This window comes from Brassica napus, chromosome C8 (genome assembly GCF_020379485.1).
Source record: "Brassica napus cultivar Da-Ae chromosome C8, Da-Ae, whole genome shotgun sequence".
NCBI lineage: Eukaryota > Viridiplantae > Streptophyta > Magnoliopsida > Brassicales > Brassicaceae > Brassica > Brassica napus.
Window position 1 is genome coordinate 34,311,976 of NC_063451.1, and position 72,089 is coordinate 34,384,064.

Consider the following 72,089-nt stretch of genomic DNA (forward strand, 5'->3'; position numbering starts at 1 on the left):
GGCTTTCTCGAATGGTGAATGATTTGCAGGTTTCTTCTCCAACGGTACCGGTTCTTTATTGTGACAGTACCGCTGCCCTTCATATTGTCAAGAACCCTGTTTTCATGAGAGAACCAAACATATAGAGAGGGATTGCCACTCCATTCGAGAGAAGATTGTAGCTGGTCAGATCAAAACACTTCATGTGAGATCAGAGAATCAGCTTGCGATCCGTTCACTAAGCCAGTCTATCCTACTCTGTTCCATAAGTTCATGTCTAAGATGGATTTTCATAATCTTCTAACGCCATCTTGAGGGGAACTATTAGGTGTTATAATCCCCTATATATTAAAGAAGAAACATTACAACATTTGAGGTAGTCATATGTCATCACCACAGTGAATCTTAAAATCCTTAGAGAAATAGGTTGGGTCATCTAAATATATAATAAGCTTTTTATATAATAAGCTTTTTATTAAGCTAACCATAAATTCATTATTAACTAGGGGGGTGTCCGCGCTTCGCGCGGAATATTGTTTTATTATTTCTAAGAGCATGATTTTTTTTTTGGATAATGTAATTATGTTATCGTTTTTATTTGTTAAGATCATTATTTGATGTTTTTAGTTTGTTATGTAGTAGGTGATAAGTTAATATATTTTGCATTTGTTTTTTTTTGAATACTGTGTTGTTGTGTGTATAGTACTTGTTATTAGTCAAATGAGTCTCTAACGTAAACTAATATTGAATTTCATTAACTTTGCATCTACGCATTTGTTGATTCTAAGATTAACGGTTTCATCGTCAAAATTGTATTATATTTTTTCATATTTTTGAAAATTATAATTTTTAAGATGTTTTTTGCCCACTCCCCATATTTTAAACTTGAGCCCTCACCGTCTATATATTTCGTTACAAATCTGGTGTACGGTGCTTCTCACCATCACCGGAAAAAGACTCACATTTTTCTCTTGTTCTTCTTGCCTTCTTCACCTATGAGATTATATGGTATTTGTTGCAGATCGGGTTTATGAGTTTTCAGTTGTTCGGTTGCTTCTCACAGCATTGTAGGCTGTTCCAGTCAATATTGATTGCTCCTCTTCTTCCTTAGATTTCAGCTGATATTAGGAACTGCATCTCCTTGGTTGGGTCAGAGTTTATTCGTCTTTGATTTTGTATTCCTCGTCGTTGGCTTACCGTCAATAGTCTCTGCTCGTTTTGGTTTTCAAGATCCAGTTTTTGGTGTTCTGACTTCTATGCTCCCTTTCATATATAGCTCGAGGACGGCTCCATAGTTTTCTGATTTCGCTCCGTCTCCCTTTCCCTCTCTATTCTTGCATCTCTTTGCAGCTTTTATCGCATCTCTGGTAGCTCTCCCTTTCACCATGTTTGCCAGTCGAGATTTGGATAATGTTTTCGTTCGTGTATGCTATGTGGGCTTGGAAGGTTATTTCTGGTCTCAAGTTTAGTCTCTGATTTTTTGGTGGTTGTCTTTCATTCTCCCTCTCTCAAGTTGTTTCTTTTCTTTCCATGTTTTCCTTGGTATAGGTGTGCGGAGTTAGTCTCTTGGAGCTTTGGTCCCTTCTATCCAGAGATTTGTAGTTTTTCAGTTGCATGCCGTATTGTATGTTCTTTTTTAGTCTGTGAGGTGTTTCTTTCTTTTTAGTTACTGGTTGTGATTCCGGTGTTTTAGGCATATATTTTCCTGCTTTTTGGTGGCTTTGGCCTTTAGATTATTATTCTCCCTTTGGCCCGCTTTTTTAGTTTATGTGTTGGTTGTCTAGTTTCTTATTCTTAATTTGATTATCTTATGATATTAATATTGAAATAAATATAATTTGTAAATGAAATAATAAAAATTAGTAAAAATAATAAAATGATGAAAAGTCTTGCTATTTTTAGGTGTGAATAAATTAAATATTTAAAATATATTTATATTATTTTATTTATTTCTTGAATCTTAGAGACCAATAAGTGTGAGAAGGATTAGATAATACACAATTAGAAATTGATGGAGAAAATTACAATAATTTAAAAGAAAAAGAATTTAAATACAAAAAAAAACATGAGGACACATGTCAACAAACCCCCCTTCCACATGTCATAAGAAGGGAAAAAGCCAACTTTATATATAAAGATGTTCTTCATTCTTACCATAAATAAAAATTACGAAATTGCCTAATGTGACAAAATTATATATGAAAATTAATGATTTTGAATAAAAAAATATTTGATAAAAATTAGTGTAACCTCTATCGTATTTGTTTAATTTAAAATTAATAAAATTAATGAAACAACCAAATTAACCATAAAATAAAATTTCAAATTTTTCTGCATATGTTATATTTTGATTTTTTTAAACGACTATAAATTACTAAAACAGTTAAAAGTCTCACATTCAAATTTTTGTGATTCATGATTTAAAATTTTTGTTATGATAAGATAAAAATGATTACAAAATCATATAAGTAGGAAATATCATTTAATAAATATTAATATTAAATTATGTATATATTAATATTGTTTAAATTAAACTATAAACCATATAAAATACATAATTATTTTAATTTTGAAATCAGCGTTGAACCAAAAACAATTAAGGTAAAAGATTTGAACAAATATTGACAACTTAATATTTGATTTTAAACTTTGCATTGAATTTTTAAAAAATTATAAATTACTAAAACTATTAATCCCACAATGAAATTTTTGTTATTAGTGATTTAAAGTTTTTGTTATAAAAATATAGAAATGATCAAAAAAACATATGATTAGAAATCATCACTTAATATATATCAATATTAAAAATACACTAAATATATACGTTAATATCATTTAAATTTAATTATATACCATATAAAATAGAAAAGATGATTGTTTGGATGAATGAAATTTATTTCTGTGTTCGTACCAATTTAATTATATACGTAATAGTTGTTGATTTCTTAATTATTTAATGAGAAAACGGTCATTAAAATACCCAACTTACTCATCTTTGCCAAAAAAACACACAGACTTTTCATTAATCTGATTAAATACCAAACTTATGTTGACTGAGCCATTATGAATATACTTTTAGTCAACAAATATAGTCCGTTTATCATCTGTTTAGCGTTAACGGCGAACTAAACTTCGTCGTCTTGAAATTAGAGTCTCAAGTCCCCAAATCAAAACAAAAGAACTCTAATCCCATATCGTTTGCTTTACGTATGTTGTATTGATGTTAGTTAAGACAATGAAGAGGACGCACTGAATAGGACGGCAATTGACGGAGGGATTGGAAGAGGATAATTGGGCTTCGGTGGTGGATAATGAAGCTGGGGAGAGACGAGGAAGAAGAAGAGAGGAGGGGGAAGAGGAAGGAGGCTGTGTTGAGATCTATGCCTCTACACAGACATCAAGTTACCATTTGTTCAAGCACTTATGCACTTAGATAGCTTGGAATGCAAAACTCAGTACCGTGAAGTTGATGATGATAAGAGATATGATGCAAGACAGGGATGTAAAAGGTACCTACATCTCAGGGGGTAGGCAAGCTACCAATCCACTAGATCAAGAGGTGTTTATACACTCTAAAGTTCCTGGTGCTTTCGCACCCTTTGGTGCTCTCTCACGCACAACACTAGCGCAAGCACACTGGTGCTCTTCTCCAGCGGCACACTCAGCTCTGACCTGTTCTCTTTGCTTTTATACTGCCGGAGCTTTAACCTAAAGCAACAACTAACCATAGGTAGAGTTCACCCTGTTGGAATGAAAAGTTTTATAAAGATGGAGAAAGTGTTTAAAGTGTTTGAAGAGAAAGAAGTTTTGTGAAGAAGAAAGATTTTATAACTTAGAAGAGGATTTTATTACTTGTTACAAACTTGAATTATTTCTTGGTGATGCAAAATGAGAAGAGAGTGGAGGTATTTATAGCCTCCAAAGTACAAAATATCTTACATATTTTAATCCAAAATCTAGAAAATTCTACTAAAATATCTAGATAATCTTATCATAATTATCTAGATAATTCTACCAAAATATCTAGATTATTTTATCTTATGGAGGTGGAGATTTTTCTAGACACTTTCTAGAATTTGGGTTAGGCTAAACATGATTAGTGAGTTGTTAGCCCAATAATATGACACAAATCAAGTTTACTTTTCAACACCCCCTCTTAAACTTGATTTGGTTACTCCGAGTAAGCTCCTCATCTTGATAAAGTCTTCTCGCTTGAGTGGCTTGGTGAAGATATCAGCTACTTGATCATTTGTCTTCACATACTCTAACTGCACGTCCATCTTGGTAACACATTCTCTAATGTAGTGATAACGAGTATCGATGTGCTTACTCCGATCATGGAAGACTGGATTCTTCGCCAATGCTATTACCGACCTGTTATCCACAAAGATCTTTGTTGGCTCCTCTTGTGGTAGGTTCAACTCCTTTAGCAAGTTTCGTAACCAAATAGCATGGCAAACACATGAAGTAGCTGCCACATACTCCGCTTCACAAGTAGAAAGGGTGACAATCGGTTGCTTCTTTGACATCCATGTGAAAGCGGTTTCTCCAATGAAAAACACGAAGCCACTTGTGCTTTTCCCGTCATCTACATCTCCACCCCAATCGCTATCGCTATATCCAACAAGCTTGTAATCGTCAGAAATAGAGTAATACAAGCCAAAGTTGATTGTACCTTTGATATAGCGTAGGATCCTCTTGGCTGCCTTGAAATGAGTTATTGTTGGATGCTCCATGTATCGACTCACAACTCCAACTGCGTGTAGGATGTCGGGCCTTGTGCTCGTTAGATATCGTAAGCTTCCAACCAAACTCTTAAAGAGTGTTGGATCCACACTCTCTCCTTCTTCTTCCTTTGATAACTTGACTCCACATTCCATTGGCGTGCAAACTGGATTTGAGTCATCCATCTTGAACTTCTTAAGCACCTCTTTAGCATAGCCTTCTTGAGTAATGAAGATTCTATTCTCTTCTTGCTTTACTTCAATGCCAAGGTAGTATGACATCAATCCAATGTCGGTCATCTCGAACTCCTTTGTCATCTCCATCTTGAAATCTTCAAACATAATCGGATTGTTGCCCGTGAATATCAAGTCATCAACATATAAGCATGCAATCAATATATCATTGTTTTGAGTTTTGATATAAAGTGCATGCTCATATGGACACTTGATGAAGCCTTTCTCCTTGAAGTACTTATCAATCCGAGTGTTCCATGCTCTTGGTGCTTGCTTTAATCCATAAAGCGCCTTCTTCAGCCTCAAGACTTTGTCTTCTTCTCCTTCAACCATGTAGCCTTGTGGTTGCTCAATGTAGACTTCTTCCTCAAGGTCTCCATTTAAGAAGGCTGATTTGACATCCATTTGATGTATCCTCCAACTCTTTTGGGCTGCCAATGAAATGATTAGTCTAACCGTTTCTAAGCGAGCAACTGGAGCAAATACCTCATCATAGTCGATCCCGGCTCTTTGACTATAGCCTTTTGCCACCAATCTTGCCTTGTACCTTTCAACTTCTCCTTTAGAGTTCTTCTTTGCCTTGTACACCCACTTCACACCAATTGCCTTGTGTCCATTTGGAAGTGAAGCTAACTCCCATGTATCATTCTTTTGAATCGACTTGATTTCCTCATCCATTGCACTTCTCCATGACTTCTTTTCTTGGGCTTCTTCAAAGTTCATAGGCTCGCAATCCGCAAATAGACAAAATAGAGTAAGATTTTCTTGATTTTCGGTTACCTCGTAGATGTCTTGTAGACTTCTAAAACGTGGAGTCCTTTCACTTGAGCTTTCATCTCCTTGAGAACTTGTTGTTGGTGAAGTTGGTGGTGTAGCTGGCTCTTCTCTCGGTTGATCCACATTCTCTTCTTCAAAGGATGGAAAGAAGTTGTAGTCTTCATTATTTGATCTCCAATCCCATTCTCCTTTTTCATCAAAGATGACATTCCGACTAATGATTGTCTTCTTTGTTTCAGGATTGTAGAGCTTGTAGCCTTTGGAGTTAGCGTCATACCCAATGAAGATGTACTTCTCACTTTTATCATCTAGTTTGCTCCGCTTCTCGTCTGGAACATGAGCGTGAGCAATGCTTCCAAAGACTCTTAGGTGTGAGACTCCAGGCTTCCTTCCGCTCCAAGCTTCTTGTGGTGTCTTTTCTAAAACACTCTTTGTTGGAGAACGGTTTGATATATAAACCGCACAAGCAACTGCTTCTGCCCACAACTCCTTTGGTAGCTTCTTACTCTTGAGCATGCTTCTTGCCATCTCAAGTATTGTCCTATTCTTTCTTTCCGCTACTCCATTTTGTTGAGGGGTTCTTGGCACCGTCAACTGTCTTCGAATGCCATTATCTTCACAATACTTCAGAAACTCCTTGGACATGAATTCTCCTCCTCGATCTGATCTTATGGACTTGATCTTAAGACCACTTTCCTTCTCAACATGGGCTTTGAACTTTTTGAAATTTTCAAACACTTCTGATTTTTGTTTCAAAAAGTAAACCCATGTTTTTCTTGAAAAGTCATCAATAAAGAGAAGAAAGTAGTTACTCTTACCAAGTGAACTTGGTTTGATTGGCCCACATACATCTGTATGTATGAGTTCTAGTGGCTTTCTTGCTCTTGTCTCCGACTCCTTTGGAAAACTCATCTTGAATTGCTTTCCAAGTAAGCAACCTTCACACACTTGATTTGGATGATTGATACAAGGTAATTCTTTCACCATTTCTTTCTTGGAAAGTAGCTCTAAGCCTCCGAAGTTGAGATGACCAAATCGAAGATGCCAAAGCCAAGATTCCTCCTTGTAGCACATCTTGAGACATCGTGCAATGTCATTTTGAATGTTTAGGACAAACATTCTATTGCTTGACATTGGCACCTTTGTGATGAGATTATTTGCATTATCTCTTAAAGAAAGGCTATTATCTTTTAGTCGAATGTCATAACCTTTCTCTAAGAGTTGTCCTAGGCTCAAGATGTTGGTCTTCATGCTTGGAATGTAGTAAACATTGGAAATGAATTGATGATCTCCATTCTTCAAGCGGATGAGAATATTTCCTTTACCTTTCACTTCCATCCTCGATTCATCTCCTAAAGCCACATCAGTTTTCACCGATTCATCAAGCTCCACGAACATGCTTTTATTTCCACACATGTGGTTGCTTGCACCACTATCAAGGTACCACTTGTGAACCTCATTTGGTTCATCCTTCTTGTAAGCCATCAATAGCATATCTTCTTCTTTACTCCTTTCTTCAACATAGTTGGACTTCTCTTCAACTCTATTCTTGTTTGGAGTTTTGCACTCAGAAGCATAATGTCCAAATTTTCCACAACTATAGCATTTGATGCTTGATTTATCGTACCTTGATTTTGGGTTTCCTCTTCCACGATCTCTTGATGAATTCTCTCCTCTTTGGTTGAAGTTGTCTTCATATGGTCTCCAACCTCGTCCATTTACACCACAACCGCGTCCTCGGAAATGACCGCCACCACGTCTTAGATTGCTTCGGCCACTTTCTTCCTTGTGATCAATTCTCATCTTGAGAACTTGCTCCACAATATCTTCTTTCTTCTTCTTCTTTTCTTCATAAGCTTGTAGTGATCCAAGAAGTTGCTCCATTGTCATAGTCTCCAAGTCTTTTGTCTCTTCAATAATGGTGACGATATGCTCGAATTTTGAATCCAATGATCTAAGAACTTTCTCCATGATTCTCACCTCATCTAACTTCTCACCATTTCTTTTTAGGTTATTAGTAACCGTCAATACTCTTGAGAAGTAATCTGAGATGAGTTCTCCTTCCTTCATTTGTAATGCTTCAAATTCTCCTCTTAGAGTTTGAAGACGTACCTTCTTAACTTGTTCCGCTCCCTTGTAAGATGTCCGAAGCTTCTCCCATGCTTCTTTGGATGTCTTTGCTCCAGCAACCTTCTCAAATGTATCTTCATCTAATCCTTGATGGATTAGACAGAGAGCCTTCTTGTCTCTCTTCCTTGAATCTCTCAAACCATCCTTTTGTGTTTGAGATAAACCACCATCATTCTCCGGTTCAACGAAGCCTTTCTCGACTATCTCCCACACATCATGTGCTCCTAAGATAGCCATCATCCTAAGACTCCAATTGTCATAGTTGCTCTTAGTGAGCAATGGAACTTGGAAGGGAACACCATTGTTTGCCATCTTCAAAAGGAACTTCTCGCTCTGATACCACTTTGTTGGAATGAAAAGTTTTATAAAGATGGAGAAAGTGTTTAAAGTGTTTGAAGAGAAAGAAGTTTTGTGAAGAAGAAAGATTTTATAACTTAGAAGAGGATTTTATTACTTGTTACAAACTTGAATTATTTCTTGGTGATGCAAAATGAGAAGAGAGTGGAGGTATTTATAGCCTCCAAAGTACAAAATATCTTACATATTTTAATCCAAAATCTAGAAAATTCTACTAAAATATCTAGATAATCTTATCCTAATTATCTAGATAATTCTACCAAAATATCTAGATTATTTTATCTTATGGAGGTGGAGATTTTTCTAGACACTTTCTAGAATTTGGGTTAGGCTAAACATGATTAGTGAGTTGTTAGCCCAATAATATGACACAAATCAAGTTTACTTTTCAACACACCCTTGCTACCATAACTTGAGTTAAGCTTTGGTTCCTTTTGTCTCCTGCTCCTTTAACCCTTCAGGCAAAGCAGTAACTAGCCAGCATGCTTTCTTTGTCTCATCTGAGACAAGCCTGCAAACGTACGAACTCATACCTAACGGAGAGAGAGATCACGTGAGTTAAGGGTTTAAGCTTATCCTTGAAACCCTCTTTGTCCATCCAAGGCTCTTGCTTCTCTTTTCAAATGAAACACTATTCAACTCATACTGAAGCTCCATCTGATTAATAACATGTCTTGGATTCAAACTAACTCCACAGGCTGCAAGGAAGAAAGTTAAATACTTTAGTGATGTGCGTGAATGATGGTGAAGATTAGTTTATAGATTTATTTCTTAGTATGTGAATATTGAAGTAGCTCAAATCAGAGATAGAGATAATTAATGATAACTCAGGAACAGAAACAATCCATGTCTTATGAGTCTGAATCGCTGAAAATGAAATTCTTTTTGTTTTTTTCATTTGAAGATAGATCATTGTTCATCAATTCAGACGAGTTTGACTTTGTGAGATCAAATTGCAGAAGTAATACACTACAAGAAAAACACCCAACTCCCGACGGCAACAATTGTCGTAGTCTCGTCGGAATCGACGATGTCCGGTGAATTTCTGAGAAACTACAAATAGTCGGAGTTTGGGTCTCGGAAAATCAAGGTTGTCACTAAATTCTCGGAAAGTTACTGACATATAAATGTTCTCGGTATGTTGTCGGTAAGGTTTGTCGAAAACTTATTGCTAATTTCCGGGATCAAAGTTCCTATGAAACTAAGGATCGCAAAGTCATCGGCTATTTCCTTCAAATTTCTGAGCATTTCTCGTTAAATAGACGGAATGGATATCTGAAAATAATTGGAGATCTCTGAATAATTTCCGACAAAGCTATCAAAACTTTTTAAAAAAATTCTTCATATCATTTGCCATTTTAGATTCGGGTTCTGCTGAGTTCTTATGTCTTTACCCTGATTTGGGTTCTGTTGTTTTCTCTGTGACAATTCTTAAATCTTTCATGCTCTGTTTTTAAGACAGATCTTAATCGGTCATGCTCTGTTTTTGAGACAGATCTTGAATCGTTCATGCTTTGTTTTGAGACAGTTCTTGAATAGTTTGTGCTCTGCTTTTGTAGCAATCATCAATGTACAAAGAAATTAAAAGAAACAGAGTCAAGAGTATTGTGGTATCGTAAGAGACAGAGTAAGGAGAGCTTGATAATACCTGAAAGCTGATAGAGTAATAGCGACAGAGGAACCCATGTCACCAAAGCTTAAGCAAACAAAAAAAAAAAAGACAGAGGAAGGAACCCAGGAGATGCAATTTTTGATGGGAGAAATATCACGAGATATATATATATAGAAGGAGGTTCGGACGGCGGAGCTATCACGGTTTGTGCTCAGAAACTAAAATATTGAATTTTAAGCGGGAAATTCAATGGATTTCAAATTACAAGGAGGCAAAGTAAATTAGAATCAGAGAAATCTGCGATGACACAGTCCTCGGAAACTTTCGACAGCGGTTCTTCTCGGTAGTTTTCAACGGTGGTTCTCCTCGGAAACTCCTCGACACAATAACTAATGGCGACATGTGCTATCTATTTATTACCGATAATATTCCGTGAAAATTTCCGATCAAATACTGAGACGTCTCATCTGTTGGTATGTACCAAGAACCTCCCGACAACATTTTCTAGAGGTTTCCGAGAAAGTCTGTTTCTCGGAATATTCCGACGCCACTTTCTTAGAAGTTTACGAGAACATTTGTTTGTCGGTAACTGCCTAAAAGATTCCGACAAAACAAGAGTGTTATCGCTATGGCCTTGCTTACTCGTCGGAAATTTTGCGAGAACAATGATTGTCAAAAAAATTAGTCGGGATACATGATGTTTTCTTGTAGTGATATATATATATATAATAATATATATTTATTATTTCATGATATGTAAAAACCCTATAATACATAAAAATTATATTATAATAAACACTTGTATATATAGTGAACATTGTACACGCATTATCTTTAATGAAGATATTTTCACTTTAGTCTCTATGCTAATAAATTCCCTTTTCTTTCGTCAAATCCAAATATGTGGCAATAGGGATTAAACAAAGTGAACTAGTGTGGTTTTGAATAAATTTTCTAAAACTATAAGCTTTTTGTATGTTTGTTTGTGGAAGTCAAGAACATATTCTACATACAAAGTCAATCATTAATATTGATTCTCTTCCCTTCTGCAGAATTAAGTGATCACAACTTACATATAGAGATCCAATTAACTCCTTTCACATAGTAACGAAATAATCTCGACCAATACCAAGTCAAAGTCAATGTTGTCTCTTATCCTTATATACATCTTCCAACACAACTCATTTTATCAATAAAAGCATAGTCTTCCATTGTTCTATGTACATACGTTCACCTCAGGAGTTAGTTCTTCTCTCCTTAATATTCTCAAGAAAATGCCGATTGGTGAGGTTATTGTAGGGGCTGCTCTTGGAATTACTCTGCAAGTGCTTCATGAAGCTATCATAAAAGCACAAGATAGATCTTCAACCACAAAATGTATCTTGGTCCGCCTCGATGCTACAATCTCCAGGATCACTCCGTTGGTGGCTCATGTCGATAAGATCAGCAAAAGAGTAGAAGGTTCTCAGAGGAAAGTCATTGAAGAACTCAAGCGTCTTCTTGAAAAGGCTGTTCCTCTTGTTGAGGCTTATGCAGAACTCAGACGCAGAAACCTACACAAGAAGCATAGGTTTGTATAGTTTATATAATACATGAAATACTTGAAAAGTCTTTGTGATTTCGTAAAATGTTTTTGTTTGGTTTACATAATATTTATGTGGTGTTGATATCTAGGTACAAGAGTAGTATCAAAGAGTTAGAAGCTTCATTAAGATGGATGGTAGATGTGGATGTTCAAGTCAATCAATGGCTAGATATCAAAGAACTTGTGGCCAAGATGTCTGAAATGAACACAAAACTCGACAAGATCACGTGCCAACCAACTGATGGTAGTTGTTTCAAGAGCAATGATAGCACATCACCAGTGCTATCACAAAGTAGTAATCTCAAAGCAACAGACGGATCTTCAGAGGAAGATGAAGAAGAAAGCCCAAGTAGTGGATCCGAACCAAGGATCGATATCCACCTGCGATGGAGTTCAAGAAAAGGAAGAAAAGCTCGTGAGATCCGATTCATGGCCAAGTGATGGCTTAAGCAACAAGTAAAATGAATGCTCATTTGTGAAATATGATTATCTTTTTTTTTTTTTTTTTGTGGTTGTGTGGAATGGAAATGGAATCATGTACACAAATAAAAATGTAGTTTACCAAAAAAATGTGTAGAAAAGTAGAATTCTTTTTTTTTCTCAAATCTAAATGTCAAGTGTGTTACAAAATACCAATATAAAGAATTTTATAAATGAAGGATGTGAGAGGAATCTTATATAAACACATATATATGTAGTGAATCAAAAAATACAAGATGTGGTGTCTGAACAATACGGACAAAACAGAGTTTGTCCTCCTTAGCTCTCAAAGAGCATCATAATCTATTTCTCCGCTACTATCAACATCAATCTCAGATTCAGCAAGAAACCATCAAAGCTACGAACATCTGGAATTGTGGCCTCTGAGATGATTTGCATTATATTGTCAAGGCTCTGCATCGGCTGTGCTCTGATTCTTCAAGAACCATTCATGGAATTTGATATCCGGAATACTGATTATCTGCCACAATTGGATCTCTCATCATTTGTCCATACAGAACCCACAATAGCTTTATAGAACCGTAAGACTTACAGTTGCAGGATCAGCCACGAGAATCCTCGATATTAGATGGCGACATTCTGGTGAAAGGTTTAAGTCCTAAGGGATTGAGTATGTGACACTAAGGATTCTCTGCGTTTAAGCAGTTTCGAGAATAATTAATAAGAAAAAGATGTTTTGAGATATCAAGAAAACTGTTTCTTAAGAAAACGTTATATGTATGATCTTTCGATAATCTGTTGGCTGGTCTGGATTCTCAAATGGATATGCATCAACCAACATTACATAAAGGGTTACGCCACATGAGGGCCCTAGCGACTTTAAAATATGAGAATATTTTAAGCTTTATAGATTACTTGGTCTCATTCTCCACATGAGAGCCCTAGTGGAGAGGAAGGAATTGGTCTCACTGCCACATACTTTGCCATCATATTCCTGTCGAAGAAGAATCCCTGGTGCAATGTATGCAGGAGTACCAACAGTTGACTTAGGTTGCGAAGGAAGAATAGAAGACTGAAGAAAAAGAAATGCATATTTGAGATTTACGCAGAAACAATTCATTTCAATGTTAATAAACAGGAAATGTAGCGATAAGAAGCCGCAGAAGGAACTGAAACACATATAATAAACAAGGAACTGAGAGAACAAACCTAGAGAGAAATAGTAGTACCTTAGAATTTCCAAAATCACATATTTTAAAACGAGGGGCATGACTTCCATCCAACAATGTATTTGCAGAAATATGCGGAAGTAATAAGAAAATAGAAAAAGTATGTATATTCTTAGAATGATTTGTACAAAAGATACAAGATATGTAGAGCAATAAACTAGCTTGTTAATTTTTATTTTATTTTGCATAAAGGAGAAAGAAGAAGTATTCATATTTTTGTCCATAGAGTCAAACATACACTACAAGAAGTAGTTTAATTTCTGACATACATTTATGTTGGAAAATTGTCAGAAATACGCTGTTTTGACCACATTTTGAACAAATAAAATCGTCAGAAAAATTCAGAAATATCGTCAATTTTTTTGACCATATTGAAAAGTCAGAAATGTCGTCAAAAAACAAACGTCGGAGAATTATCAAAAACAATTATCTACTTTTGATGAATCTGTGACCACTATTTTTGTGTTAATTTCTGAATATTATTTAATAATATATCAGATTATTAATTTAAATAAATAGTAATGATAATAATAACATAAAATTGTAATATATAATGAAATCTGAATAAATATGAATTAAATGTTATTTGAAACAAAACAATTGAAGTTTAACAACACAAGAATACATTCATTAAAAAAAAAACTAAAAGCGGACTAGAGCTCATTCATCATGTCCGCCTTGCCATTACTTAATTCATTTGTTTAGTCTTGTCTTTCTTCATGCTCTCAACGGATATGTTCTAGTTGTGTGTTTAACAACAAATGATAAGATAAATGAAAATCAGATTAGAAAGTCACACTTAAAAATATCATGCTCGAACCACTCCAAGTAAAAATCTAAATCAATAAAAGTAAGGTTAGAATATTGATCAAGTTCGGATCTGTTTGACCCAAAAACGGTGTGTTTGTTGGATTCATACAATAAATAATCTAAGAATTAGATTCATGAAGTTTAGGAGAAATCATCAATGAAATCAAATGAGAGAAAGAACATCCAAGATATTTTATTGATCAAAAATTGCATTACACAAATGATTTGAATAGCAAAGTGAATCCAAGAATCTATAAAATCCTTATAGGATGTGTTCTAGGTTTAAGAATGGAAAGAAGATCCTTTGATAATGAGAAGTGTCTCCTTATTTATAAAAAGAAGAGTCTAGGGTTTCCTAGTAGAATGGACCTAATTCATTGTTCAATGATACTAGTTGAAGGGCAAATCTCACCCCCAACAGTAAGCCCCCCAAGTTCGTAGAGGAAGATGAGATTGATGTCTGCGAATTTTACGAATAGGGTTTATGAGACAATGAACTAGGCACATTCATGCTTATGACGATTTAGGTGAGTTTACTTTGAACTTGTGCTTAGTAAAAGGCTAGTTTACTTTAAACTGATGCTTAGTGAAAGACGAGTTTACTGGACTCATGCCGAGACAAAGGCGAGTTTACTGAACTCAAGGAGAGTTTCTGTAAACTCGTGCCTAGCCAAGGATGAGTTTTTGTATACTCATGTCTAACAATAAGCGAGTCGATCGCAAACTCGTACCTAATAAAAAGCAAGTTCAATTTAAACTCGTGTCTAAAATACAAGTTTACCGAACTATTGCCGGACCCGAAGTCTCGTGCCGAGATCGTGTGTGCCGAGAAAGTTGTTGGCTTGTATGCTCGTCAGGCTGTAATGATGTTGAGAAACGTTCTGGCTTATGCCGCTTGTACCGCTTCCGATAAGCTCGTAGCTGAGAGCCGCCTTTCGAAGCATGAGGACATGATGGTGGCAACCGCTTGTCTTTGGCTCAACGATCGCTGGCTCAAAAAAAGTATCATCATGATTAGATCAATATAAACCAAAAGACATAACCAACTTTGGCATAATCAATAAGCAGGCTGTAGAACTCGTTATTACTTAATGCTCGTGAGTTGTGCATGATGATATGATAATTGTTAATAACTAATATCATAGGCTACCAGCAATAAAGTAATAAGATGAGACATCTCATAAAGATTATATGAGAATGAGCAGCTTAGAAATGTTTAATAATTTAAATCACAGCACGATGTATGTTGTGACACATATATGTAATTTAAAAGTGATTAAAGCATGTAATGATTTAATAAGATATATTATCTTTAGTGTGGAGAAGAAACGGGAAGCTGAAGTGCTCATCTTCATGTTTCGTTTATGACGAGATGGCCTGCGACGATGGCGAAGAGATTGCCTCACCGAAATCTTCCACAAAAAGCTAAATCCGGAACACATCTTCCATCATCAAGCCTCTTCCATTACTGGGCAGGAGCTTCCTCTAGAGCATCTACTCCATCAGTCATCGACTTCACTTAACTCTGTGTTGATCAACCGTTTTTATAGCTCATCTCAACTCTCTCTCGCTCTCTCTCTTCTTGGGAAGATACTAAAACTTGTTTTTGAGCCAGATAAGGTCACGCTTGGGTCTCTTGTCAACAGGTTCTATCTGAAGAACAGAGTCTCTGAAGCTGTTTCCCTTTATGCTGACATGTTGGTTATGGTGAACCCATTGTCGGGAAGAGAGGCTTGTGACAAATACGGTAAGCTTGTCTCGAGAGTTTGAGTGAAGAAACCAGGCCTCGCTACCACTGAGCTCGTCTTGAAACTCGTTCACAACTCGCAGAGTGTCAAGTCGACAACTAGCCACCATTGAAGAAACTTGATCCAAGCGAAAGGATGAGATGACCTTTGTTGCAGAGATCAATTCTAGCTTTGTCGGGAGTAAGTCTTAAGCTTTGTTGCAATCCTTACAAGCAAAAGGATGAAGCGACAAGCTCGTGACGAGATAACCTTTGTTGCCAAGATCAGTTACGTTTGCTCGTCATTGTTTTGGTATCAAAGCTGATGACTTTATCCAATTGAAAGCTCAAGCTCGACTATAGATCGAGAGATGAATACAAGCTTCTGGATGGATGGCGAGTTCTCCGAATCGGAAAGCTCTCAAGCTCGATGCTTTCCGCCGATGAGCTCTTCTTGGACATAAAGCTCGTACCTTTGATATTTTCTGGTATGGAGATGAGGAGCTCTTGATCGGCACCTCTGCGTAGAAGTGGGCGAGATGCCGCCAACTTGACGAAGAGAGCCGTTCACGTCGGAGCTCAGGTCCATAAGAATAAATCAAGATCAGACGCGTTGTTGCCACAATTGGAGATTTTAAGTAGATTTTGAACGAGAAGAATCTATGTCAAATGCTTCTCTGTTGCTGAAGGAAACAGGTACCGCTTCTTTGCGTCACTCTCTGTCCTTATCTTCTTCGCGATTTTCTCAAGCTGAGAGTTTGGGATCGTTGGTGGGCCTTTGGTGACATCAACAACTTCATGAAAAAAGACCATAGTTTGCCCAGATATTGTGGTTGTTGGACTGAGCTTGAGGTGAAGTTAGATCTAGAATTCTGATGCGGTCATCAGATCAGCAACTGAACCAGAGGTCAACCCAAAGCCCTACTCAATCAGCCAAGGCGCCAACCAGGACATACGTGCACTAAAAATGCCATATATAGCAAGCCACGAGGGTTTAAATCACAAGGATAATTTTTATGGATTCTACACTCAAGAAGGAGTCCAGGAAAATTGGAATCAGGCAAAACTATTCATGGAGTAAAAAGTTATAAATTTTACAAGTCAGAGGTTTCTCAACCCGTCCATCTGCGAGTACCCGACTTCAGAAGGAGATTCAAGCTCAAGTAAGAAGCGGCCTGAAGAAAATCCCATCATATAATTCAAGAGGGATCTCTCAGATTTCTATAAATCCCAAGTTCAGGAGAAATGGACACGGAAATCAGAAGTTATGATTAATTTGCTAGAACCGGCCAAACCAGTTCTACACTCGCCTCAATTGGAAGCTAACCGGTTCAATCAGCTTCAAACCAGACGTTGGCGACCAGGAGATCATTTTAACCAATCACGAGCCAGAGGAGTTCTATGAGTTCATTCCATGCACCAGCCCACATAGGATCAGGAGGATCCTCATTAACACAAAACTGCCTTATTTGGAGATTCTTGCATTCAAATTCCAACAGCTCTTTTTCTTTGAGTTTATGCACGACATCAGCATTCCAAGCCATCCAAAAGATCCCAAGGAAGCTATCTTATCCCCTTAAACTTTCCGGATTCAATATTACTCAAGCTCCCCTTGACAAGCCAAAATCTCATCAATCTCTCCAACGGCTAGTTTGCGATTTTGTTGTTTTGTTTCATTTATTTCTTATTCTATCTTTTTAGAACGTTTAGAGTCTTGTATCTGAGAATTATATAATCTAAATGTAGTCCATTGTAGAAAGCACCCTCAATTACCAAGTTAATAAAAAGTTTATTCAGTTTTTATCAAAGATTTTTCTTTGTATAAAATATCGGTTTTTAGGATTCAAAGAGAGATTCTTCGTTGTTCTATTGATTTCGTGAGTCTAGTTTGATTGTGAAAATCAAACGAGCTCAGTATACAGATTTAGAGAGTCAATCACTTCGTTCCATCATCCCATCAGATTGAGAGATTCAATCAAACCTTCATCCGCAAATCCACTTCAAATCCATTCCTTGATCAAGTTGAGAGTGATACACATCCAGCAGCTTGATTCCATCTTATCTATCCTTTCCCTCAGTCTATTATTCTTTTTTTATTCATATCATAGTCCTCATCTCATTCATTCTTCATTTGGTTTCAAGCTTGGAAGCATAGCTCAGAGACCCCAAAACCCCATCAGCCTTAGCTCCAAGCTTGGAAGCATAGAAATTAGCAAGCTCAGAGACCCCAAAGCCCCATCCATCCAAAGCACACACATTACCCTTCTGAGGATGAAATGTAACCTCTTCATCATCCTCCAATAACTCAAGACTCTCATCAGTAATCTCACCAGAAGGATATAGAGTCAACATCAGACTTATACACACTCACAATCGAACGAGTATACGCTTCCATGGGATGGGACTCAACCTCAACTCACAAATCAGCCTATCAATCTTGTTAAGCACCAACCAGACAAGGGAGTCAGCTTCTCGATCCAAGCCTGTCGCAGCACAGCATGCGTGTACACCTTCGACAGCTGTTGGACTTCACTACAGAAGTCCATGTGTCCAGGGGAATCAATCAAGTTCAGAGAGTGGTCTTTGTACTGAAGAGCTTTTCATGGTGATAGCACACCTTTGTTCTTCTTCGAGATAGTCCATGTACCTAAGCTTACCAGCTAGCCTCCGGTGAAGCACATTGCTTGCTCCGGAGGTGATCAGCGAGAGTTGTTTTACCAACATGTGCTAAGATGCAAATGTACCTACCATCAGACTCATCCATCTCTTCCCTTGAATACAAACAGTGTTACCTGCAGAGATTCAATATTCATAAATACTTAGTTTCAAAGCAGTGAAATATTATATTCCATCTTATTACAAACTCTATGACCTTAACTTGGCAGAGACGATTCCGATTCAAACTAGTAACACAAGAAAAGAACAAGAGAATCCATCATCATTCTCAAATCAAGTTCCATCTTAAAAACCTTGCGAAACTCACGAATTCAACAAAGATGAACGTATCAAAAATTTCCTAAATGCTTTGGCGATTTCCCTGTGAAGATTCTCAGGCACTTTCACCGGAAGCAGAAACATTTATCTCCAATGAGTATTCTTTGCTTGTAAAGCGACGATAAGCAGGCCGTGCTTCCGCGGCTGAGTTCCAAGTAAACGAGCAGCACATGGTTTGACGATTTCCTCTACAAGTTTCGTCTCTATACAACACCAACACGTGAACCTATATTAGGAATGTCGAACAAAGTTTTTACAAAACCCGAATTCCCTAGGTAAGGTAAGGAAGAGAGTTCGGTTTAAATTAACCTCTCTATAATATTATTCGAGAAGTCTTTTGTTATATGTCGCGCTCACGTTAACTTTGATTACTATGATATTCTTAATGGCGATATCTCCATCAGCTCTACTCGGTCCATCTCTTCTAGTTCACAATTCCTTCGTCGGTAAGCTCCACCTGACCAATCTTTACGTTATAATACATAATATCCAATGCTCTTGTAAGTTACGCTCTCGCTGATTTGAAAAAAAAAATCTATTTTTGGAATGTGTGAGAGTGTGATTGCTTTCGGCTGATTATGATTGGTTATTGTTTGTGATGGGATTTTTGATAGAGCAGAACAACAAAAGAATAGTGAAGAGCAAGGTGACATGGGCTTTGAACACACTTACACTGCTCTCCTTCAAAGAAAGAGATGAGATTCGTAGAGATTTCACTCCTCTTGCTTGACGCCCTTCTCTTAATTGTGAGTTTTATTTTTATATAGATTAGTGTGGGGATTGTGCTTTTCTTCTATGTTCTTGAACCAACCATATACTGGTGTGACATAGCTCTCCCGAAAGACCTGGCAAGAGGAACTAGAGTCAGGTCTTTAGGTGTGAATTCTTCAGTTACAGGATTCGGCACTGAGTACGATGCTCACCTGGGTGAGTGAGCCAATTTGATCATATCAAGTTTCCTCTTTTTTTTTGAAACCTAAGTCCGGTTTCATATTGGCTCTTCAGCTGGGTGAGTGAGCCAATTTGATGGATCTTCGTATTTTCAGCTCGCCTAAACAGTCATTCATCAAGATCAAGTGAGTCTTGAGTCCTTCTATCATAAGCTTGTTTCTCAATCTTTAACTTAACTTGACTCATTCATTACTCTTCTGCAAATAGTGAAAAGCAAGAGTTATTCAAGCTGTTTTAGGAATTCTCAATTCTTCTATCAAAGCTTGGAACTGTGCTGCTGCTGAACTACTGGGGCGTTTGATAATCAATCCAGATAATGAACCGTCCTTTAATTCCACAGGTTGTGATCCACTTCTTTTATAATGTAATCATGTGATGGTTTGTGGTTTACTTAATTGAACCAACCTCTTGCAGATACACACGAGACTAGTCGATCTCTTGAGCGTACCAGCCGTTGATGCATAAGCTGCAGCTGTACAATCTTGTGGAAGTTAACATGGATTGTAGATTAAAGCTTGCAAGTGAGAGATGGTAATACAAAAACAATGCATCTTTCTCATCTAATTAAATACAATGAACAAGTTTTTTTATATTACACTATAATGACACATTGTTATGTTTCCATGATAATCGTTTTCAGGGCGATTGATAGGTTGTTGAAAGTGATAAAGACTCCACATCCAGTTCCTGAAGTCTGCAGGAAAGCTGCAATGATACTAGAGAACCTTGTCTCCGAGCCTCAGAACAGAGGATTGTTACTGCGTATGAGAATGCTTTTGCTGAGCTTCTCTTTCATGATGGCAAGTATTCTGATTCGTTTGCGAGGATTTTGTATGAACGAACTGCTAGATCAAATAGCAGAGTGGCTTCGGCTAGGGGAATCTGGGGAATGTAATGTGTGGGGTTGGTCACTCAAAGTCTTCTAGGGGGTTGATTAACGATGCTGCAATGTATTATTAGTAGTAGACTTTATCATTTGATCTGTATTGTTAAGGCAAAGTATTGTTTAAAAAAGCAGATGGTGGTTTCTTCTCATTATTGCACTTGCATACATCCAAAACAAAATCAATCTGCAAAGATCTTGAGCGTGCAGATCCAAAACATGAGAAACACATGTCTATGAATGATCATACTTCACTTCAGATTTGTCCCCCTAGTAGAACATAAATGTTTAGTGTTGTTCACATGCATGCCTACCTGCATATCTGTGGTAAGTGAATTTAGGCCAAAAAACATATTTGGACTAATGGGCTTTTTGGTAACCAGAAAATGGTGTTCCAACTGTATAATCAGAACTAGGACTAGATAGTTTCTTTGCACATGGTTCATTGTACTCAACATGGTACTCTGATTCATTGTACTATGAACAAAAATGTGAGATGGAGAAGGGAGTCTTATACTCTGATTTTTCCAAAATGTACTCACATTAAATTTTTCACCTACTTGCACCATTTGAGTCTTTGGCCTGAGATTTCTACTCTTTAATTGCATCATTTGATCAAGTAAAGATCTTTACTAATCCGAGACGATTTTTCATCAAATCTTTAGAACTTCTCAGCATATCTCAATCCATGCTTGGTATTGATTAGAACACCGTAAATAGTTTGCTAATGGAAAGAATCGTGATATATTAAAAAAATTCAGTTTTCCTTTTTCTTTCAACGGTTAAAAGAATAAAAGAACAACTTTGAATGATTGGTCCAACCCCACAAAAACTATAATCAAATTGAAATATTTTGTCAGCTTAGTTATATGATCTATCTATCTATATATTTAAAATAGACTTTTCTCTTGTAACATATGGAAGAGGGGTTTGTTGACATGTGTCATCTTTTTGTCTTTTATATTTAGATCCTTCTTCTTTATATTATTACAATTTGGTTCACTATTGTCTAATTATGCACTATCTAATCATTCTCACACTATTGTCGTTGTAGTATAGTGGTAAGTATTCCCGCCTGTCACGCGGGTGACCTGGGTTCGATCCCCGGCAACGGCGCCAATTTGATGTTAGGAGTTTTCAAGGCTCCTAATCAAATGTTATAATATAAAAGATTGTCGAACCAATCCTAGGTGATTCTAAAGCAAAGGGAATGCAAGTTCATGCTTAAGCTAAATGCAATCCGGTTTTAAAGATGGTATGAACTAAGAACTAATAAGCTAATGCAATAAAGTAATGATCTTTCTTTTCTCAATATGAAGCAAGAGGACTCATGGGACTAGGCATTTGATCTTGGGTGATGTAGATCCAATCTAAGGGTGGCAAGCTAGCAATCAAACACTTTCCTTATGCCTAGACACTAAACTAAACAAGCTCTATCCCTAGATGAATGTTCTTTTGCTAAAGCAACTCAAGCATCTAATCCCTTAGGTTGAATGTTACTAAAGCAAACATGGAGAACAAGTCTAATAGCAATCTTAACTCCTTTAGCAACTAATCCCTTAGGTAAAGCAAGCTAAAAGCATTGAAGAGTTGGTTTAGGCATTTCATCATACACCTTGTGGGTAGGAAATGCCTAGAGATCTATTTTAGTATGATCAAGACTAAAATAGCATTGAGAACCCTCAACAAGCAAGGAAACAAGTGGATCTAACACTAAACACCCTAGATCTTCTCTAATCACCCTTAATCACCCTAGCCAATGAATCCAAGATTAGTCTACTCACTAATAGACATGAATAACCCCAAAACCATGGATGATTCAAGGTTAAACATGATTGGAGAGCAAGATAATCAAGCAAATATAAGAAATTATGATCAAGATTAAATCTTTCACCCAAAAGTGGCTTTTGATTAGATAGAAAACAAGATAACCTCTAAAATTAAGTCTAAAAAGTATTTATAGTTGTCTAAAAACGAGCTGGGTCGACCCAACAAGCTTGGGTTGACCCAAGATAATTTGGGTAAAAAGTTGGTAAAAACAGAAGTGCAGATTTTTCTAAGTGTCGCAGCTGGCTTTCGACATGTCATTTGGCCGCTGCAACAAGTACATATGGGGCAGGGGCGTGTGCATTTTCCCAGCGGTTTGGCTTGGCCACTGCAGTTGGCCGCTGGGACAGTTGGGACCTCGTCTTGTGAACCAAAATCACCATTCTTGTCTCTAAACCATCTCCAAAGGTTCCAAACTCACCAAATAACATCTCCATCACCTAATAGAGACAAATGTATATGTAATGCATCTAAATCTACTCTAAATGCATCTAAATGGACAAATTGAGAACTAAAATGATTGCTAATACTATGCAAATACATAAGATATCACTAGCCATCATCATTTGAAGTTTGATCATTTATTTTATTGTTCACAAAATTGGAAAATGAATAAACAAATAAGTAAAATAATATAAATGTATTTTATTGTTCACAACTAAAAATAACATAAACTTCGTTATTTTATTATTTTTACTATTTTCTATTATTTTATTTACAATTATATATTTATTTTAATATCAACAAAACTAAAGCATAGCACATAATCTAAACATAAAACCTCCATAATCACAGAGAAAAAAATCAAAGTAACACTAACTCAATAAAGGTCCAGAGCTAAAAGGCGATCAATAACAAAAACTAACTTACCTAACTTTATCATAGAGTGTCTTGGCCAGAACAATCAAAAGTCAGAAAAATCCAGAAAGATAATCTTTGAGACAAAGCATGCTTGTTATTGGTTGGCTTCGGACACTCAACTTCCACCATCAAGTCCAGAGAAGGATCTGAGGAATCCGTAGATCCGAGGGGTTCAGGCGCAGCCTTGTTTTTGTTTCGAACCCTAGTACCCATCAAAGATGAGCCTAGTGGATGACTCGGTTTACCTTTCATCCTAGAAGCCGAGAGGGAGATCTAAGGAAAATATTTATGAAGAAGAAAGAGAGAAATAAGGAGCTACCTGCGTAAAATGGAGAAATCCGAGATTGAGGGTAGGAATCGCCAGAATTGCCAAAGAATCTTTGAGAGAAGGAGGAAGAAGGAAAGTGAAAGATTTGGTGGGCGGCAAAAGGGAAAGAAAGGGTGAAAACCCTAGGAAACTCCCACGTGCCACGAGGAAAAACACTATGCGAGGGAGCGAATCTCGAAGAATCCTTAATGGCACCTCTCCTCTTATCGGATATAGGAACCCAAAGAGATTAAAAGGATCCCGAGAGCTCACCCTTTCCTCAGGGCCCTGCACCTAGTCCGGGAACTTCAAATGAAAAAATGTTCAAATGCCCATTGAAGCATCCAGAATTCCTTGACAAATCCTGCATCCTCTTTGAAGCACAAGTTCAGAACACGGTTCCGGCCTCGTTCTCCGAAGAAATCACCAAGGCTCCAAGCTTCATCATCTTCAACAGAATCAAGAACTTGGGAAGACCCTACTTGTAACGCCCCCGAACCGTTCTAGGCATAGGTCAAACCACCGGCCAACAATCAAACAAGAACATGACCGACGGCCGACCGTCTACCAAGGATCGGGAGTGCTACATGACGGGTTAACGGCCGATCTGGCTAAGGTCACGAAAAGTGCAATTCGTAACTAGGCCAGGCCGCCCACTAACACGTCCTGTCAGACCAAAGCCTAAGGCTTCTCAACCCGTACTCCAATCTGACGTTGTGTTAGCTCGGACAAGCTAATATCAGAACAACAAGGCAGTTTCACAAAACATTCGCTTTATTTATCTTATATAATATCTGGTTTATAATACACAAAATATTATACAAGTGGTGGCATGCCAAGAAAGCGAAAGTACATACTTATAGTCTGAAAGCGTCTTAAGCAAAAAGATGCAAATCTACACCAGCCAGCCTAGCCTCCCGCGCTTTCTACAAGCTCACTACTGGTCACCTGAAAACAACAACGAGTGAGGAGTGAGTAATCTAGCATTACTCAGCGAGTTACAATCCCCCACTAACAAATACAACCCCTCGCTATCCCACCCCAAACAATCTAAAGCGAGAGGTTCACCTAACAACAAAATTTAATAACAATAAGCAATATCAGAAATACGCAGCGGTAAAAGATAGCAAGATAACTAGCATTATGCTAATTACTAGCTCATCACCAAACTCAAACTCGATTTAAACCAGGGTTTAACAACCCAAAACACGATATAATATATATATCAAACTCGGGCCCTGGTGACGTTATGTTCCTCCTTCACTATCGGCAATATCCTATCTTCCTACCACGAAGGCCAAAAGAAGGAACTTTCAACCGACCGCGGCCCACAGTCCTTCGGGTCACCGCGCGACAGCCCACAGTCCTTCGGGTCACTGCCACATTACACCGTCGTGTAATCACTCAGCCATAGGCCATGACCCCGTCTATCTGAGTCTTCCCGATCCAGCGAATAAGGGGTTTCCTTGAACCCGCCGGGTACGAGGTCTGAAGGAACACTAACTCACCCCAATATGCCTAGCATTGTGGGTTACACAAATGCTGTCGGCCAATATACGATTAATACTAAACCCGGTAAAAATAACACAAGGTTTCAAGTAATAATCACAACACAATCAACCACATTCCAGAATCTAGCATAAAGACTAATTCCAGAATACCTAACTATCCACAACTTAGCGATATCATCTAAGCATTCTGCATTCGCTAACTAACCAATCAACCTAACCATTAGCATGCTACTACGGTTCTTAAACAATAACAAGCATGCCATCAACTCAATCAACATAACCTCAATTATTCAAACCGTTACTCAGTTAGACCCGGCCTCCTGCCATGATCCAACTTCCAAGTAACGGGACCCTGCATGAAAACAACTCAGCAATCAATCGATTATAACTCACAGTTTTTGGTTGACCGTGGCCTTGACCCCAAACCCGACTTCTGCGATCCGAACCCTTTCTCGACCTTCAGAAGTAGACCCTCTTCTTGACTGAACTCCACTCGAACTGGTCTCCACTATAACTGATCTCTCTTCACTTGAAAAGAACCTTCTCCAAGTGCTGACTCAAAATCGGCAGAGTAACTGTTCTCGAAAACTGCCTAAATCGCTCGAAAACTATCGAAACTCGATCTTTCTTTCTTTGCTTTCTCTTTATGTTTTGAAGTAGGTTTGATGTGTTCTGGATGGTTTGAAATGAGAGGGGTCGTGGCCTATTTATAGGAATCAGCAACCAATCAGGAACAAGCCGTGTGGCAGCCCGTGTGTCGCTTCGCATGGCTCCGGACGCATGCGCGGCGGCACCTCGTGCTCCACATGTCCTTCAGCATGGCCTGCTCACATGCAAGCTGACACCACGCCCTCTACCTGTCTGAATGCATGGCCTGCTCCCATGCAAGCTGACACCACGTCCTCCACATGTCTGGCCGCATGGCCCGGTCGCATGCATCGCGACACCTCGTGCTTGGCCGTTCCACCTCGTGCTCCACATGGCTGGCTGCATGCCTCAGTCTCATGCAGGATGACACACCCCACGTCCAGATGGCCTGCTGCATGACTGAAGTGCATGCAGGTCGACACCCCATCTCACACATGGCTGGCCGCATGCTTCGGTCGCATGCATCGCGACACCTCGTGCTTGGCCGTTCCACCTCGTGCTCCACATGGCTACTTGCATGTACAGGTTGCATGTACTGCTACACCTCCTGCTTCCCTTGACACACACACTGACAGGAGCTTGCCACCACGTCCTGAACACACACACATCTAGCCACCTCGAGCTTCTCGGTCAATTGTCCGATATCGGCCTTCTAGTGAATTTTTTTTGTCCCGCGATCAGTCCCAATATTTTTCGACGCCCGTTCTGATGATCTGATTATTTTTAATAAGCTCCAAATGAATCCTGACTTGATGGAAAATATTTCCCGAGTTTCCGGCTTCTTCGAAAAATTCCATAATACCGAAATTAGGGTTTTTCGCCCAATTTCCGGTCTTTCTGTTGTGCTTCCAAAAGTGTCATGCTTCAAACGTCCTTTGAGTAAATATACCACATTGTCTAACCATTGTCTAGTGGGATACTTGACTCATGGTTCAGACAAAAACAATCTGATCGTCCACGACTCGATCACCCAAAGGTTACTCGACCATTTTTTTTTTTTTTTTTTTTTTTAATGGGTTTCTACATTCTCCCCCCCCCCTAACAGAATTCTCCCTCGAATTCTAAGGTTCTGAGGGGCCTCCTTCTTCCATCACAGCATCCTTTCGGAAGAACTCAGGGTGATCGGTTTTAAATCGCTCTTCATCTTCCCAAGTAACATGAATCCTGTTTTGTCTTCCCCAGAAAACTTGTACTTGAGCAATCTCACGATTCTTCAGCTTCCGAATACGCCGTTCTCCTAATCTGATTGGTCCTTCCGGATACGTAAGGTTTGTCCTCAACTCCTCTAGTCTCTCGGGTTCAACAGTACTTGGATCCCGTATATGTTTCCGAAGCATGGAAACATGAAATACAGGATGTAGACGCATATCCTCTGGCAGATCCAAACGGTAAGCTACCTCACCAACTTTCTCGATGATCTTGTACGGACCAATGAACCTGACCGCAAGTTTCCCGACCTTGCCAAATCTGTCCTTCCCTTTCTGTGCAGTAACTTTCAAATAGACCCAATCTCCTATCTCAAAAGTTACCTCTCTTCTTGACTGGTCTGCGTACTTCTTCTGACGGTCCTGAGCCTTCTTCATGTTGGCCTGAATCGTCTCTAGTTTAATCATGGTCTCCTGAACGATAGGTGACCCAAACATTCTTCTTTCGCCCACTTCCGTCCAGCACATAGGCGTTTTGCATGGCCTTCCGTATAACGCTTCAAAAGGTGACATCCCTATGCTTGAATGATGACTGTTGTTATATGAGAACTCGACCAATGGTAAATGCTTCTCCCAAGTTCCTGCCCAATCGAGAATACACATCCGAAGCATGTCCTCGATGGTCCGAATGGTTCTCTCCGTTTGGCCATCTGTTTCTGGATGGAACGCCGTACTTCTGAATAGTTTAGTTCCCAAGGCTTCTTGCAGTGCTTCCCAAAATGATGCCGTGAACCTTGGATCGCGATCTGAGACGATGTCTGAGGGTACTCCATGTAACTTCACGATTTGGTCGATGTACAGCTCGGCCAACACTTCCACTTTATCAGTGTCCCGCATAGGCAACAAGTGTGTAACCTTGGTTAACCTATCCACAATCACCCATATCGAGTTGTTCGATCTACCTGGAGAAGTGGGTAATCCGGTAATGAAATCCATGGAAATCGAGTCCCATTTCCATTGAGGTATCGGAAGACTTTGTAACAATCCTCCTGGTACTTGATGCTCGACCTTGACTTGTTGACAAGTTGCACACTGAGCAACCCATTGCGCTACTGACCTCTTCATGCCCGGCCAATGATAGTATCTTCTTATGTCTCGGTACATCTTTGAACTTCCAGGATGGATACTAAGTAAAGAATGGTGTGCAATCCTTAGTATCTCATCTCTCAGCCCTTGTCCTTTAGGAACCGTGATCCTCCCATTAATTAGCAAGGTTCCATCCTCCGCCAAGTAGTATCCAGCATTATTTGGCCCGGCTTGTCCTTTGAGTTCTTCAGCAATCTTCAGTAGCTTCCCATCCTTAATTTGTTCTTCTCGAATTCTCTGAATCAAGCTGGCCTGATTCACCGCTTGAAGTCCCAATGGCTCGCTCGCTTGCCCTTCCAAAACGACCAACTTCACTTGTTTCAACTCTTGGTTCAATAGCTCCACTTCTTTCTCCAAATCTGCGTCCAACTTTCTTCGACTTAAGGCGTCCGCAACAACATTCGCTTTACCAGGATGGTAGCGAATCCTTATATCGTAGTCTGCCACAAACTCCATCCACCTACGCTGGCGCAGGTTGAGATCTGGCTGAGTGAAGAGGTATTTAAGACTTTGATGGTCCGTGTATACCTCTACTTCTTCTCCATACAAGTAAGATCTCCAAATTCGCAAAGCGAACACTACAGCCGCTAACTCCAAGTCATGTGTACTGTAGTTATCCTCATGCTTCCGTAGTTGTCGTGAGGCATACGCGATGACTCGCCCATCTTGCATAAGAACACAACCTAACCCAACTCGTGAAGCATCCGTGTAAACCGTGTAAGGTTTACCTTGCTCGGGCAAAGCTAACACAGGTGCGGTCGTGAGAGCTTCCTTCAACTTCTTGAAAGCCTTCTCGGTTTCTTCCACCCATAAGAAAGGAACTCCTTTACCGGTAAGTTTAGTTAAAGGCTTTGCAATGGAGGAAAAGTCCTTAACAAACTTCCGATAATAGCCCGCAAGTCCGAGAAAACTCCTTACTTCCGTCACAGTGGTAGGTCGAGGCCATTCCCGTATGGCTTGGACCTTTTCTGGATCAGCAGCAACGCCCTCTCCTGATACTATGTGACCCAGAAATCCTATCTCTCTCTTCCAAAACGAGCACTTGCTGAACTTGGCAAATAGCTTCTGATTCCGTAACCTTTCCATAACCAGTCTCAGATGCTCTTTGTGCTCCTCCTTACTTCTCGAGTACACCAGGATGTCATCAATGAAAATGATCACGAACTTGTCGAGATAGTCGTGAAACACTTCATTCATCAAACGCATGAAAGCCGCAGGTGCGTTCGTGAGACCAAAGGGCATAACTACAAACTCGTACTGCCCATACCTCGTCCGAAACGCCGTCTTCATAATGTCTGACTTGGCAATAGGAATTTGGTGATACCCTGATGCCAAATCAATCTTCGAAAACCAACTAGCTCCCTTTAGTTGGTCTAACAACTCGTCTATCCTCGGAAGAGGATACTTATCTTTTATCGTGATGTTGTTGATACCACGATAATCGATACACAACCTCATGCTTCCGTCCTTTTTCTTCACAAATAGCACAGGAGCTCCCCAAGGTGAAGAGCTCGACCGAATGAATCCCTTTTCCAATAGATCTTCCAATTGCTTCTTTAGTTCAGCCAACTCCGCAGGTGCCATCCGATATGGTGCCTTAGCTATAGGTTTTGCTTCAGGCTCCAAATTGATCGTAAAGGGATTACTCCGAGGTGGAGGTAATTCCTTTAGTGGTGCAAAGATATCCTCGAACTCTTGGACCACTTCTATGTCTTCGACCTTAACTTCATCATTAGTGGCTCCTCCACTAACCGATAAGGTCACCAAATATACTTCCCCATCTTGAAACAAATCTTGTACTCTCATTGCTGCTACCAAAGACACGGTCATACTAGGACTGATTCCATAGTACACCATCTCTGGTCGTTTGCCTCTGCCAAACAACAACCTTCCCTTTCCACAGTCGATCTGAACTCTGTAGCCCGATAACCAATCCATTCCAAGGATTACTTCGTACCCTTTCAAAGGCACGACTAACAAATCTGCCACAAACTCTTTGCCTTGAATGACCAATGGAACATTCTTGATACACTGATCTGCTTGAAGGGTTCGGTCTGCGGGGGTCAAGACGGCCACGTTTATCCTGTCAACCACAAAACAATCCCAAAACCGGGCAGCTACTTCAGGGGTCACAAAACTATGTGTTGCCCCCGAGTCGAACAATACATGTGTGGGTTTACCAGCAACATGTATGGTTCCTGCCACAGTAACCCAATCAACAATATCTCAATCACAAAAACTAATCAAAATTCGCACAACCATCAATCATCAATCCAAAATTTCTAAACGCGCAACCTAGCGATCAAGCAATCTATACTTAACCAGCATACTAACTAGGTTTCAACAACTAAATTCCATTCAATAAACAGAGGAGGTTAAGCACCCAATACCTGTGATGGGACCGCTTGACGGTCCTGCATTGTCTGGGTTTTCTACCCCTAAGGCATAAACTCTACCTCCTAGGTTTTGTTTCTTTTGGCTCAATAGCTGGACGGCTAGGAGGAGCTCGGATCGCGAGAGGGGTCGCAGGGATTGGCTTGTTTGGACATGACGATGCATAATGGCCCTTCCTTCCACAGAAGAAACAAGTAACATCTTCCATCCTCAGCGATGAATAACCCTGCTGGTTACTCCATGGGTTATTCCGCTGATTTTTGGGACAAAACCTCGAAATATGTCCTGGCTGATCACATGTGTAACATACCCCAGTGTTACCACGATTGTTGGCTTGGCCTCCAAGTCCTCGCCCTTTTCCTTTGTAAGATCTTGGACCCTTGTTGAAATTTGGCCTTTCTCCTTGGCTAAACTTGGTGTGTCCACCAGAATGTGGTAAGGTCTTCCTTTCAGCCTCCAATACAGTCTCAACATTAACAGCCTTTTCTACCAGATCCGATAAGCTGCTAAAGTTGCTTCCAGCTAAACGACTTCCAAGCTCCGGCTTCAATCCGTACATAAAGTTACGGATCATAGTTGCTTCATCTTCACGCCCATCAAAAACATGTCGCCTCAACCTTGTGAACTCAGATTCGTAACTCCTCACTGGCCTATCTCCTTGAACAAGGTTCATGAATTGGCGCTCCAACCGATGCTTTGCTTCTGGAGGAAAATATTTCCTCTCAAACTCTCCCTTGAACGATTCCCATGATGTGATGGTGTGTCCACGCTGCCTGTCTATACTGTCCCACCATCCTGTTGCGTCGCCTTCCAAATAGTACACCGCGATCTTCTTCTGATACTCCTCCGGACACTCCATAGCCTCAAAGTTCTTCTCCATCATAGTAATCCACTTGCCGGCTTCAATAGGATCGGATCCTCCTTTGAACTTGTAGGATCCAATGTTCTTCATGGTAGATAATAGCTTGGAAACTTCAGGGGGTTGAGTACGCCTGCCTTGGTTACCAAGTGCCTCGGTCATCACGTCATGTAAAAGCTTCAAGGTGTTTTCCGCTCCTTGATCTTGTGGTCCTTCAGTGGCACGGTTCTGATCTGGCCTTGGGTGTGATTGAACGGATTGATCATGTTGATGTCTCCGGTCCCAATTACGACTTGGGCCAATACTCGCCAAACTGTCTTCCCTCACTCTAGTCCTGTTACCGTACACAGGAAAAGATCTTGTTCTCTGCAGAGGGGTCCTATCGTGTCCAAACATCTCACTGATGCCATTTCCATCCTCCTGATCTGATCTGTAACCCAATCCTCCGCATGTCCAATCCATACCCTCTCCCCATATCCGACCTCGTCCATCATCACCTGTCCCGCGATTAGCCATCTGCACACAATCAAAAGGGTAAGTCATATTCCTACTACGGGAAGCGGCTGGTTTCCTAATCATCTTTTTGCGACTCATTGACTCGATAAAATCATTAAAAAGCACTTGTGTCACGCATGGACGAAACCATGCTCTGATACCACCTCTGTAACGCCCCCGAACCGTTCTAGGCATAGGTCAAACCACCGGCCAACAATCAAACAAGAACATGACCGACGGCCGACCGTCTACCAAGGATCGGGAGTGCTACATGACGGGTTAACGGCCGATCCGGCCAAGGTCACGAAAAGTGCAATTCGTAACTAGGCCAGGCCGCCCACTAACACGTCCCGTCAGACCAAAGCCTAAGGCTTCTCAACCCGTACTCCAATCTGACGTTGTGTTAGCTCGGACAAGCTAATATCAGAACAACAAGGCAGTTTCACAAAACATTCGCTTTATTTATCTTATATAATATCTGGTTTATAATACACAAAATATTATACAAGTGGTGGCATGCCAAGAAAGCGAAAGTACATACTTATAGTCTGAAAGCGTCTTAAGCAAAAAGATGCAAATCTACACCAGCCAGCCTAGCCTCCCGCGCTTTCTACAAGCTCACTACTGGTCACCTGAAAACAACAACGAGTGAGGAGTGAGTAATCTAGCATTACTCAGCGAGTTACAATCCCCCACTAACAAATACAACCCCTCGCTATCCCACCCCAAACAATCTAAAGCGAGAGGTTCACCTAACAACAAATTTAATAACAATAAGCAATATCAGAAATACGCAGCGGTAAAAGATAGCAAGATAACTAGCATTATGCTAATTACTAGCTCATCACCAAACTCAAACTCGATTTAAACCAGGGTTTAACAACCCAAAACACGATATAATATATATATCAAACTCGGGCCCTGGTGACGTTATGTTCCTCCTTCACTATCGGCAATATCCTATCTTCCTACCACGAAGGCCAAAAGAAGGAACTTTCAACCGACCGCGGCCCACAGTCCTTCGGGTCACCGCGCGACAGCCCACAGTCCTTCGGGTCACTGCCACATTACACCGTCGTGTAATCACTCAGCCATAGGCCATGACCCCGTCTATCTGAGTCTTCCCGATCCAGCGAATAAGGGGTTTCCTTGAACCCGCCGGGTACGAGGTCTGAAGGAACACTAACTCACCCCAATATGCCTAGCATTGTGGGTTACACAAATGCTGTCGGCCAATATACGATTAATACTAAACCCGGTAAAAATAACACAAGGTTTCAAGTAATAATCACAACACAATCAACCACATTCCAGAATCTAGCATAAAGACTAATTCCAGAATACCTAACTATCCACAACTTAGCGATATCATCTAAGCATTCTGCATTCGCTAACTAACCAATCAACCTAACCATTAGCATGCTACTACGGTTCTTAAACAATAACAAGCATGCCATCAACTCAATCAACATAACCTCAATTATTCAAACCGTTACTCAGTTAGACCCGGCCTCCTGCCATGATCCAACTTCCAAGTAACGGGACCCTGCATGAAAACAACTCAGCAATCAATCGATTATAACTCACAGTTTTTGGTTGACCGTGGCCTTGACCCCAAACCCGACTTCTGCGATCCGAACCCTTTCCCGACCTTCAGAAGTAGACCCTCTTCTTGACTGAACTCCACTTGAACTGGTCTCCACTATAACTGATCTCTCTTCACTTGAAAAGAACCTTCTCCAAGTGCTGACTCAAAATCGGCAGAGTAACTGTTCTCGAAAACTGCCTAAATCGCTCGAAAACTATCGAAACTCGATCTTTCTTTCTTTGCTTTCTCTTTATGTTTTGAAGTAGGTTTGATGTGTTCTGGATAGTTTGAAATGAGAGGGGGTCGTGGCCTATTTATAGGAATCAGCAACCAATCAGGAACAAGCCGTGTGGCAGCCCGTGTGTCGCTTCGCATGGCTCCGGACGCATGCGCGGCGGCACCTCGTGCTCCACATGTCCTTCAGCATGGCCTGCTCACATGCAAGCTGACACCACGCCCTCTACCTTTCTGAATGCATGGCCTGCTCCCATGCAAGCTGACACCACGTCCTCCACATGTCTGGCCGCATGGCCCGGTCGCATGCATCGCGACACCTCGCGCTTGGCCGTTCCACCTCGTGCTCCACATGGCTGGCTGCATGCCTCAGTCTCATGCAGGATGACACACCCCACGTCCAGATGGCCTGCTGCATGACTGAAGTGCATGCAGGTCGACACCCCATCTCACACATGGCTGGCCGCATGCTTCGGTCGCATGCATCGCGACACCTCGTGCTTGGCCGTTCCACCTCGTGCTCCACATGGCTACTTGCATGTACAGGTTGCATGTACTGCTACACCTCCTGCTTCCCTTGACACACACACTGACAGGAGCTTGCCACCACGTCCTGAACACACACACATCTAGCCACCTCGAGCTTCTCGGTCAATTGTCCGATATCGGCCTTCTAGTGAATTTTTTTTTGTCCCGCGATCACTCCCAATATTTTTCGACGCCCGTTCTGATGATCTGATTATTTTTAATAAGCTCCAAATGAATCCTGACTTGATGGAAAATATTTCCCGAGTTTCCGGCTTCTTCGAAAAATTCCATAATACCGAAATTAGGGTTTTTCGCCCAATTTCCGGTCTTCCTGTTGTGCTTCCAAAAGTTTCATGCTTCAAACGTCCTTTGAGTAAATATACCACATTGTCTAACCATTGTCTAGTGGGATACTTGACTCATGGTTCAGACAAAAACAATCTGATCGTCCACGACTCGATCACCCAAAGGTTACTCGACCATTTTTTTTTTTTTTTTTTTAATGGGTTTCTACACTACTAGGCCTTGGTCTACCTCAGGGAGATTGGTCCTCCTCCAGGTTCAGAACACGGTTCCGGCCTAAGAAGAACCGGGGAAAGCGGATTACTGGAGCGATGTCCTGCCCAAGGGAAGCCTGCTGAGAATGAGCAACTCCGGGTTGCTCGAGTGTACATGTCGAGTGCATATGTTATTTCCCAAATTTGATGACGAAATCGAGAAATAAGAGACAAACTGTTTGGGAAAAATACTCCGGTATCATATTTTTCTAGACCCCGAGTAGGACACCGGCCTTCAGGTTCGGTGAGACAAAAGGCGACATTGATAAATTCAAAAAAAAACATTGATAAATGAGTTCGAAATCGTATATCGTCTCTGGGGAAGAAGGACGCAGAAGGCATGGAAGTGCTATGGTGATGTGGATTGGCTTGAGAAGAAACTAAAGAGAGGTTCTATGTTCTGTTTTTTCATCTTTGCTCTCTTTTATTTTATTCATTCATTCAAAACTCTGATAGATTTAAATCTCTTTTAAACACAAAGAGGCAGTCATTGTAAAAACTTAACTTGAGATTAATAATTTTTTTACATTCATTAGAAAATCATTAGAAAAAGGTGAGAGAGTAGTAGTAGTAGTGACTGGTGGAGGTGTAAGTTGATCTCTCTACGAAAGAGCTCGTCCAAATGCAGGAATTGAAAAGATTCTCAATACATCGGTCCATGTGTTCCGTTTATTCGACGGAGACAAATGGATAATCCAAGTTTGGGGAGATGTGATCCATCTGATGCAAACCGGTTTCTAGCAATCCGGTTTTAGTGGTGACTTAGATTCAAACACTCTTTCCACTGAGATCTTATGTAATTTAAGCTTCACTACGTTCCTTACCTACTTTCGCAATTAGGCCCCCATAACTTTGAGGATTAAAAAAAGTTAATTGCTATCAGTTTTCGTGCAGTCAAAGGTTATTGGCCCACTAATTAGTAATTAGTTACATTGAATCCAACGCCTCTGCTAAACTACAAAATAATAAAAGTAAATTTATAGTAAAGAAACCAATTTTAGGCTCTGAATCGTGTAATCTGCGGGATAAATGCGGTGCGGTTCAAATAGTAACAAAAACATACAGATATATAGGTAAATGTAAAGATTTTTGTTATTATTGACGGCAAAGCGGTTGGTTACCATTCGGAGCCTTAGTTTTCAAGAATGCTCCTGCTGATCAAATTTGGACTTCTGATCACCAATTAAAAGTGCTTATACCAGAATAATAGTCGATTAGCTCAGTGGTTGGCCGTAAACCGATCAATAAGACCCGACAGATTAAGCATATTGCAATAAAATAAAACGGTTGACTGAATAGTCGGCTATAAAAAAAAATTTGCAACAGAAAAATTCAGGTGAAGACTAGTATGATTTAAAGAAAATATCTGTACGTGACATTGAATACTGAAAAGAATCAGTATTGGGAATGAAATTAGGTTATAAAGGGGGACCAAATCGTGTTGTCCCAAATATCACACTATTATTATTGTGATACGGTGTTGGAGTTTGAGAATAGAAACATTGAACAATGAAGTGTTTAGTAACTTGACTGAACTCTAAACTAAAACTGGCTAACCTTTTCAATAAGAACATTGGGATCATGCCATTCTTCTTGGAGATTGAGAAAGGAGTAATCGTATTTACATTATTACCTCCCTTGAGCAACCTTTAATTTTGGCGCCATCACTATTGGAAAGGAAAAGGAAGAAAGGTACGTTGAGTCCATTTGACCAGAGGGCCAGAGCTCTCTCTGATTTTGGCGGCAATGGGTAAGGGGTATAAGTGGCAAAAACGTAAATAGGTGAACAAGTAGAGATGTGTTATTTTCCTTAAGCTCCATGATTGTTATCATTAGGACTTTAGGAGTATGAGTGAGTATAGTTGTTGTTGCTTTCTTTCGTCGGATTTAGTCTATCAAGACATCAACTCATCAAGTTCTCGGATTTGTAGTTTCTTTAAACAAAAAAATAGTGGTAATGTATAAATTGTGGCTAATAAAAACATTTCACCAGTCCTTTTATTAGTGACTTAGATTTTTTTGAACTATAGATTAATTTCTCTATTATGCAATTATGTGAAACTCATAGTGGCGAAGTAGAAATTGCGTCTACTGCAATTATTCACTAGTTAACAAACAAAACAAATTTTTTTTTTGTGATAATCCAGGGGTTCCCCGCTTCGCGGGTCATTCCCCTGGGTCCGGTCAGGCAGCGGTCCACTTCACCCGAAAAGGTTTTACCTGGGCTGGATCGAACCCAATACCGCTTTGGTGTCCAGAAGAGGCAGGGTAGTTTCCGCATGGGGGGAATCGAATCCGGATGGTGGTTGCCACCACAGACCCGTCCTGCCACTTGGACTACCTCGTCCGGACCAAACAAAACAATTTTGCCAGCAATTTGTAAATATCTTAAGTTCAAGTTATCATATATTCTGATATTCATATGTAGTACGTGTATTAACGGTGTAAACGATGTTGGATCATGTTCGAGAGTATCGATCTTGTAAATCAAATGAGAGGCAAAGTTTTTTAACATAAAAACATTTACCGAAAACCTTGTATTATTGAAAAAGAAGAAATATAAAACCAAACAAAATAAAAGAAGAAAATGTAGGAGTTGAGAGGAAACGTGGAATAAGAGAATAATAAGGGTGGCCATATTTTATCATTGCAGAGCACCACGCGATAAATCATAATTTATATCTCACTTTACATATAATTTCCCTGCACTATGTATCATAAGATTTTCGAAGTTGACTTTGGAAACTTTAGTGGAATAACGACTAGGTTTTTTTGATTATCCCGTCTTTTAAGGAAGATGCACAAAATTATATAAAAGTTGAAAGTCCATTCGTAAAATCCTGTAACAAAATAAAAGTCCATTCGTATTATTGGATCTTGTCAATAGTTTTTGTTCTCTTATTTCTCTTATATATATATCTATGAACGATTTTGTATTAAAATAAATAAATGATAGTTTCATAAGCTGTTTAATTAGCCTCGTGCCGATGATTAGTCTCCTTGACTATGTGATCTGCTCACGTATATTACACACAACGAGTTATATTTCTTCATCCTAATCTTTGGTCAAGGATTGTTAATAAATCAAGACTTTTAGATTTAAGTCTACGCATTGTAAATGCTATATTTGTATACACTAATTCCCCCTAAAAGTAAAAGTACGACATTTTTGTTTTTGAAAAAAACTTGTAAAAATATATTTAAACGATTCTTGTCGCATTTTTATTTATTTATAATTTGGTTTTAGCAAAATTTTAGAGTATGTTTATTGCAGGTCTCTTATGCTAAGATTCTTAGCGTAATAGAAGATACGGTCTCTTAGATTTTAACTAAAAACACTAAGAGACGTTTTTTAAATAAGAGATATAAGAGGTGTCTCTTAGTTTTTTTAATTAAAAGTTAAGATACCGTATCTTATATTACGCTAAGAACTCCAACATAAAAGACCTGCAATAAACATCTTCTTAGTGTCTATTAATAGCAGACATGCATACACACTGTTTTGTCAGTTTGGAGGTGTAAAATCACAATAAAATCCTGATTATAAATCTATAAATAGTAAACTTCTCTTTTAATTCTCTGTTCGACAAGAGCACCATTAACTCATGCACGGTTTCATAGGTAGATTTTTGAATTTTTTTTTGTCTGATAAAAAAAAAATAATTAAAAGTGAACCAATCGCGGGAAGCCACGTGTCGGTGGGATCCGCGAACAGTCTAAAAACCATTTAAGATTCGGTCTTTATAGAAGAGGAGGAAGAGACGGTTCTTAAAAAATGAATGTGGCCCACTGATTTTTTAATTATTCTTTTGGTAAAACCCATGGAGAGCCAGGTTAATGGTGCTCTCAGGGTTTTAACTGGATGGGAGAGAAACAAAGTTATATATCTAGATATGTGACAAAATGATGCTTAATTTCAAAAGAGGACACACAATCATCAAACATATCATATAAATTTGGCAAAAAAACATATCATATAGGAATACATGCATAATGAATATAATGAATATGTTTACCACTACGTGTGCATGCAGTTTGAAAATCTAATAATACGAATATAAGTGGGCAAAAAAATGATAGCTAGCTGCAAAATTTGAATTGGCTTCTCAAAAATATGTCGGGTGCAACAAGCAAACTAAGCAAAGTTTCATTTCATCATGACTCATCTCATACAAACATGTAAAAATAACATAATCATTAATTAGTTTCACTCTCACGTTGTATTGTTTTGGTTTTATAATGTTTTTATAATTATATTAAACCTTAAACTTCTGAATCATAAGAGCATGATTAACCCGAGTTCTTAGAGCATAACTATTAGCGGAAGTTAAGAAACTGTTTCTTAGCTTTTAACTAAAAAAAAATAAGAACCGGTTCTTAAAATCTTTATTTAAGAATCAGTTCTTAGTTTTTTTACTTAAAAGTTAAGAAACAATTTCTTAACTTTCGATAAAAACCTCACTCTAAAAATTTCGGGTTAATCATGATCTAAGTTTCCGCCTATTATACGTAGGTGCGATCGTTCAAATTGTCAAATTCTACGAGTAGCAGTTATATATTTTAATTTGCTAGTGTGTTACGTAAGAAGCCAAACATGTTTCACCCTAATTACTAACGTGTCATGTATTATGAGAAGGACCGAGAAACTAAAATAATATAAGTTCGTGTAATGACGATATACCCCCTTCAGAGGGTAATTTTCTTTTTTTATCGAGGAAGTATCGCAGATAGTCCCCACCACAATATCCAAATGCCCAAAGCGTAAATTAAGGAAAGGAACAAACCTGCTTCAATAGTTGTATTTACTGTTAAATTCTTTATCTACTCCCTCTTTTTCTAATTTTTTATATAGATTAAGAAAATAACAAAAATGTATTTATATTCTTATTAATTACACCGATTTCACCAATAATATTTGTAATAAATAAATTTATTTATAAACTAATTCTATTAAAAGAAAATAAATATTATATTACATTAAAATTCTAAAATGATACTTTGTGTGTACAAGAAAAATGTTAAAATGACATTTTTTTAGAAAAATGTTAAAATGACATTTTTTAAGAAAAATGTTTTAAATACTCCTTCTGTTTTTTAATATAAGTCGTTTTAGAATTGTGCACATAGATTAAGAAATAATTAATTTTTTTATATTTTCTAAACAAAAACATCATTAATTATTTACCTAACCACAAATCAACCAATAATAAAATAGAATATATATTATCATTAGTCATATAACATTAAATGTTAATAAATTTTACATAGAAAACCAAAAACGTCATATAATTTGAAACATCAAAATTTCCCTAAAACGACTTATATAAAAAACGAAGGGAGTATTGAATTTTCATTACACTATTATCAATTTAAAAATTATCAAAATAGTAGCTTACAGGAATAGTGCACTAATAATTAAAATTTAATATGCTTTTTATATTTATGAAAATTTTGAAAATATATTATTCAGAATAAAAATATAATTAGTTATTATTGTTATTTAACGAGCTGGAATGGAACCACCACCGTCCCTTTACCGGGTCCCAGTTTACCCACCACCTCTCTTTGCCGGTCTTGCGTCGATCTCCGATTATTATTACATCTCATTTTCCTACACCATCTCTATCCACATTTTTAATTTATCTTATGTCATAGAATACAAAAATTATCACTGTTTGAATGATAAATATATATATATTTTTATAAACTCAGTGCTTTGGAATTTCTGAATTAGCTAACAAATTCGTTGTTAATTCCGACAAACAGTTATATCACACGGGCAATAATGTTACTCCCTCCGTTTTTTATATAAGTCGTTTTAGAAAAATTTTTATGTTCCAAATTTATGACATTTTCAGTTTTCTATGTAAAATTTATTAAAACTTAATGTTATATGACCAATGATAATATTTCTTGTATTTTATTATTGGTTGATTTGTGGTTAGGTAAATAATTAATGATGTCTTTGTTTAGAAAATATAAAAAATTAATGATTTTTTAATCTATGTGCACAATTATAAAATGATTTATATTAAAAACGAAAAACGACTTATATTAAAATCGGAGAGAGTATTAATTTACAAAAAAAAAATGTTATCGAAGAGCTCTATTAAAGCTCTGTACTTTTTTAAAGATTTTAAGCACATACATAAGTTATTATTATTTTTTGGTCAAAGCATATACATAATTTGTACTTGGAAATAGTTTAACAGGGTGAATCAGAAGATATGTCGAGTTGTTTGTACTATAGTAGTGCGTATCATTCCACAAAATCAAACCACCTGATTATATACATGTGAACTGGTGTTAAAAAAGGTAAATTTAATTTGAATTGGTTGGTTAGGATACGAAGTTTAATGTGTTACAATTTTTGTGTAGGCTTTTTTTTTTTGTCTTTCTAATCAGAATTTTATCTACCTAAAATTAGAATGTACTCATACTTGTGTTTCATATTTAATGTGCTAAAAATGAAAGTAATACTTTGGAAAAAGGAACAATATAAATACAAAAGAAACTAACATTTGTTCAGAAAAACTCAAGTAAGCTTATAGATGAACTTCATAAAAAATGCTGATTCGAGTTTTGTGCACATTCAAGGGTTGGCAGGATTTTAAATGCATCTATATTATGTGTATAACTATAAATAATACAATAGCCTGTCATTGTCTATTAAATTGTCCTATTAATTATATTCCCAAATATAATATTTTACAAATAGTAGTTAATGAAGTTAGTTAGACTTTATTTTCTTGATTGGGATAATACCAAAATTCATATAAAAATTCATTACAAAATACATTACACATCGCCGTAAGAATATCACCAAATTCTCCTATTTTCTAGTTCGGTCTTTGTCTTTTTATATACTCCACATATAGACGTATTCATTATGTCACTGGTAGCGTAAGCTGCGTAAAAAATCAAGTAAATTAGTTATAATAACAACACTAGTTAATTGTAATTAGTAGAGTAGTTCGATGTAAAGGGGGAACGTATCATCACTCTCTCTCTCTCTCTTTTAACTCATTCTCTTTGGATCCAAATCTTTCGCCATCGACAAAGGAGATCCTTCCAAAGACGAAGAAGTAGCAAACAAAAATATAAAATCGGGAAGAGACTTCTCACACACACAAAAAAAAAAAACAATCACAAACTCAGTTTCTCGTTCGCAAGATTCAAACTTTCGAAATGTTACTCTTGAGACTCTGATCTCTGTGTAGAGGTTCTTGATGGGTCTCTGTCACTCGAATTCTCGACACCCCGACCGAGTTCCCGCCGGAAACAGCCCACTTCCGGCGTCGGAGTCCGTAAAGGCTCCTCCTTTATCAACCTCCGGCGACGGAGACCACTCTGCAGCGACCAATGAGGGCAAAAAGTCTCCGTTTTTCCCGTTCTACAGCCCGAGCCCAGCTCACTCCTTCTTCTCCAAGAAAACTCCGGCGAGATCTCCGGCGAACTCCAGCTCGACGCCGAAGAGGTTCTTCAAACGGCCGTTCCCTCCTCCGTCTCCGGCGAAACACATCAGAGCCGTTCTCGCGCGACGGCACGGCTCCGTGAAGCCGAACTCGGCGGCGATCCCGGAAGGCAGCGAAGCGGAAGGAGTGGGGTTGGATAAGAGCTTTGGGTTCTCGAAGAGTTTCTCGAGCAAGTACGAGCTCGGTGATGAGGTTGGTCGTGGCCATTTTGGGTACACTTGTGCTGCTAAGTTTAAAAAAGGCGATAACAAAGGACAACAAGTCGCTGTTAAAGTTATTCCCAAAGCAAAGGTTTGTTCTTTTTTTTATTTGATGAGATCTGTTAAGACTGTTTGTACATGTAGTGAATTGATTTTGTTTTGTGTAGATGACGACGGCTATAGCTATTGAAGATGTGAGGAGAGAAGTTAAGATACTGAGAGCTTTGTCTGGTCATGACAACCTTCCTCATTTCTATGATGCTTATGAGGATCATGATAATGTCTATATAGTCATGGAGTAAGAAGCTCTCTCTTTTATCTCAGTCTTTGTTCCAATCTGGAGAGTCTTTAACAAATGGTTTTTTTTTTAGGTTATGTGAAGGAGGAGAGCTTTTAGATAGAATACTCTCAAGGTAAAGGGAGTATTATTGTTTGTTCTTTTAGTTTATGTTTCGGAGATTGAACTTGATGGTGTGTTTTATGTGCAGAGGTGGGAAGTACACGGAGGAGGATGCAAAGACTGTTATGATACAAATACTGAATGTGGTTGCGTTTTGTCATCTCCAAGGCGTTGTACACCGAGATCTCAAACCCGAGGTGATTAAAAGGCTCTTTACTTCTACTTATACATCTGATGTTTCATCTCTCATCTTATCCAAGTTTACTTTTGCTACAGAACTTTCTTTTCACCTCAAAGGAAGACACCTCTCAGTTGAAGGCAATAGATTTTGGTTTGTCAGATTACGTGAGACCAGGTACAAAGTCCTTAGATGAGAGGTTTAGTGGCATTGTTCGTAGTGCTTACTTTGCTGATTCCATTTGCAGATGAGAGACTCAATGACATTGTTGGCAGTGCTTACTACGTAGCACCTGAAGTTCTACATAGATCTTACAGTACAGAAGCTGATATCTGGAGTGTTGGTGTGATAGTGTACATTCTCTTATGTGGAAGCAGACCGTTTTGGGCAAGGACAGAGTCAGGAATCTTCCGTTCTGTTCTAAAAGCAGATCCTAGTTTCGACGACCCTCCTTGGCCTTTGTTATCTTCAGAGGCAAGAGACTTTGTGAAACGGTTGCTTAACAAAGACCCACGTAAAAGATTAACAGCTGCACAAGCCTTAAGTAAGTAAACATATAATGCAATAGCCCTGGCATTTCGGGTATTGGTTCGGGTAATTCGTATAGGGTCTACAGGATGCAATTAGTTCGGTTTTGGTTCGGATATTAATTTTAATATTCAGAAAATATTTTCTGGAAAAATCAGTTTTTATTTGGTTCCGGTTCTGTTATTTTGGGTAGTTTGAGTAATTCAGGTAAATTATCGAGTATTTTTGGTAAAATATCGAGTAATTAGATCGCTCTGATAGATAATTCGGATTGTAATTTTGGGTAGTTCTAATACTTTTTAATAATTTTTTTTGAATACATTCGGATACTTTCAATAAATTTTTAAATTAAATAATATATTTGCTTATGTTATAAGTAAATATAATTAATACCCCTGTTAGGTTTTCGGTTTTGGTTTGGTTCGGTTATTTTAGATGTAAAATATATATGAACAATTCAGGTATTTGAGGGTTTCGGTTCCGGTTTTTGGTTCCGGTCTTTTTGCCCAAGCCTAGAATGCAATGTTTAAAAGCTGCTAGAATGTGAAAAGATTGTAATCTTCTCCATTTGTTTCAGGTCATCCATGGATAAAGGACTCAAATGACGCAAAGATTCCATTAGATATCCTGGTTTTCAAACTTATGAGAGCTTATTTACGATCATCACCTCTCCGTAAAGCTGCATTAAGAGTGAGTTTGATAAGTTCTTCAGTGTTTCTACTTTAAATGGGTGCTAATGTGTATTGCTTACTGTTCACCGTTTTCTTCCAGGCCTTGTCGAAAACACTTACGGTTGATGAACTGTTTTATCTGAGGGAGCAGTTTGCTTTACTAGAACCTAGCAAGAACGGAACTATAAGTCTTGAAAACATCAAATCAGTAAGTTTATCTACCTTCCGTGGTGGCTAAGCTTTTGGTTTATTTATCATGACACTGGCTTGGACCTCTCTTTGTTAGGCTCTGATGAAAATGGCAACAGACGCAATGAAGGACTCGCGTATACCTGAGTTCTTAGCACAAGTAAGAGCCTTATATTGAACAATTTAAATGTTTGAAAATTGCACAATCTGATCTTTTGTGGACTATCTACAGCTGAGTGCTCTTCAATATAGAAGAATGGACTTTGAAGAGTTCTGTGCAGCTGCATTGAGTGTTCACCAGCTAGAAGCTCTTGATAGATGGGAACAACACGCTCGTTGTGCTTATGAGCTTTTCGAAAAGGAAGGAAACCGACCCATCATGATAGATGAACTCGCTTCGGTTAGTCCCTTTATTACAACAATGTAGAAGATATCTGAATTTGAAATGTTTGTATTAACTCATTGGTTGGACCTATTTTCAGGAACTTGGTCTTGGTCCTTCTGTACCGGTTCATGCAGTTCTTCATGATTGGCTTAGGCATACCGATGGAAAGCTTAGTTTTCTTGGGTTTGTGAAGTTGTTACATGGTGTGTCTAGCCGCACTATCAAAGTTCATTAGAAGGGTTTAGACAGGTCTGAATATGTGTGAGATCTCTTCTCTCCCAAGAGCTTTGGAGGTTTATAATATGGCTTTGTCTTTTGTGATGAAAGCTGAGAAGAAGAAAAAAAAGAGTGTAGCTAAAAAGAGATGTGTGTGTTAGTTTGTAGAAAATGAAGATGTTTTCTAAATTTGGTAACTTGTGATGATTGATGATGTTTCTGACATATCTTCTAGATTTGAATTTGACACAAATCTTATTCCCTGAATGGTTCTCTCTTTTTATTTTTAAATTAAAAGTCTCTTGAAAAGCACCAAAAACTATTAATAACTACTCATTGTATTTTACTCATTTAATCTTCGACCTTAAAAATGTCCATCTAGATTGAGTTTTGACCATGTTGTAGCCTAAGCTAGACCATTCGATTCAAATTCGGATACCGAATTCACATGTATAAATAACTAGATTAAAAGCAAAATGAAAATGAAAATATTTAGATTCTAAACTCATAATCCATGTTATTATAACACATATTTATATTATGATATGAGTTGAGCTATTCAGAAATACTCTACTAATTTGTAAACAGTAATCAGAAAACAGCTAATAAAACTCAAAATTAATTAGGGTTATCCAGAAATCCTATAAAACAGTTCATTTAAATGAGTCAAAAACTTTTATAGTATTTGAAATTGTTTCTTATTGATGCAAAAAACATTAATCTTCTCAAAAATATATATTTATCTTGTTATAGTAAAACTGACTTGTTTTCATAATTAAAAGTAAAACATAACAACTTTACATTGAAAGTAAAACATAATTCTTTTTTTGAGCAAAAGTAAAACATAATTCTCTACTACATAATTACACACTATAACAATTTTCTTAATGAGTGTTACAAAAAAAAAAAAAAAAAAAAAAAAAAAACAATTTTCTTAATGAAATAAGTAACTGTTGGGCCGTGTTGGTGTCGAACGCCCACACGGAGACTTTTGGGATTATCCACAGTAAGTAATAACAAACTGATCACCAAATTTTCTTCTTGCTGTGAGCCTGTGATGGCACTTTTGATCTGTTTGTTAAATCTCTTTGGAGACTATCCCTGGCCTTATAGATTGTTGATTATGCTTAGATTGTTTCTGTGTTTCTAGATGTGGTAAACTGTTGATTAAGTAGTGAGTTTCCTTAGCATGGAAGGACAGTTATAGGAGAGGCCCCTTTTGAACCAAATCAATAGCGCAGTCCATGAGCTGAAGGTAATCAGTATTTGGCCATGTCTGGTATCACCAGCCTGCTGTAAAGTATATAACAGCTCAACTAGTAAAATGGTATCTTTTGTTTCTGGTGATGGAACACAGACAGAAAAGTTAACTGGAATTTGCATTCCCGGCATAACACTAATCTGCTTCTTGTCCTAAGTTCATCTAGTTTTGCAATCACCTAATAAAATGCATGCTTTGGAATTGCGCATTTGAACCACTAAAGAAGCCTATAGTATTACTGGTGCTCTCATCTTTTTTTTTTTTTTTTTTTTTGAATGAATGTTAAAATTAATTCAAGAAAAAACTTTTTTACAATGACTAACATAAGTTGAGTGTTTCGAAAGTTTCTTAAAGAGTTGGAGAAAGAAATAAAATGTTATCTAAATGAAAACCATGTTTCCATGGCTTTGTTATGCTTGCGAATTCCCATAGAACGCAAACTGGATATGCGGTTTCGGACAGCTTTGTCCACGTTTTTGATCAAAGTTGCAGGGTTGTTGGATATTTCTCCATGCCTTCTCCCATTCCTCTCTTTCCAAATAGTTGATAGTGTCGCCTGGAACACATACCTGAGCAGAAATAAGCGGGTCGAGTTCCATGTCTGGTCCGTTAGAAGCCGGATGATCTCCTCCCAATCATTCGTATAGTGCACAGACAGTAGCTTAAGAGTAGGTTTTTTCCAAACTTCTTCTGAATATTTGCACTTGTAAAACAGGTGATTGCGAGTTTCAAGCGGCTCTGAACAGAGGGAACATGCTGTTGTCACGGGCATATTCCAGGTTAAGATCCTATCACCCGTGGGGAGTCTATTTTGAACCGCAATCCAAGCCATAAAGGAGTATCGAGGTGTGTTGCATGGGAACCAAATACCTTCGTACCAGTCGACTTTAGCTTGCTCAACACGGATGAGGTTCCATGTCGCTTTAGAACTAAAATCTGCTTTGTAAATATTATCTCCTGCTTTCCACAGACAGACATCCTCATTGTGATTTAGACCTCGCAGACGCAGTGTCAATATCTCCTCTTCTATCGTGTTGAAAATTTCCTCTCGATGTCTCCTACTGCGGTGAGAGTTGATAGTCTTTTCCACTGTATCATTAAGCTTAATGCCCATATTTATCATGCCTCTTCCATTTGTTGTGTCAATCAATCTGCCACGAGGGGACCATTGATCAAACCAGAAGGATGTCGATGCTCCATTATTGACTTCCACCTTCATGAAACGCATCGCCATGGCTCTGTATTTCAAGATTTTCTTCCACATCCATGATCCCAAAGAGCTACTGTCTTTGACTGACAAAAAAGAATTTTTCCGTATTAAGTATCTGTTGATCCACCGTACCCACAGTGATGATTTAGTCGAGAGAATCCTCCAAACCAGCTTCAAGCACGAGACATCATTCGCTTCTTTGATAGATCGCAAACCCAACCCTCCCTCATCTTTAGGCTTGCAGCAATCTTTCCATGAAACCTTTGCTTTCTTTGTACTTAAGACCGAACCAGACCATAAGAAGGCAGCACACAGACTGTCTATCTCCTAGATACATTTCTTTGGTAATCTAAACGCAGATATCCAAAAATTAGTTAAGCTGTGGATCACTTAAGCTATCAACTGTAGTCTCCCTGCAAAAGAGAGAAATCTCGCTGTCCAGGAGCTTATCCTTGATCTGATCTTCTCTATGAGTGGGCCATAATCTTGAGCAGTCATTTGCTTTGTCAGCAAAGGCAATCCAAGGTACCGGACCGGGAGATCACCATTGGAGAAAGTGTAGTGGCTGAGAATTTCTTGCTTGTCTGTGTCATTTAATCCGGCCAGATAGAGAGTAGACTTTTCCATACTGATATGCAACCCTGAAGCCTCTGCAAAGCTTTTAAAAATCTCAAGGATGCCGTCTACTGAACTTCTCCTACTATCTGAGAATATGAGCAAATCATCAGCAAAGCTTAAGTGTGTTAGCTTGAGATCTTGGCAGTAAGGATGGTATCCAAACTTCCTCTGAGCCGCTGCTTTGTCTAACATTTTTGAGAGTACCTCCATACATATGACAAATAGATAAGGAGACAGAGCACATCCTTGTCGAAGACCCCTTTTACTGTTAAAGTACCCAGCTAGTTCACCATTGACTTGGACTGAGAAAGAGGCAAGTGAGATACATTTCTCAATCCAGACAATATATTCACTCGGGAACCCGAGAGCCGTAAGAGCAGAGAGCAAGAAAGGCCATTGAACGGTGTCAAATGCTTTAGAGATGTCGATCTTAAGCGCACATCTTGCTGAGACTGAGTTCTTATGATAGCTTTTGACTAGTTCTGATGCCAAGAGGACGTTCTCCATCAGCAATCTATCTTTCACAAAGGCAGATTGATTAGGAGAAATAAACTTTGGAAGAATGAGCTTCAAACGGTTAGCTAGAATCTTTGAAATGACTTTATATATGACGTTGCAGCAAGATATAGGGCGAAAGTCTTTCATAGTCTTTGAGTCTTCTTTCTTGGGGATCAAGGCCAGAATGGTAGAGTTTATCCCTTTAGGCAAGAAACCAGTTTTGAAAAAGGATTGGACTGCGATCACGAAATCCTCCCCCACAATGTCCCAAGCAACTTTGAAGAACTCACATGTAAAACCATCTGGTCCTGGAGATTTGTTGTTTGCCATAGCGAATAAAACAAGTTTAATCTCAATGGCAGGAACATCATGTATTAGAAGCTCTCTATCTGCCTCTTCACATTGAAAATTCAGTAGCGTTTTCATCTCATCAACCTCCATTCCCTTATGATCCACGACCTGTTTTGCCAGAAACCCCTGGAAGTAATTAACTGCCTCAGCCTTTATCTCTTCCTGAGTTGTAACAATTGAACCATCCTCCTTCTGAATCTCTCTAATAGAGTTTTTTACTGCTCTGATCTTCACTGAGTTATGAAAACTCGTATTGTTACCATCTCCAACATTTAGCCAGTGCATCTTTTCCTTTTGGCTGAGGACCTTTTCTTCAATGGACGAAAGAAGCTGCCATTTATCATGAGCTCGAGCTTCATCATCCAACGTATCAGGAGTGGGGTTTACCATCGCTTTTGTCTGATAGAGACAAAGTTTGTCAAAAGCCTCTCTAGTTCTCTTTGTAATGTCACCTACAGTTTCCTTACTTAGTTGTCGGAGAGCAGGTTTCAGTTCCTTGAGCTTCTTCGATAGCCTAAATAAAGCAGACGTCGAGTTATGTAGAGGTATGGTATTGCTCCAGAAGCTTTTCATCAGAGGGAGGAAACCTGGGGCCTCTGCCACCACGTTGGTGAACTTGAAAGGTCGCTTTGGTTTTAAAGGGGCTGGTTGGATCTGAATCCTACAGCGTAGGTGATCAGAGCACCCGCCTGCCTCAAAGACACAATAAGTGGTTGGGAATTTTGTGGTCCACACGTCATTCACTAATGTACGATCCAGCTTCTTTCGAATCAGATCATCCTTTCGTTTATTGCTCCAAGTTAAGTGAGGGCCATGCGCTTTCATGTCAATGAGAGAACAGTGGCGACATACATCTTGGAACTCCCGCATACCTGTAGAAATTGTCGAAGTAGTTGGCCCCGAATATTCCTCCAAGTTTAAAGTCTCATTGAAATCACCAAGCACAATCCATGGCTTGTCTTTAAACATTGGCGAGTTCTGGTGATCTTTAAGATGACTTGATTTGTCTTGAAACAAGGGGTAACTCTTACCTCAGGACTCCAAACAACCCAAATTCTACCCAGTCGGTGGTTCTTATAGTTTGATATAGTTGACCAATTGTGGAAAACAGAGAACACAATCCTCTCAGCTCTGTTTTCCTTCACTCGAGTTTCTATTAGACATCCAAACTTCATACTTCCTCTTCTGATCCAGTCTCTAACAACAGTATGTTTTTTATTTTTGTTAAAACCCCGGATGTTCCAATAGAAACCCGACATCAGTTATTTCTTGGTCGACTTTATGTCCAAAAGACTTTGACCGCAGTCGGTAGTCTTTCGAGCATTTGAGTTAGAAACAAGCTTATAATTGTCTTTAGACGTACGCGGCAAAGATGGTCTGATCGACGGAGCTTTGTTTTGTACTTCCTTCTTCTTTTGGATGGGAGCTTGAGGTGGAATCTCAGCTGATTTAGTAGATGCTTCCTGTTGCAGTATCTCACCTTCTTCCTCTTCTAATCCCAATACTGCAAATCGAGAGTTTGAGAGAATTGAGCCCTGATCAAGCTCCTTTGTTTTCTCCGGTGTTTTGCTCACTTTGACAGGCGTCAACCAGCTTTCCTCCTGATCATCTTCCTTATCTGTCTCATCAGAGGTATGGACCTCCTCTGCCTCTTTAACTTGCTCCACTTCCCCTTGGATTTCATTCTCAGTATGAGACAGCTCTATTTGAGTTTCATGGATATATCCACTGTCTGAACCCTTAAGACTGTTCTCCTCCTGTTGTTTAGATGAAACCACCACTTCATCAACTGGTGTTGCTATTACTGTCTCCTTTTGCTTTAAGCAAACCTTTTCCGAGTGTCCCCACTTTCCACACGTTGAGCATTTAGTGGGCAACCATGGATAGGTGAAGGAAATTAAAGTATCTTTCCCCTGGAATTTGAAATTCATAGAGCTTGGAAGGTCTTTTGTAAGATCTGCTTTGACAAAAACTTTCGCCACTTTAAAGTCTTTGCATAGAGCAGTATCAGGGTGAAGTTTTAGTGGAACTCCTACCGGGCTCGTGGCAAAACTGAGTCCGTTCCACGAGAACATGTTCATTGGGACATTTTTGAGATGGACCCACAGAGGAACAGAGCTGTGAATTTCTTCCTCTTCTACGAAAGGTTTCCACTCGGTCATAACCACCGGAACTTCTGCTAAATTCCACATACCTCTGCGCAAAACCCTTCCTCTCATAGCGGAGTCCAGGATTCTGAACTTCATAGTTGTAGAATTTATCTCATAAACCTCTACCATTTGTGACTTGTCAGAAGCCCAATTCTTATTGACGATAGCATGGACTTTCCCAATATGTGGGGCTTTGTCCAAAAAATTTCCGATCAGGAAATCTTCCCACAGGGGTTGAGGGTCCTTAAAAACTTCATCTTGTACCTCGACAGAACCAATACCATCTTCCAGCGTGATTTGAACTTCATACTTTGTTAAACTTTTTTGATTTTGTTGGGCAACCTTCACCCACGAACGATTTAACGGACCTGACCTTTGCGAATCCTGTGACAAACCTTCTTGCCGTGAACCTGTGACAGCCACAACCTCCGGCGGAGGCATTATGGCGGCGCCGGAACGATGACTTGGCGAAGTTTAGAACCAAAACCCTAATCTCCACAAAATCACCTTCAGAGCTAAACGCAGCGTTTTACCAAATTGTTATTTAAGCGAAGGGCCTCTCAATTCTGGTGCTCTCATCGTGAGAGCCTCACAAGTCACATGTCTTCCTCGAAGAGAAGCTTTGTTACTTAACACCTCCAAGGCTCCAACCACCCAACTCTAAGAATCTACAATGCATTTCTACTTTACTTGTCTATTTCTATATAAATAAATATGTTCAGGAAACATTTTCAATGTTCTCTCCTCTCTTTCTTGTTATATATCACCAACACAGTTCAATAGATGAAATAACAGCCAAAACATAGTCTGTTTTCTCTCACCTAATGTTTGCAGGAATATGACGCGCTCTTCTAGTGATTTATGAATTCACTGATTTTTTTTTAATGTTTAATAGATGAAAAAAAACATGCAATCATTTACAATAAAAAAAAAAAACGAAAAACAATGGTTCACGGCTATATGTGCACGAGTTTACATAGACAGTAAGCTGATACAACTTATAAGTGTAAATGTAGCGTAAATGTCAACAAAATTTAAATGATAATATTTCTAAATGATACAAACACACTATTTTTGGCCTTGTTTCGCTCCTTCAGGCAATACAAGCACACAATGCTAGCTCATTTAATGTGTAGTCAAAGTAATCCCAGTGCGTTCTTGATCAAAAACTTATCATTACTAGTTCGTCTTCCGCGTTACGCGCGGATAATGTCTTTAAATTTTACAACTAATTTTGTTGGACCAAATATTGTAGAATCATTCCAAACTTATAATTCTAGCGTCCAAAATATAATATAAAAGAGGTGACATGCATATAAATGTTGCATATAGCTTTACTTATCCCATTTCTGGAGTGTAATAAAAATGTTTTTATTAGTTTGCCAAAACGCTAAGATTGAGCACATAAACAGTTACAAATTAGTTTATATAATAAAATTACCAGTTATTCTATTTAAAATTTGGTATTATATATTATGTAAATCTATAACATTGTTGTATCAACCTTGTTCTTAAAGAATTATTTTGTAAGCTTTAGCTACAACTATATAAAAAATATTATTGTAAGAATATCTTTCTACTTTTTATTATTTTTCTTATTTAATTTTTACAGCTACATTAGCTACAGCTATATAAAACATCATACACACGAAATTGTACCGTAACCAATCAGCCGCAATGCACTTTGTCAAATGATCAATTGTTGATGAATATCACAACCTATTTTTGTAAAATTTTGAAAAACTTATTAATTTGACGTAATAAAATAGATGAACAGCCTCAAAACTTAAATTTTGTAGTTTGCATACAGAAGTTTTAATTTATTTCAGCCAACCATATATTGGGTTACTCACTGTCTTTTATAGATTAGATTTTGGATTTTCGTTGTGTTAATTAGATGAAATAATATATGCAAAATATAATATATTTACAGATTTTGAAGACTTTAATTTACATATTATCGATAAAATTAGAATATATATTTGATAAAGAGTTAACTTTTCATTTTTAAATGTAACCAAAATTTTACTTTTTTTTATAAACACATAGATTTTTTTATCATTTTCTCAATACTTTTGTACACAATTTCGTTTCAAATTTTATAAATAATGAAAATGAATTAGTTAATGATATTTCATATATAAGTTTTTATTTACGTTATTAAAACATAAATTAGAGGGCTATTTTATAGAATATTACATAGTTTCCATTTGTACTTTAGTTTGGTGAGTTTTATTAATAACCCATACATTTAAGCTAAACATATTTGGGTCAACAAAATAATAATTCGACAGGGTTTTGCAAAAAAAATCGTCTAAGTCCGCTAAAGATCTGACTGGTTAAAATGGTGCGGTTACGGGAGTTTGCAGTTGTGGTTGGCTGCTGTTTTAAACATTATTAAGCGATTTGTATGATTGATATAATTAAAGTTGGTGCGTTTGTGGAATATTTATGAGTAATTAATTATTAGATGCAATAGTAGTTTGATAATAAATTATCAATACTAACACATTATAACATTATAAAAATATCAAAACACACTATTATGATAAAATATAATGATTCTTAATATAATATAGATAAAAAAATTTTATTTATTTATTTGTTCTAATTAGATGAAATTATAGTTACAATTTAAAACTGAAAATTTATATTAGAACTTTAAAAAAAAATATTTTGATTGGTTTATATGTATATAAGTTTATAAACGTATATAATATATTAATGTTTAAAAATTATAGTGAATATTCTTGGTTTAAATTTTTATAATATAATTACGATATTGTTAGCGAATATAAATTAAAATATTATATGTATTTTTTTTTTATTTATAATGCATACTGTGAGTTCTAATATTAAATTTAAAAAAATTATATTTATTTATCTATTTGCTACCGTTCGCAACCGTAAATACTGGTGGAAACTAACTTTTAGTTTTAAAAGATTTGAAACAGTTTGAAACGATTTATAATGTTTTTTTTTGTGATTGTTGTGAAACGCCAATAACTGATACCACTCCCAAAAGTTGTGTTGGGGATGGTAACAAGTAAAATATTCAGATCCTATGTCATACGTGAAAAGTCATTCACGTGTTATTTTAAAAGGTTCAAAAATCCCTAGCTGTACTGTTTAATAATGTGAAAAAATTAGTGTTATGATTTTGCATCTGGCATTTTTTGTCAACCGATCTAAGCCAGTTTAAAGAATTTGTTTCAATCATATGAAATTTGTAGTGATTGAAGGGCATAATATGTTAGTGGAAACTATTAATTAATCACAATGACTTCACCACATATAAGTTTTGTGATATAAATGTTTCTTCAGACGTAAGACACATGTCCATCGAAGCTCATCAGAGAGCTAAAACATGCGATCTATGGTGAAGTCTTCCCCCAAGCAGAGTTTAGGCTCCCTACGATAAAGATCCTTGAAGTCCACAAATATAATCCATATGTTATACCCTCCAGATATCTCATATAAATCCATCACCGACCACTGAAAATACCCTTTTACAGTTGATCCTTTCTTTCTTTGGGATATTGAATCTTAGTGTCTCACACTTTCATAGAACTTGCGCTACGCTCTACTGTAGAAGTTACCTGAGTGATTGAAGCAATGCTTCAATGTGTGAGCTCAGATACTTAGTTCTAGTCGTGTCCTCAGATACTTAATATGCCGTAGTGTTCTTTGGTATACAACAGTACTGACTCCATTGTGTATTTGCATACTGAAATAAGAAAAATCACCAAACATTATTCTCTCTATCTCTTTTAATTGATCATGTATATAATATATTACGAACCTCATTCTTGAAGATGTGTTTCCAAACGCTGCAAGGCAAATTGAAGCAATCAATGAGCCACATCTTTAGCTTTAATCTTCCACAGTATCATATAACTTACGGGTCAGTTCCACAGCCATGTCTATGTTGAAATCATGGAGATTTTGTTTCAGAGAGAAGACTTATCCTAGACGTAAAGTGTCATGTAATTTATCTTGATCCGACTCATCCTCTGTAAAAGCGAGTAATCTTAGACCCAACTATGGTCTTCATCGTTTCAGGATTCTCGCCAAACCTGTAAGTCCCTTACAAAAAGACCCAAACTAATAAAATATAGTAGATTCTTCAACATTTGATTCATTAGGCTTACCATCCAATAAAGAAGTCATTGAATCTGGCTGTTGCCTGCTTAACTTCTGGAGTTAGTTAGGGGGACATCAGTCAAAGCATCGTATATGTATATGCTAATGCCTACCAATCCCTGTTGCTTGTGCTGTGTAATTAAATGGAGTTACTGTCTTAACTAAAGACAGTAGTGCATATGGAAGACGGAATGAGAAGAAGAACCTGGGATTTCTTGCATAAGTTTGTCGCAGAAGCGTGTGCAAGCAAAATTTTGTGTAGGGAAATGTACAGCTCTGTGGAAGAATTCCTTTGAAACAATTAAGTTCAAATGTAAGAGAGCATCGACCAGACAGTGGTAATCGGTCGTCATAAACTCCAAGTGAAAAAAAGTTGACCTTGTGTATTGTAGTGCAATGCGATAGAGATAGAGATAAAGGAATATATAAACGTACCCTGAAGTTTTGTCAAATACATAATCAGATTGCAAGGCTTCAGCTCCAGTAGTATTTTCTTCATCGCTGTCTCTGCATATTCATCTATCAAGACCACAGTAGAGAAAAAAAAAAGTGAAGCAAAATCCATTGTTCCCTAGATTTGTGAGTAAAGAAATATCATGAGATTTAGAAAGCATTAATAGCTCTAACCAGCTTCGCGCTGGAAAAAATTCTTGCTCTTCGTGATAAATATCTTGAATACATGGAAAGTAAAACTAATGATAACAGGGCACCATTTTCATTTTAGCAAAGCTTTTGATATAGCAAAATCAATATGAAACTTTAACTGAAGTCACCATTCTGGATTTAGCAAAGCTAATGATAAGCTTTGTCTCAAATGTCATCTTATCCTATTCCAGCTCCCTTTCAATCTCCTTAAAGCTAGAAGGACCTGTAATAATGACCCGAGTTAGCTTAAGTGTGTGATGTATGCATAATCATCAATGCTAATCTGTAACTAATATTTTCATCTAATCCAATAAATGTTTCATGTTGTAGAACAATTACCTGTTACGACCCTAAATGACTCGCCTTTTCTACAGGTTCAAAGAGTTTAGAAATACGCATATTTATGACTCCAATATCTTCTTGAGAAAGTTCATCTGATGGCTTTACGGTCCCACTATCTTCATGCTTCTCAGCACAACATCCTAAAAACAAAACAAAACAAACAATGTAAGACAACCCAGAAAAGCACATCGGATATAAGTTGTATAATGAGAGATGCGTGCTTCGAAACCTTGACTTCCTTGTCTCTAACAAATTCTGCAGAGAGAGATTCGTCGTGGTGATGAAGCGAAGTGTGAGCAGAGGAAGAAAAGAGGACGTAATTGTTTGTGTATAGATTGATTACACGGTGATCAACGGCGGCGGTGAAGTAACATGAGGAAGAAGCTGAGTTTTCTTTAGCTTTTGCTTGGCCTGTGATGTTAAATCTTTGAATTTGTAGTTTTTTTGTTTCAATAAATAGATTTAATTTTAAATCAACTGAATCAAAAAGCAAAGCGAAAGGGCAAGTGAAAATGCAAGAATTTTGAATAATTCCTTTATGTAATTTATTTATCAAAAACGAATTTGCAGGGAGAAGAAGAAATCAATGGTAAAGAGAATATTGATGGTAGAGAAAGAGACCAAGAGATTCACGGAAGTAGAAATCAATGGCTGAATTTCAGTCGACAGAAGCCAATAGTGACGTGGAAGTGACATGGAGAACTGAAACTCTATGATTTGTGGATTTTTTAAACCAACGTGGACATTCTCTATGCGCACCTTATTTTCCTTTTTTGCAGGGAGAGGAAGAGATCAATGATAAAGAGAATATTGATGGTAGAGAAATAGACCAAGAGATTCACGGAAGTAGAAATCAATGGCTGGATTTCAGTCGACAGAAGCCAATAGTGACGTGGAAGTGACATGGAGAACTGAAACTCTATGATTGGTGGATTTTTTAAACCAACGTGGACATTCTCTATGCGCAGCTTATTTTCCTTTTAGTATAGTATTTACAGGGAGATAAAAAAATCAATGGTAAAGAGAATATTGATGGTAGAGAAAGAGACCAAGAGATTCACGGAAGTAGAAATCAATGGCTGGATTTCAGTCGACAGAAGCCAATAGTGACGTGGAAGTGACATGGAGAACTGAAACTCTATGATTGGTGGATTTTTTAAACCAACGTGGACATTCTCTATGCGCACCTTATTTTCTTTTTTTGCAGGGAGAGGAAGAGATCAATGGTAAAGAGAATATTGATGGTAGAGCAATAGACCAAGAGATTCACGGAAGTAGAAATCAATGGCTGGATTTCAGTCGACAGAAGCCAATAGTGACGTGGAAGTGACATGGAGAACTGAAACTCTATGATTGGTGGATTTTTTAAACCAAAGTGGACATTCTCTATGCGCAGCTTATTTTCCTTTTTTGCAGGGAGAGGAAGAGATCAATGGTAAAGAGAATATTGATGGTAGAGAAAGAGACCAAGAGATTCACGGAAGTAGAAATCAATGGCTGGATTTCAATCGACAGAAGCCAATAGTGACGTGGAAGTGACATGGAGAACTGAAACTCTATGATTGGTGGATTTTTTAAACCAATGTGGACATTCTATATGCGCAGCTTATTTTCCTTTTTTGCAGGGAGAGGAAGAGATCAATGGTAAAGAGAATATTGATGGTAGAGAAAGAGACCAAGAGATTCACGGAAGTAGAAATCAATGGCTGGATTTCAGTCGACAGAAGCCAATAGTGACGTGGAAGTGACATGGAGAACTGAAATTCTATGATTGGTGGATTTTTTAAACCAACGTGGACATTCTCTATGCGCAGCTTATTTTCCTTTTAGTATAGTATTTACAGGAAGAGAAAGAAATCAATGGTAAAGAGAATATTGATGGTAGAGAAAGAGACCAAGAGATTCACGGAAGTAGAAATCAATGGCTGGATTTCAGTCGACAGAAGCCAATAGTGACGTGGAAGTGACATGGAGAACTGAAACTCTATGATTGGTGGATTTTTTAAACCAACGTGGACATTCTTTATGCGCAGCTTATTTTCCTTTTTTGCAGGGAGAGGAAGAGATCAATGGTAAAGAGAATATTGATGGTAGAGAAATAGACCAAGAGATTCACGGAAGTAGAAATCAATTGCTGGATTTCAGTCGACAGAAGCCAATAGTGACGTGGAAGTGACATGGAGAACTGAAACTTTATGATTGGTGGATTTTTTAAACCAATGTGGACATTTTCTATGCAGCTTATTTTCCTTTTTTGCAGGGAGAAGAAGAGATCAATGGTAAAGAGAATATTGATGGTAGAGAAAGAGACCAAGAGATTCACGGAAGTAGAAATCAATGGTTGGATTTCAGTCGACAGAAGCCAATAGTGACGTGGAAGTGACATGGAGAATTGAAACTCTATGATTGGTGGATTTTTTAAACCAACGTGGACATTATCTATGCGCAGCTTATTTTCCTTTTATTATAGTATATTCTCTTTTTTTTCTGAGAAGGTAAAAAGGATACATGACTCCTTATTGTTACTAGATTTTTTAGCCGCGCTACGCGCGGATAAGATATTATATGTATTTCTCAATTCTAAAAAATAATGTATAATATTATATTATATTATTTAAAGAATATAAAATAATACTACGTAACATAAATATATTTTTAAAATTTTCTTTATGAAAATCATTATGTGAACATGAGTTATTGGTTGGGTTTTATCTCCCTACTTTAACTTTATTTATTTTTAAATCACTAAATTTTAACAATCATGTTGTAGCTTTACTTTTAAAAATTAAAGTCTACATCAAGTTTTTATTTAGTTTTACCAATCATGCTTTACCTTTATTTTTAAAGCTGCATCAAAAAAAAATAAAGCAAAACTTTTTCTTATGTATTTTAGACAAAAACCCTACATCTTCTTTTTATAAGCTGTAGAATCTGTAAATAAAAAAAAAATCTATAATATCAAATAAATTATATAATCATAATAAAAACTTTTATAAATATGTTAATTTTGAATTTGAGTGTTTTTAAATTATTAAGATATTTAAATAATATAAATATTATTTACATATCACATTTTAAATTACAATAAATTCTGATAATTTATTAAAAAAATATTAATATAAATTATTTTAATTGATATATAAAATAATAATTTTATATATACAACGCATATTTCATATATTTTATTTTAAAATATCTACAACCTACAGCTTACAGCTACAACAAATTTAACTACATCAAAAGTCTCTGCAGAAAAAGTCTACAGTAATAACTTTACAGCTACAACCGATTTATCTACAGTTAAACATCTACAACTAAAATTTTTAAAGCCACAGTCGAACCATTCATCACGATTCACATATTTGCATAGATATATGTGATAGATGAATAACTATATTTTTATTATCACTAAATAATATATATTTATTATATAATATAAAAATGAAATTATTTATTTTGACCAATTCGATTTTTTTTCTTTTGAATATTCCATTTAAGACATATCTCAGTTTCTGTCTCCCCTGTTTTTGTTTAAAGAAAATAAAATAAAAAGAAAGTCCTTTTCAAAGTCTATCTGTAAATGGCTATGCATTCGACTACAACTCTTTGAAAGCTTTTGTAGTGTTTTAATTCTTCTTCTTCTACTTCTTTATTCTCTCTCTCTCTCATTTCCTTCTCTCACTTTCAACTCCTCTCTCATTGATTGATACACTCTCTTAAAAGACTTCACACACATCGTTTTATTCGAGCTGGCTTCTTCTTCTTCTTCCTTCTTCAGGTGGACTCTCATTCAAACTCTAGTCATTCTGTTGGATTCATCATTCTTCTGAAGTACCTGAGCTTTGATCGATTCTTGAACACAAAGAGCTCAAATAATCTTCTTTGATGGTTTCTTATTCAAGACGCCTAGCTATGTAAGTTCTCAGATCTAAATCCATCTGTAAGAATAAGAAATAAGAAAACAAAACTTTCATTTTCATTAAAAATGATTATATTATTTCCCTTTCTGCTTAGATCTACGACGTCCTCAAAATCAATTATTTCCCTTAATAAAAAGAATCATCATTTCTTTTTCTTATTGCTTTTGAGAAAGTGTTGTATTTTCTGAAACTATTCACTCAAAAATAGAAAGTAGAGAGCTTTTATGGTATATACTGTGGAAGAAATCATCACCGTGTAATGTTCAGTTCTTACCAAACCTACGCACATAAGCTGTTAACTTTCCTTGTTCTGTCCAAATCTTGACTTTGTCCTTTTTTGTTTCCTTTTTAGATTAGATTAGCTTCGATGGATTGATAGGGCAGCAGCAGCATTTATGGGGAAAACATGTCTTCATCTTCCTCAGCAGCTTTCTTCTCAGCTAACCAATCTCCCTTTTTCTCCCCAAGATCTCTCAAACCCCAAGACCACTCCGAATCAACTCGCTCCGATCCACAATGCGACAGCTTCGATCCCCTCACCTCCAGCTCTGACCTCGTGTTTCAGAATCTCGAGCCTTCGAGTAGCGTGATCCCATGATTCCCAAGAGGAGGGCATGACTCGTCTTCCTACACTCAGACATCTTCAGTCTCGGTCTCTTACAACAGGGTGAGATGCTGCGACGTGTTCTTAGGCCTTCACGGTAACAAACCTTCCCTCCTTCGGTTCGCTGATTGGTTAAGATTTGGAGAAGACGAACAGGATGGGAGGCATTGTCTTGTGTCAACCTTACAAACCAATAAGGTTTAGAGAAGACGAAGTGGCAGAGGATTGAGCCTCGACATCTCACGTCATAGATTTAGGTTTGGGTCTTAGTTTTAGGTTTCTAAGTTAAGTGAAAACAAAGCCCAAATACAAACAAATAAAACCCAAAAAGAAAATGAAATGTTGTGATTGGTTGAATATAATTGCTGATGTGGATAGCCTAATTGCTCAGCATATTCCCCTTTTAGTATTGTGATACTCTTGATGATTATCATTCAAAGCTTCACTCTCTTCTATGAAAATAAATGGCCCTTAGAAGTTCCTCGACGTGACAGCACTTAAAGGACGATTGCTCTTATGTTTTACCTTTAAAGGGGGTCCCTTCTTATCTGTGATCGGATCTTTATTATCTCTATTCACATGACTTGTCGGATCATCTCATGTGTCCTGAATTTAAACACGAAGTCATTGTACCCTTTATAACTTAAAGGCCACAAGAAAAGTTCAAACCTTACTAGACAAGACCAAACATCTCACCCAAAGTAGAAACCAAAAGTTATGAAAATGAGATTGACAGATCATTCACACAAATCATAAACGCTTAACGTTATACATTCCAAATGCAAGATATACACATACATATCAAATGATCACACATACGTATACGTACCAAACGACTAAAATAACATTGAATAAAATCAAAACCCCCAAGAATCAAATCATATTTTTAACCACTAGAACCTTGTGTTTGATGGTCGGATATCGAGTTCTTGAGTCCAAGCTCTCTGGTCTTGTACATGAAGACTCCAATATATTTGAGCCAATACATCAGGATCCATTCCCATCACTCCCGAGCTTTCACCTTCTCCTTCTCCATCTTGACCTCCAGTATTGAATGATTGCTCTGCGACCGTTCCTCTCGGTGCGATGTTTCTTTCTCTGAAAGCAAATTTTGGAAAGATTTTATCGTATCCGGCGCTATTATTTTTTTTCCAAATGCTTAATGTGCCAAACTGTCAATAGTGTGGACCTTTGCAGTGTGGGGGACTAATAAAAGTTCTTCCCTTTTCCGTCGCTCACCATAAATTTCGAGATTCAAGAAATGTATGCTAAATGTTAAAAAAAATGGCTTCGAATTAAAAAATAAAATATTAGGGAAGAACAAATGGAACCACGCCATACATACACGGTAAATATGAATCTATTAAACAATTTTATTTTAAGGGCAAATCTCCAAACTAGCACCTTTCTAAGTTTATATCACAAAAATAGCATTCAAAAACTAAAATGACCAAAATAGCATTTTATCATTTGAAAATTTTAATTTTTTTATTTTTCAAAATTTGAAATCTTATCCCCAAAACAACATTTCTCAACTCTAAACCCTAAACTCTAAACCCTAAACTCTAAACTCTAAACCCTAAACCCTAAACCCTAAACCCTAAACTCTTAAACCCTAAACCCTAAACCCTAAACCCTAAACCCTAAACCCTAAACTCTAAACCCTAAACTCTAAACCCTAAACCCTAAACCCTAAACCCTAAATCCTAAACACCACCCTTTAACTCTAAACCCTAAGTTTGTGACTTTTGATAAAACATTAAGTGCTATTTTTGTGACTTTTGACCTTGAATGCTAGTTTGGGAACAAAAACTTGATTTAGTGATATCTTTGTCTTTTTCTGTTATTTTAATGATAAAGTTCGATAAGAAAACAGAGATCCTTGATAATTTTTTGAGGTAGAATCTTGTCGGTTTGGATCAGAATCATGCCGTTTGTGGAAGCTATATAAAGTTTTAAATCCCTTTTTACATTCTGGTTCTTATTTCATCTTCTATTATTTTCCTTATTTTTATAGAAATATATATATAATTGGAGGAAAACGATCATATAGTTACGTACCTTGGAGGTCCAACTACACCGTCGATGATAACATGAGCCACGTGTATTCCAAAAGCTTGATATTCTCTTGCCAAGCATTGAGAAAGAGCCCTCAACGCAAATTTTCCACAGCCTGTTCCAAATTCAAATATTTCTTTACTGGATAATCAGTTTCTATAAGAATATCTATTTTTACAAATAAAATAGTCTAGAGAGAATTACATAGCTCCGAGAAACCCGCAACGCCATTCAATGACGCCGAGCAACCGCTGAAGAGTATTGTTCCTTTCCCTTTATCCATCATCCCCGGAATAACCTTTTTGTACCATATCTAATCTATTAATTTAGAGTCATATTTTTTATCTACTAATAGAAGTTGTTTTGGACCCTTTCAAAATTGTTAGAATAATACTAGAGTTAATAATGCAGGCTACTTATAAATGCACCGAACTACTTAAATATAACCGAATTGTCACATAAAATTAAATGTCCCTTTGGTTATTGGTTTTAAAATATTGATTATCGTTTTTGAAAAATAAAATAAAAATAAAACATAAGCGCGTTTTAATGCGGGTCAGAATCTAGTCAATACTATTAAATTAGGAACATGCCCAATTGATAAAAGTATGGTCCAACTATTTTAATACAATTATTAAAATATTTTATTAATCTTTTAAAATAAATATTATACAAAGAAAAACATATGTATGACTAAAAAAACAAATATAAAAATTAAATTTCAACAAAAATATAAAACAAAAAATATACCCGTCTTTTTAAGGACGGGTCAAAATCTAGTTAAACAAATAAAGTTAAATAAAATAAATACCTTACAACGATGTAAAATATATAACAGTTTTTTTTGTCAACATATAACTGTTCAAAATTTATAAATCACTCAATATTATATATACCCTACAAACTAAAGCTAATCACACACACGAAAAAACAGTATTTTAAAATAAATTATACACAACTAGTACGTCAAACACTTGACAAAAAACAAGTGCATCAGCAAATGATTAGTTCTATCAAAATGTCCAAATCACTCACTCCAGGCTGCAGGTTACTCGCAGAAAATAAAATCAGTAGTTTATACACACAACTAGTATGCATCAACAATTTGAATAAATCTATATAAAAATATCATAGTTACGAGAGAAATGATCTTATTCATTTTCGCAAAAAATATTAAAGTCTGATAGACCTTGATCACTCCAGCAATATTAACAAGTACTCTTTTAACATAAGTGGATAAAGTATGGTTCGAAACACATGATCATGAAATGCTAACCTTGCTTGAAAAGATAGTTAAAAAAATCCCATAAAATTCATAAATAATGTAAAAGTCGTTTCAGTACTTTTATCAAGATTTGGACAAACGTATACCTGTTGGGCGCACAGAAATGCAGCGAAGACAGAAACGGAAATTGAGGTTTGGAAAGATTGGAACGGAATGTGGGTGAATGAAGTTGGATGGTGGCTTGGGTAAGAAGAAGAAGAATGATAAGCATTGTACACCAAAACCTCCACAAACCCTAAAGACAGCACACCTTCAAAGGCTTCTCTTACGCTTCTTGGATCCGCACAATCAATTCTTATAGCAAAAACTTGCGCTTTCTCTTCTCTCGCTATCTCTTCTGCCACTCTAGATAACCTACCTGCAAAATGTAACTGACCATATCAAGAAAGTGGTTGAAGTTTTATATTTCTATTTAGTATATAGTGACGATGAGTGCAACATTTTGTGATTTATAAGTTTATGGTTGTGACTAGTAAAAAAACTTGAGTAAGAAAGAAGAGAGAATGAATTAAGAAGAAAGAAGCTTTAAAGCGGACTAATACAAACTAAAATTGTTAATAAGATTAAGTGTAAACCAGTTACATACATTATTTTTTATCATCGAACATGTAGAGTAAAAGACTAAAAGTGTAACCGTTTCAACTATTTTTGTCGAATAGAAACTGAAATATGTTTTTATGTAAATAAATAAGTTTCCACTCATCATCTTGTTCTAAAAAGCTGCACCGCAACTAGTAAAGCTTCTTGGATGTTTTGATATTTTATTTCTTAAGAAGTTATAACTTAATAGATGGAGTTTGTGAAAAAAAAATAGTTATATGTCTTAAGGAATGAAAAAAGAGTAACTGAATTCAAACAAACTATTTACACATAAAATTTCTCTGTGATGTATTAGTTACAAACCACTGTAAGTCAAAGTCAAACTTACACTATAAACTCGAGAAACAAATATGAAATCTTTCTAACACAAAATTTACATTAAGAAAATTGTAAGAATGCACATTTTGACTATACGTGTGTGTGTGAAAACGTTAGCCGCCATATATTTTGTTAAAATCTAATAATAAAACCATTCAAAAATAACTCCTTTTAAAAAAGAAAAACTGCTACAATTTCTTTATCTTCTTTGGAATATAGATAGAGAAGGGAATTTCAGGGAAGTTCTGCTAGTTTATGAGGTTGTGGCATAAAAGGGTAAGTAGAGAGAAAGGACTCAAACCTAGATCGCGGGCGAGAATGGCGACGGTGTAGCCTTCGTGTGCGAACTTTCGAGCGACGGAACGGCCAAGCTGTGGACCGACGCCGACCACCGCCGCTATGCCTTTGCCGCTGGAGCTCGAACTCCCTACGTTTCTCATCATCGGTTCTTTATGATATGTTCACTTTCCTTTCCTCACCTTCTTTCTCTTTATAATCGATACTTCTCTCTAAATTGTGGATAAACGTATCAAAAAATAAATGATAATTTCTACAGTTGTTGTCGGCGTAAGCTGCCCCCTTAACCTAGGTCAATCTCTAAGCTCTCTTTTTTCTCTATTTAAGATTGTGTTGACTGTTGTGAGAAAAAAGATACATATTCTTGTGGACTAGATACATTTTCGTTGCTATATATAAACCTCATGTCATTTTTATCATAAAGTTTCCATATACTTTGATAAAATAATAGTAAATCCAACTTTGCCATAATGTAAAAGCATCAGTGGACTGTGGATACGTATATGTACCTTTATTGGTTTAATATTCGACATATAAAACTTTGCCATGGTGTAAAGTGTAAACTTATACGTAGATACGTATAATACCTTTACTAACTTACGTATATATACCTTTATTCATTTAATATCTTCCATAAATATGTGTTCTTGGTGAAAGAATGGCTTCCAGTGTATATTGTGGTTCTTAGACAAAGAGACATGTCATGTGGAAGCATTTGTGTCAATTGGTTCTTACTCGCTAGACTCAAAAGATGTGTTGAAAAGACTAAGGAGGTGGCCTTTTGTACATTAAGTGGTTGAGGACTCATCTATTGGTGAAGACAATGTATCAAGTTGTTCTTTATGCGAATATTTTATTTGCATTTTATTTATCTGATAGATGTAAACAGATCTTAATCTACTTTGGAATTCGTCGCATAGTTAACTCGATTTATAAGTTTGGAATAAATTAGAAACATCCTGAGAAATTGTTTTGTATATATTAATCAAGGTTAAAAACTGAGGCGGCATTTATCTGCGATTATCTTCATATAGCACTGTGATATATAAAAGTATAATAGTACTTATATATATATATATATATATATATATGACTTTTTAAAATCTATTTTATATAGAATGAAGAATTTTTTTTTTTGAACATTAATGAAGAAAACTTATGAAGAAGATAACAAAATGAATAAATTTGAAGCCATTTGCTTTCCTTTATGGGGAATAATATTATTTCCCTTTTGATTTTGTTTTTTGTCTTGCAACTTGGAGATTTGTTGCCCCTTTTCCTCTTCTGTCTACAGCTCATCGGCATATCAAACCATATACATACAAATATAACATATGCAAATGCATGTACATGTCCTTACTTCACCGAAGTAAGGACATGTGTATTTGAATTTTTGATTTTTGATTCCTAGAGTTCACACCACGTGATTGGGATCCAAGAACATTGCCATTACTCTTATACTTTTCGATCTAATGAATTGTCAATATCATTACTCTCGATTTTATAGTATACTCATATTCTTCAACATTACTGATCATATTTTAAGAATTATCAAGACTATCCTACGACTGATTTTTAAATCATGTTAGCTATATTGGAGAGGTCTGTGAGTGTGAATTGCGAAAGATCAGAATTTTCTTGATAGGTTATTGCATATGTGAAACGAAAAGAAAATTATCGACGAAAGAATGAAAAATGGCAACGAGATCAAAAGAACAAATACAAAAATATGTTAAGTTACTAAATATTGTACCAGAAATGGGCAAGTGAGTAATCCATATCCTCTATGATTGGTATAATCTTCCGAATCTTTCTTCCATCCTCTTTTAAGTTCCATTCCATCACGGATTACCATAATACTAGGTCAAAGTTAAAGACACGCGTCTTGCGCGGGATTAGACAATTTTACACAATAAATATTACATTTTGTTCATGAAATATAATTTGTTACATAAAAGTAGATTTTAACTTGTATTTTTTTAAATTAAAAATATGTAATTCATGCGTAAAGGGCTCAAGATAATTAATTTATTGTACTATAGTTTTCTTGGATCCAATTCCAATTTTTACTTTGTGGGCATTAATCATAGTAAAAGAAGAAAGGATTGTAACTTGTAATGGTCTATAGTACGAAGACGATATGGCCTTGTTTATATAGCAGAACCACATGCATTCTTAATTAATTAATATACAAATCGTATATATTATGTGTATCTTTAGTTTACATGTAAAAATATAGTATAATATTGCGAATATGATTATGTTGATTGTATTTTGATAAATGAGAAAATCGTATATATTATGATTGTAACTTATACTGAGAAGAATAAGGAAACAAATAAATTTCGTGGTCAACACATGAATACAACTATGGAAACTTTAATTATAAGTCTTCTTATTTCCAACTTTTTCAGTACTTGATTAGAAACTTTTAGCAAATGACTAATAGCAGAATATTGCGAATACTTATATCTGGAAGTCTTTTTAATAACTTTGTGTAACTTATTCTGCGAAGAATAAAGAAAAAAAATTATTTGTTAATGTATTCAATTACTACAATATACTTTATGATTTGTATTTTCCTTAAATTAGGCAGTTCATTCCATGGTGAACACATTTTCCTTAAATTAGGCAGTTCTTATTTCCAACTTTGTGAATACTTGATTGTGCAACTCGGACAATCATATATTCCAATTTAAATGCACATGATGTTTAAATTTACTTTTTCCTACATACCACGATATACATTTTAACTTTGTACATTGTAAAAGCTGATTATATATGCTTAAATAAAGTCAGTAGAACACTCATATTTATATCAAGTTCTTTGGATTGTGCGATGTGTATTTGACTGGACAAAGTGATTTTGATTCTCCACATTAGAACTTAAAAAATGTTTATACTGCCTCACTAAATACATATCATTGTCACTTTGTCAGGTAGTTGGTATGCCTATATAAGTCAGTAGATAACAAATGAAATTAGTATATTCATGTACTTCGTATGTCTATAAGTTATTTGATGTCCATAGTGTTATATATTTTCTTTTGCTTGAACAATTTCTATTTTTCTTTGCCATAATCAAGTTAGATTTTACATCACCACGTCTTCAAAACAAACATTTGTTGGTTTGTCTCGTACAGGGCGTCAGGTCATGGAGAAATTGTATCTCGTTTTTTTTTTTTTGCGCACCAACTTTTCATTCAATCTTAAACCAAGTTTGATACAAAAGCATTAAGAACCTGTTTAGCTAGCATGTCAACAGCCGACACAGGGTTTCTAGCAACCCAATGAAACGAAACAGAGGTAAAAACCCTACTCAAAGTCTTGATATCCAATAGAATTCCATGCAAATCTGAAATGTGAGAACCTTCCAATATAGCTGTCACCAATATCTTCGAGTCTGATTCAAAAGAGATTTGTTTGTAATCCAACAAAATCGCTTGCTCCATTGCTGAACGCAAGGCTAAACCCTCCGCCACGAGAGGTGATTTCACCAATGTAAAAATCTTTGTGTTTGATTTGAAACGATCTTTGTCTGAACCTGAGAATTTTCAAGCTGTTTATGCCGTTGAGCTTTCCTTTTCCAGGCAGCGTCTGATTGGCATATTATCTCAAATCTCGTCTCCACTCTTGGTCTTCTCTTCGCCGTTTCCGGCGGTGTTTTCTTCACATGCGCAGTATTCCACTCCTTTGCGTCTACAATAGCCTTAGCGACCACCTCCTGAGCTGAGTATATTTTTCCTTGAAAAATCCTTTAGTTTCTGGAGATCCACAGTGTCCAGAGTACCCAAGCTGCCAGTGATCCTTCATTTACTCCTGTCGGAGGGAGACATAAACCTGTCTGGACTGCTTTCCAACCTTCTATTAATTGGTTCACCTTGCTCAGCACCACATTGTCTTTAAACGGTACATGTCCCCAGGTTTCCAGCACAAAAGGACAGGTGAGGAACACATGGGCTATTGTCTCAATTTCTCCACACTTTACACACGCTGCGCTTGTGATAATTTTTCGGGTCTCCAAACGTTCATTGACCGGGAGTGCTCCGTGGACTGCTTTCCAAATAAGGATTTTTATCTTCGGTGGGATACTCACCTCCCAAATCTTCTTGGTCCATTGGAACTCCAAACGTTCTCTGTTTTCTGTCTCCTCCGCTCTGCTTTCTAGCGCTGCTTGATATCCCATCTTCGTTGTGTACTCTCCCGAAGTATGCTTGAGCCAGATGCGTCTGTCAGGTGCACCTTCTAAACTCGCTTGGATGCTTAGGATCTTCGGTGTAAGCTCTGGAAGTATTGCATCAATCTTTTCCTTGTTCCATACGCAAGAGTTAGGCAAGAAAAGGTCTTTCACCCGAGTCTCCATCAAGAGTTATGGTACATGTCCTATTGGCTTTTCCACGCTCGACGTTGAGAGCCAAGCATCTGACCAGATGTTAACTAATTTTCCATTCCCAATTGCCCATCCAAGCTGGCTTGTAATCAGGTCTCGGCCAATTAGGACGCTTCTCCACCCATGGGATCAGGTGGTCGAGGCTTGAACTTCTAGCATCGAGCTATACTTGCAATACTTTCCTTTTAGGATTCTGGCCAGGAGCCCCTCGGGGTTGTTCATTATCCTCCAGCTAAGCTTACCAAGTAGAGCGTCATTGAAGCACTGTATATCACGGAAACCCAGCCCTCCATCTCCCTTTGCCATCGTCATTTTAGACCATGAAATCCACGACATCTTTCTCTCCCAAAAGAAACGGGTCAAGATTGACTGAATCCGTTTACAGAGTGACACCGGGAGTTTAAAACAGGACATTGAGTGTGTTGGCATCGCGGAGAGGACCGTTTTGAGCATGATCATTTTCCCAGCTGTGGAGAGGCATCGCGTGGACCAACTGATCGCCTTTTGTCGGATTCTGTTTACCATTGAGGTAAAGAGATCCTTCTTCTTTCGCCCAAAGTGCTCGGGTAACCCGAGGTACTTGCCAACGCCTCCCTCCTTTTGGATATCCAACTCCCGCTTTACTCTGTCTTTGAGGCTTTGTTGAGCTTTCTTTGAAAACGTTATCGCGGACTTCATCTTGTTGATTTTTTTCCCTGAGGCCTGCTCATAGAGCTGGAGGATCTCAGTCAGTTTTGCTACACTTTGTTGATTTGTCCGGCAGAAAAACATGGTGTCATCGGCAAAAAGAAGATGGTTGGCCCGAGGGCATTATGTGGCTACCCTGATTCCTTGTAGTGTGCCGTCAGCTTGGGCTTTTGCACACAGTCCGGATAGCACTTCACTACAAAGGATGAAAATGTATGGGGACAATGGGTCGCCTTGGCGGATTCCCCTCTTCGGATAAACTCTTCCTTGCGCTGTGTCATTCACCAAGAAGGAGAGTGAAACTGATGTCGCACACTGCATGATCAAAGCCACCCATTTCCGATGAAAGCTCAATCTCGTGAGAACAATCTCAATAAAGCTCCACTCTAACCGATCATACGCCTTACTCATGTCTGTCTTCACGGCCATAGAACAGTGTTTGCTTGCCGATGAAGTTTTTAAGAAGTGAAGTACTTCATGAGTAATGAGTACGTTGTCGGATATGGCTTTGTCCGGAACGAAAGATGACTGATTTTCTGAGATTAAGGTTGAGAGAATCGGTTGTAGTCTTCGGGTGAGAAGCTTAGAGATTATTTTGTAGTAGACGTTTCATAGCGCAATTGGTCTATAATCTGCTACAAACTGAGGACTCTCTCTCTTAGGAATCAGTCCAATATGCATGTCATTCAGTCCCGTCGGCATCAGTTCTGTCTCAAAGAAATTACCCACTTCTCTGATTATGTCTTCGCCCACTATCTTCCAATTAGCTTGGAAGAATCCTGCGGAGAAGCCATCGGGGCCAGGGGCCTTATCTGAGTGGATCGAGAAAACCGCTAGTCTGATCTCCTCCGCTGTTGGGGCCTTCACGAGCTGATAGTTCTCCACTTCAATGATCAGTTGTGAGAGCATACAATTTGTTCCCGTTCTACCTCAATTGAGGTGAAAAGTTATGTGAAGTAATTCACGATTGTTGTGGTGATCATCTCCTTCTTATAGTGCACCACTCCTTCAGTATCTTCTAGGACCGTAATGTTATTCCTTGCCTTTCTTACTTTTGTTGTGGCATGGAAAAAACCCGTGTTTTGGTTGCCTAGGCTGAGCCATAGCACTCGGCTTCGTTGTCTCCAGAAATCTTCTTCAGCTTTGTAGGCCTCTCTTAGGTCTTGGTTAATGATTGCTATTAGCGTGGCGTCATCTTCTGCGCTGGTCATGGCTTCTTCCACTTCGACTTTCCTCTAATCGATGATAGCTCTACTGGTATGTTGTTGTTCTCTGTTCCAAGCAACAATTGCACTTCTGATTATAGCTATCTTTCGGCACACTGGTGCGTTGCCTGCCAGCTTCCATTATTTGTCTATCATCTCTTGGACCTCTTGATTATCCTTAAGTATTCTGTCGAATCTGAAGAGACCCTTGCCCATTTTCCTTTTTGTATCAAAGCATGAGATAATTGGTTTGTGGTCTGAGCCTTGGAACTTTAGATACTCGCTATGGCTCGAGTAGAACTCTTCAAACCAACTGCTATTTGCCACCGCTCTGTCAAGCCGACAGCGGACAACATGTTCATACCACACTTTTCGCCAAGACAAGAAATCACCTGAGTGCTTCAGGTCATATAGGTCCCCTTTCGGCATGAAGGATCGAAGATCTACAAAAGATCCTTCAGTCCTCTCTACACCTCCTGATTTCTCTTGGTCGCAGAATATGTCATTGAAATCTCCCGATATAAACCAGTCTCCTCCTCTAGCTGCATTAATGTCTAGCAATTCTTTCCACATGCTTCTCCTTTTGACATTATCTGTGTCCGCATAAACAAACGTAGCATAGAAAAACTTTCATATTGAACTCGTGCATCAATAAAGTTTTTACAAGAGCTTAACACTTCTAGTTCAAAACCCACCTTCCAAAATAAAGCTAGTCCACCTCCTCCTTGATCAC

The 72,089-nt window shown here is 37.5% G+C and overlaps 3 protein-coding genes, 2 long non-coding RNA genes, 1 other non-coding gene and 1 pseudogene across 19 annotated transcripts; 4 read left to right on the top strand and 3 right to left on the bottom strand.

Moving 5' to 3' along the window:
• Positions 1-9,976: 9,976 nt before the first annotated feature.
• Positions 9,977-13,772, top strand: LOC125591102 (RPW8-like protein 3). Its single transcript, XM_048764521.1, has 2 exons — positions 9,977-11,383; positions 11,488-13,772. The coding sequence occupies exons 1-2, from the start codon at positions 11,088-11,090 to the stop codon at positions 11,837-11,839; spliced, it is 648 nt and encodes a 215-aa protein (XP_048620478.1). The 5' UTR covers positions 9,977-11,087; the 3' UTR covers positions 11,840-13,772.
• Positions 13,773-14,046: 274 nt separating this feature from the next.
• LOC106382418 lies at positions 14,047-16,859 on the bottom strand. The gene is made up of 2 exons (XR_001276863.3): positions 14,660-16,859; positions 14,047-14,338 (listed from the first exon to the last, which is right to left on the bottom strand). It is a non-coding gene; the product is annotated as an uncharacterized LOC106382418 (long non-coding RNA).
• Positions 16,860-18,983: 2,124 nt separating this feature from the next.
• On the top strand, positions 18,984-20,587 carry LOC106378807 (annotated as a pseudogene).
• An 889-nt stretch (positions 20,588-21,476) lies between these two features.
• On the top strand, positions 21,477-21,548 carry TRNAD-GUC. Its single transcript has one exon. It is a non-coding gene; the product is annotated as a tRNA-Asp (tRNA).
• A 19,904-nt stretch (positions 21,549-41,452) lies between these two features.
• LOC106378805 (CDPK-related kinase 5) lies at positions 41,453-45,041 on the top strand. Its single transcript, XM_048764522.1, has 11 exons — positions 41,453-42,298; positions 42,375-42,505; positions 42,579-42,620; positions 42,696-42,804; positions 42,884-42,962; positions 43,033-43,329; positions 43,891-44,003; positions 44,085-44,192; positions 44,271-44,333; positions 44,406-44,573; positions 44,656-45,041. Exons 1-11 carry the CDS (start codon positions 41,762-41,764, stop codon positions 44,791-44,793), a joined length of 1,785 nt encoding a protein of 594 aa, XP_048620479.1. The 5' UTR covers positions 41,453-41,761; the 3' UTR covers positions 44,794-45,041.
• A 9,072-nt stretch (positions 45,042-54,113) lies between these two features.
• On the bottom strand, positions 54,114-58,328 carry LOC106382417. 13 transcript variants are annotated; one of them, XR_007327062.1, is made up of 9 exons: positions 58,304-58,328; positions 56,222-56,403; positions 55,990-56,132; positions 55,441-55,873; positions 55,211-55,295; positions 55,014-55,136; positions 54,765-54,966; positions 54,665-54,692; positions 54,114-54,589 (listed from the first exon to the last, which is right to left on the bottom strand). It is a non-coding gene; the product is annotated as an uncharacterized LOC106382417 (long non-coding RNA). The 13 variants fall into 13 exon arrangements; XR_007327060.1 differs by lacking the exon at positions 58,304-58,328 and adding an exon at positions 56,614-56,824; XR_007327064.1 differs by lacking the exon at positions 58,304-58,328 and having other exon boundaries at positions 55,441-55,524; positions 55,633-55,873; positions 56,222-56,819.
• Positions 58,329-61,218: 2,890 nt separating this feature from the next.
• LOC106382416 (3-oxoacyl-[acyl-carrier-protein] reductase FabG-like) lies at positions 61,219-65,464 on the bottom strand. Of its 2 annotated transcripts, XM_022708469.2 has the most exons (6): positions 65,079-65,459; positions 63,946-64,217; positions 62,779-62,872; positions 62,578-62,689; positions 61,706-61,784; positions 61,219-61,614 (listed from the first exon to the last, which is right to left on the bottom strand). In XM_022708469.2, the coding sequence occupies exons 1-6, from the start codon at positions 65,218-65,220 to the stop codon at positions 61,534-61,536; spliced, it is 780 nt and encodes a 259-aa protein (XP_022564190.1). In that variant the 5' UTR covers positions 65,221-65,459; the 3' UTR covers positions 61,219-61,533. The 2 variants fall into 2 exon arrangements, with proteins under 2 accessions (XP_022564190.1, XP_013677894.1); XM_013822440.3 differs by lacking the exon at positions 61,706-61,784 and having other exon boundaries at positions 65,079-65,464.
• Positions 65,465-72,089: the final 6,625 nt, after the last annotated feature.

Coding starts and splice junctions, on each gene's coding strand:
- LOC106378805 (XM_048764522.1), top strand. CDS start 41,762: ATGGGTCTCTGTCACTCGAATTCTCGACACCCCGACCGAGTTCCCGCC. Junction 42,963..43,032: donor GTCAGATTACGTGAGACCAG/GTACAAAGTCCT, acceptor TTCCATTTGCAG/ATGAGAGACTCAATGACATT. Junction 43,330..43,890: donor AACAGCTGCACAAGCCTTAA/GTAAGTAAACAT, acceptor CATTTGTTTCAG/GTCATCCATGGATAAAGGAC.
- LOC125591102 (XM_048764521.1), top strand. CDS start 11,088: ATGCCGATTGGTGAGGTTATTGTAGGGGCTGCTCTTGGAATTACTCTG. Junction 11,384..11,487: donor AACCTACACAAGAAGCATAG/GTTTGTATAGTT, acceptor GTTGATATCTAG/GTACAAGAGTAGTATCAAAG.
- LOC106382416 (XM_013822440.3), bottom strand. CDS start 65,220: ATGATGAGAAACGTAGGGAGTTCGAGCTCCAGCGGCAAAGGCATAGCG. Junction 62,873..63,945: donor CATTTCTGTGCGCCCAACAG/GTATACGTTTGT, acceptor TGGTACAAAAAG/GTTATTCCGGGGATGATGGA. Junction 62,690..62,778: donor TGCGGGTTTCTCGGAGCTAT/GTAATTCTCTCT, acceptor AATTTGGAACAG/GCTGTGGAAAATTTGCGTTG.